Raw genomic sequence first — 72,089 nt, forward strand, 5'->3', positions numbered from 1 at the left:
TTTATTAAAGACACATTGCTCCCAAAGAAGACTTGGAAAAAGCGGCGAACAAAAGTAAAAAGGGAAAGTTTGTTTTTTCTCACTCCCCTTCCTTAAGGTGATAGCAGATGAATGAGAAATCGGAAAAACTTGTTTTTGGCATCAGCAGGTAATTAAATTGGAAAATCAAAGCCAAGGGGACAAAGATTTCTGAACATTGGAAAAAACAACAACTTTTTTTTTGCTATAAGTGGGAAGGGAGAGTAAAAAAATTAATATTAAGACTTTGCTGGAGGAGGGTGCTTGGAATTTATAAGACTAGAGCTAAATTGTGACAAAACTTCTAAAAGATATATTTTAATTGGAACTTTGCAACTGAACTGTAACCCCAGGAAGAGAAAGTATAAAAAGAAGAAAGTGCTAAATGAAACAGTTTGTGTGTATTTGGATTGTTTGGTGACTTTGGGACTTTTGGAAATTATTATTTGAAAGACTAAAAACATTTGGGTTGTTTAAAAATTTTTTCACAATGGCATTACTTGTTGATGAACTGAAAATGGAATTTAAAAAGCTAAAAGAAGAGGAACAAGAAGGAAAGGGCTCTTCTGGATCTGTTTTCCATTTCTTAGAAATGGCGATTTCTACCTACCAGAAACTACAAGAACAAGAAGATTGGGATGAAGAAGAAGTCATCTTTAATGAACAAGCAACTCTAGCTGGGGAAGAAAAGGGAAAGAGGGGAAAGAGAATGGAGAATGGAGAATTTAAGACTTAAAAAAACAACCAAAAAAGGGAAAAATAAGGTAAAAAATTGATACAATGTCAGAAAGCAACAGAAAAGAGGAATACAGAAGAGGGTGGAGATTAAGAGGGTGGAAATCAAGAGACGGGGGGCTAAAAAGGCTAGATTGGAGAAGAAAGGAAGGGAAAAGGGGAAGAGAAGTTACAAAGGTTTGAAACAAGATGTAAAGAAACAGGATTTATTCAGAGATAATGGGTAAAAAATATAATTAAAAAAGAGATTCTGCAAAAGTACATAAGACTGTATTGTTGTATTTGTATTTGAAATGTTAGAAAATTGGAATATTATATGGTTATAAAATGGGATAAAATATTAAAAGGAATGTGTAAAATGCTTAAGATTTAATGATAGAGTTTAATTTGCTATGGATTATTGTTTTAATTATATTATGAACTTATTATTCTTTTTTATTTTAAAATATAGTATGTAGCTTTAGAATGTACTAAGCAGAATCAGAATGAAAATTATATATTATTTTAAGTGTTAAACTTAGGGGAAAGATATAAAGGCATCATACTTCAATCAGTGATTATAGGAGAAATTTTGTGTTAATGAGAAAAGATAATAGATAATTGAAACAGAACAGACAAAAGATATAAACATAATGATTTAAATTGAGATGAAATAAATAAAACAGAATTAAGAGTGAAAAGAGGGGAGAAGCTATATAGAAAATGTAGAATGGTAAATAAGATATGAAATGGTGTATAAAGTGAGCACGAATTCGAATTTATGTCTGTATAAAAAGATGTAACCTGGGATTAAGCTACTTTCCAAAAAGAAGTTTTATGTTTTTATGTTTTGTGTTTTGTTTGTGTATGTTTGTTTATTGAAAATTAATAAAAATTTTATAAAAAAAAAAGAATAAAATGGATATAAGTAAACATAAAATGGGACTTATGGAAAAAGAGGAATTAGCACAAAAAATTAAAAATGCTAAACAGAATTACTTTGAAGATGCAAACAAACCAGGCAGATGGCTAGCCTATAAACTGAGAAAGGAAAGAGAATCAAGAAGGATTAATCAATTAATAAATGAAGAAGGACATGTTTGCTATGGAAATGAGGACAAGAAAAAAATCATATAAGATTACTATGGAAAACTGTATTTTCAAGAGAATATTCAAGAAGAAAAAGTTAAGTAATACTTACAGAAAGCGAATTTACCTCAGATACCTAAAGACATTGAAATAATGCTAGAAGGAAACATAACGATGATTGAACTAACAGAAACTTAAAAAAAACCCAGAATGTTGGAAAAGCACCTGGTCCAGATGGATTGCCAGTGGAATTTTACAAGACTTTCCAGGAAATACTGAACCTCCATCTGTTAGAAGTTACGAATGATGTTATGTTAAAGAAAAGAATACCCCAAAAATGGTCAGAAGCATATATTACACTTATACCGAAGGACAATACAGACATGCAACAAGTTAAAAATTATAGACCTATATCCTTATTAAATTCAGATTATAAAATCTTTGCTTCAATTTTGGCAGAAAGATTAAAAAGATACTTAAATAACTTTATACATGTTGATCAAAATGGATTTCTGCTAAAGAGACAAATTAAAAACAATGTGAGAATAATTCTGGACACTTTGGAATATTATGAGGCACATCCAGAAAAGCAAATGGCTTTGATGTTCTAGATGCACAAAAAGCCTTTGACAACGTGAGTTGGTGATTTATGTTATTGCAATTGGAACAAATGGGCTTTGGTAAAAAATTTATTCAAGCCATTGAAACAATATATTATGAACAAACTGCAAAGATTATGATAAATGGAGAATTAACAGAATCTATAGATATAAGAAAAGGGACAAGACAAAGTTGTCCACTGCCGCCTCTGCTGTTGTGTTAACTTTGGAAGTGTTGAATAAGAATATTACAGAAGATAAAGAAATAAAACGAATGAAAATTAAAAAGGAAGAGTATAAATTGCAAGCTTTTGCAGATGATCTAGCATTCATACTAGAGGATCCATTGGAAACAGCACCTAAATTAATAGAAAAGATAGAAGAATATGGAAAAGTAGCAGGTTTGAAAATAAATAAAGATAAAACAAAGATATCAACAAAAAATATGTTAGCAAGACAAAAGAAAGAGTTGGAAGAAGTTTTAGAAATACAGGTCACAAATAAGGTTAAGTACTTAGGGATATATATATTACACTAAGATGTAGCACACTGAAGGAGGACAATTACATTAAACTCAAACAGCAGTTTACGACAGATTTGGCAAAATGGGAAAATTTACAAATATCATTGATTGGGAGAATATCTACAATTAAGATGAATGTATTGCCTAGAATTCTGTATTTATTCCAGACAATTCCAGTCTGACCAGGGAGTTTTTTGAAGACCTAAATAGAATTGTGTTGAAATATATTTGGCAGGGAAAGAAAGCAAGAATAAAACTTAAACTGCTACAAAATGCAAAAATAAGAGGAGGGTTTGCCTTGCCTCACTGGGAGCTATATTACCAGACGACAAGTTTGATGTTGGTAAAGGAATGGATAACATTAAGAAACACTAGACTATTGACTTTAGAGGGGCATGACTTGCTGCTAGGATGGCATGCTTTCCTTTGGTATAAGGGAACTAAAACACAGGGGTACTTTAGAAGACATTATATTTGAGAGGCACTGTTTTTAAACTGGGAGAAGACAAAAAGACAATATTATTTAAAAATTCCATTATGGATATCTACTATTGAAGCTTTTTCCTATCCAGTAACATATAAAAAGGAATAAACAGTTAGATATGGTGAGATACTGAATGAAAAGGGTGAACTTAAATCTATGCAAGCGTTGGAAGAACAAGATGTAAAAATGAATTGGTTTCATATTTGCAAGTACAATCTAGATTTGATAAAAAAATTAAAACAGAAGGTATTTATGATAAGTTGACTGATTTAGATAAATTTTTGATGGGTACTGATGAAAAGGTAATTAAAAAACTTTATGGACACTTATTAGAATTTAAACTGGAAGAAGAACAAGTTAAAGAAATGATGATTGCTTGGGGGAGAATTTTTGGATATGGGATTGATTTAGACAAGTGGCAAAAATTGTGGTCTCAAAATTATAAAATGACAATGTCAACTGCATATAAAGAAAATTTGTATAAGATGTTTTACAGGTGGCATCTACCCCTGATGAGAATTGCGAGAATGTTTAAGAATAAATCGGATAAATGTTGGAAATGTCATCAGATACCTGGCTCATATTACCATATATGGTTGACGTGCTTGGATGCAAAAAAATATTGGACTAAAATCCACACATGGTTGGAAAAAATGATAAAGCAACACATAGACTTTAAAACAGAGATATTTTTTGGGGGGGGGGAATTATACAGTAAATATACAATAAAGAATTGAAGTATTTGATTGTAAATGTTTTAACAGCAACTAGAATTGTGTTTGCTAAGAATTGGAAAAATGATAAAATACCTATGCAGGAGGAAGTTATTAAGAAAATTATGGACTGTGCTGAAATGAATAAATTGACATTTGAAATTAGAGAACAAGAAGACAAATAATTTTATATAATATGGGATTTGTTTTATCAATGGTTGGACAAAAAGACATTGTAATGTAATAGATTTTATGATTTTGTAATAGGTTTAATAGATAGATATAAAATATAATATTAACATATATAACCATTGGATGAAAGTATAACATAAATTTTAAAATAAAATTTGAAATATCTCGTATAAAGTGATAGAATAATTAGTGTGGTCATGGATGATTAATAATTGATAAATATATAAGCATATGTTAGCTTGATAATGTGGAAATTTATATAAATTGAGAAATGATTACAAAAGGATAGCACAAAAGATTTGTAACCAAGTGACACACTGTATCTATATAAGATGGAAGATGGTTTTTATGTTTTGTTTGTATATGTTTGTCTTAAAAAATAAAAACTTTTTCAAAAAAAAAATCTTCTATTACTGAGTCTGTTATTTTCATGCTTAGCAACTGGTTCATGTTTATGAATGTTGCTATGTGTCAGGGTCATATGATCACTTTTGTGACTTTCTGAGAAGCAAAGTTAATGGAGGAGCCAGATTTATTTAACAACTGGGCTACTAACTTATGAACTGCAGTAATTCACAAAACAACTGAGGCAAGAAAGGTCATAAAATGGGACAAAAGTCACTTAACAAATGTCTCACTTAACAACATAAATTTTGGGCTCATATGTCGATGGCTACCTACACAGAATTCTCAATCCTAGTCAGCTCTATAATTTCAAAAAAACTTATTGTGCACCTTGATGCTGCCAATAGAAAAATATTATTGGCTAAATTGACAAACTGTTCATCATTTTGTAACATTCTGAAATAGTGAAGAAATTACCTTTGGGGAAAACCTCCCTCCATTCTAGAGGTCCCCAAGTCTGATTTCCTTATGGGCTCTACAGTCTGCCAAAAAGCCCCCTTCCAGTGATCTCTATCTTTATTTGCATTTTTGGCTGTTGTTCAGTCACTAAGCTGTGTCTGATGTTTTGCAATTCCATAGATTATGGCACACCAGGGTCCCCTGTTTTTTTTATTGTCTTCTGAAGTTTGCCCAAATTTTTGTTCATTTTGTCAATGACAATATCTAACCATCTTATACTCTGCCATCCCTTTCTCCTTTTTCCTTCAGCTGTTTCCAGCTTCAGAGTCTTTTCCAATGAGTCCTCTCTTCTCATCTTTATTTGCATATGAATAGCAATGTTTCCAAAGAGAATCAAAATTAGCAAGATGGTGACTAGAGTAGATGTACTGATAACATGTTCAGAGGAAGCAGAAGACAATCACTTCTCTGTCATTTTACCAATGTTGACATCCACCCCCTCTAACCCAAAATCTTATTTAATCACATTGTAAGTTATCAGATTCTTCTTATTTCTGTTGAGAAACAGGGCAAACATTTCCTAATGATACCACAACTTTCTAGGTTATGCTTCTTTTGGAGATCTTGGGCCATGCTATGGAAATTTAATCCAACATATTTGGAGGGTACCAGCTTTTTGGGGGTGGGGTCTGATTTAAAATCTTTGATGTAACAGCAAGTCACATACCACAACCTGAATAAGCAGTGGCCCTTTTACAGCAATATCTGGATTTTGACTCAATTTAATGAAACAGTATTACTTGTTTGTTCTCAGCATTGAATGTCTAGTGAGACAAAGAAACCAATTTAGTATCTAATGAGGAAGTTGGTCACCTTGAATACATTTTTGAGAAAACACTCTTGTATGAAAAACAAAGAGAGCAGCTGCCAAATCAAATATTCAATTTCCAATGGCTATATAGACATTGGAAGTTGATGACCTCTGACGTACCTTCATAGAACATATAAAAACATGGTACTCATGGTAACATTTGTAAGCAACTGCGTTCCTGGAACCAAAGCTTATCCCAGAGAAAGGAAACATATGGGAATGTTTAGCAAGAGAAATACTCAACACCACTAACTTTTGCTTAGCAGGAGGGAAATCATAATGTCACTGGGTGCAGTTCACCTAGGGTCACAGAATGCACCAGTCTTAGCAACACAGAACTAAAATGCAACTATACAGAGACCATATCATTTTCATATAGTTACCTGAAGCTCCCACCAGGATGGTTTTTCCTTTGTGGCTTAAAAGCCTACTCATACCTTCCTGCAAATGCCTCAAATGGCCCCTGCACCTTGGGAAGGTTAACCATGCTTATGCCATCCTTACAGAGATGACACAGGAGAGCCTTCCAAACCCTAGACTCAGACTGTGATTCCAAAGTCTCCCTTCCCACAAAAAACAGAATACATCTCATTGGCAATATCCTTGGTAGGGGTACCTGGATTGGCAGTGCGAAATTCTAAAAATTTGAATAGACTAGCATGTACCCTGGCAAAAAAGCTTGAATTCGACCTCCCATGCCCTGGATGCCCTTAACAGAGAACTGAGGGAGGTCAGAGAAGCCACCTTGGAGAATAGGGCAGCAATAGACTTCCTTCTCTTGAAGCATAATTATGGCTGCGAAACATTTCAAGGGATGTGTTGCTTCAATCTGGACGAAACTCAGAACTCGTAGGGAGGGACATCCACCACCTGAAAGAGCTATCTCAGAATATTGGTCAGGAGCAATCATTCCTGGACTTGTCATGGCTCTTCTCATGGATGCCAGATTTCCATTGGCTCAAAATCCTTATAACAACCACAGTCACCATTTGTGTCTTTGGAGCCCTCATGTGTTGCCTCTGTCAATGCATACCACCCTGCCTTAGCTGCCTAAAGGCCTGTATTCCCTCTCAGAAGAGAAAATTAAAAGGGAGACAGGCGGCCATGATAATGATCCAGATTGATCACGAATACCAAGTATACCTAGACGTTCAATCAGAGACCGCCCTCTAAAAAAATAAAATAAAAAATGAACGATTGTGGAAAGGGAACTTCATGAGGACAGTGGTGACACCCAAGCAGGAAAAGCCCAAAGGGAACATCAGGACAGCCATAAAACAAACTTGCATAGGAAAAGAGATTTAATAAAAGGTATTGAAAGAAGCCCCCTAGACAAAAGCCAAGTAATTAAGAAAGCTAGGGAAACAAGAAAAAGAAATCCCTTACAAACAACAGGTCATGCCAAATCAGTAAAACAAATAGACAAAAGACACGAAATAAATTCCATAGCAGACAGGAGATTGCCACAAAACAAATATAAGAAAACATTAGGACGAAACTGATAATCCAATCAAACCACCCCACGGAGTTTACCCTCTGGCAGAAATGAAGACAACCCCTGACAGGATTTTAAACATTAAGAAATACAAACACAAGCACTCACAAAAGGAGAAAAAAGTATAAAAATCAGGGGTTTATTATACAAAGCTAGCTAGCCCCAGGAATGCAGACTTCTTGCTATCTCTCACCTTCCTGAAAAATAAAAAGAACCAGCTTTCAAGCAGTTGTCTGTATCCTTGCAGCGGAGCTCTCCCAGCAGGAAAATCGAATCCTCAGAAGAAAGGCATTTTCCAAGCCTTCCAACAATACCTTGAAACAGTCAACTGATTCCATGTTTAGTGTGTCTGAGCATAATCTCATATAGAATTGAAACAAACATTGAGGGTATCTATATGCACAAGGACTATATAATATTTAGTGAGAAAAAATTGGGAACCTTCACTGAGTAGACTTCAAACTCCTTTGGGAAATTCTGGGAATTGAAGTCCACATATTTTAAGGTTACTGAAATGAAGAAACTGCTTACAAGCACCAAGGGTTCTAATATCAGTATAACTTTTTAATTTGTATGGCAATTAAATAGAATGTAGCTTTAGAAAGTGCCCGATGTCAATAAAATGGCCTCTGTAGCTGTGAGGCAGATGGCCTTATATAGATTTCTAGCAACATCTCCCCTCGGCTGGGCACACCTTTCAGCTTCAGGGGGAAGGGAAATGTAAGTGGACCTGGTCATGGTGAGGCATGGAAGGCCAGACCTCTTTAGAGTGGCATGGGAAAGGATGGAGGAGGCCCACACACACACTGGTGGGTCAAGTTTATTTAGCCTAACACAGCCTTTTCATTTTCTCGTGGTTTCCCACCCAAAAATAAACTACTCCTGATCCTACTTAGCTTACAGACAAGGTTGGCCACATAATTGCCACCACTTAAATGAATAGGTCAAGGAAATTAAATAGCAACTGTTAGAAGTGTTAGCTCTGTTGAGTTGTGAATCAAATGTTTTAGCAAGTAAAGCAAATATTTTAGCTGTTATATTACTGTAGTGCTTCAAGAATAATATTTGAGGGGACATTAGGGAATCATCAGAAGATACAAAAATGAACTTTTTCCCATTGTGTATGCATAAATGTGTATTCTAATGCTTTATTTTTTTTAATTTTTCCAAAATGGTTATCCAGTAGTCCTTGACTTCCAACAGTTGGTTTATGAAAACTCAAACTTACAATGGCACTAAAAAAAGTGAATTATGACCATTTTTTTTACACTTTTGGCCATTATATCATTATTATGCTCTCATGATTCGCATTAACATGCTTGATAACTGACTCACATTTATGACGGTTGAAGTGCCCCGATGTCATAGGATCTTCTGTTAAAACCTTACTCATAACTGGCCAAATTAAGACTTACTGTTTCACTGATGGGTACCTGAGTATGTAAAAGGATTTAAAGATCTTCCAGAACTTATTGCTGGTCCTACTGTTTACAAGCAACAAGGGTTCTAATTTCAGTATAACTTTTTAATTTGTATGGCAATTAAATAGAATGTAGCTTTAGAAAGTGTCCAATGTCAATAAAAATGGCCTCTGCAGCATTGAGGCTAATGGCCTAATGTTGCTTTCTAACCGCATCTCCTCTTGGTTGGACACACCTTTCAGCTTCAGGGGAAAGGGAAAGGTAAGTGGACCTGGGCATGGGGAAGTGGGGGGGGGGCAATCTTCTCTCAAGTGGGGCAGGGATGGAAGCCCACACACACTGGTGGGTCAAGTCATCCAAGGCATTCAAGTGACAGCAAGTTTCCACCTGCCACTGTCCAAGGCCCCTTAGTCCACACTAGCATTGGTGTCATTCAGGAAACAATTACAAAGAATCATAGGGAGATGAAGGAAATAATGCATGAATCAGATGTGGGACTAGGAAACTCCCAGCAAATGACAATGAAGAATGAACAAAAAATTCAGAAAGTAGAAGAGAAACCAGAAGGAGTATAGGGAAGAATAGAGGAGATAAATCAACAAATGATACAAGCAGATAAAGAGATGAAAGAGATAATAAAAATTCCTGAAATAGAGCAGGTAGATTATCTTGGAAAAGATCAAAGGGTAGAAGAGGGCAAACATCACGATTTCCTAGAAGTGATGACAGAGTTACTGATGGGTGTTTTAGAGATTAGACAGCAAGAGGCAAATGTGGAGGAAGAGGAAATACTTAGATTAAACATGAGTGATGTAAGGATAAAAGATCCAAAGAGAGGAGCATGGGAGACCTATCAAAAAGAGTCAACAAGGCTTGAAATAATAAAAAGAGCAAGAGATGAGAGATAGAGATACAATACTTTTTAATATCGGATCTGTTTTATTAAAGATTAGAAAATAAAAGTAGAAATTAGAAAATGGGAAAAGATTATTATGCCTACTGTCACATAATACAATTTTCTATAGTTACTATGTATACTTAAATGTTAGAAGCTGGAAGATTACTCAAAAAGACAACAAGTGTTGAAATACTGAAACGGATAAAGGGATGGATAGATATAGAATACATTTAAATGTGGAATTCATTTTATTAAAAATTAGAAAAAGGAGTTAGTAATTGAAAATTGGGGAAATATTATTATGCGTATTGTCACATAATATAATTTATTACAATTACTAAGTATACGTAAATGTTAGAAGTTGGAAATAATTTGGATTGACTCATTTCACCTGGGACAGTGTATCATTAATCTTTGCTTTAGAAGACCAATTTTCAGAGATGACAAATTTAGAAAATTTAAAATGTTTTGGGATCAGTTACACGGCTTGTTTCCTGATGTCAAATTTAGGGAATGAATGAATGCTTAGCAGGAGTTTCTTCAGTTCCGATCTTGTCTTCTTTTATGATTTCAGAGACTCCTTCCTGCATCTTTCCATTTATTTACCATGGGAAATCCCATTATTCTTGCACCAAAGTTGGTAGCCTGAACAGTCCATTGTGTGCCACAACTGCAAACTATGATAAATCTCCTCAATGGAAGTATTGTGTCACTAAAGGTTTGACAAAGTTACATTTATGAGATAAGAACTTTACTGATTTGAGAAGATATAACAATCGTCTTGAAACAGTCAACTGATTCCCAGTTTAGTGTGTCTGAACGTAATCTCATATAGAATTGAAACAAGTGTTGAGGGTGTATATCTGCACAAGGACTATATAATATTAAGTGAGGAAAAATGTTTCTCCACCATGGGGACTTTCAATGTGTGGATTTCAAACCCCTCTGGGATATTCTGGGAATTGAAGTTCACACATCTTAATGTTACTGAAGTGAAGAACCTGGATTTCAAACATAAATGGCATCCTTCCCTGTGGCCCCAGGAAACTCCTCCAACTATAAAAGATAGTTTAGAGATTTTGCTCTTTTGAGTAAAAAAATACACAAGTGAAGTAGAGTCTAAAATCTCAAGTAAATCTAAGGAAGCTTTGTATGTATTTTTTCTATTTTGCATCCTCATTCTCCATGCTTTTGCCCTGGTTAGCCCCAAAATTGTTAAATTAATCTTTAGCTCCTAAAAGCTTACTCATAACAGGCCAAATTAAGACTTACTGATTGACTGATGTGTCCCCGAGTATCTAAAAGGATTTAAAACTGATGGGTCCCCAATATCTAAAAGGATTTAAAGCTCTTCCATACCTTATGGCCGGTCCTACAGCTTTAGAAAGTGCCCAATGTCAATAAAAATGGCCTCTGCAGCCTTGAGGCAGGTGGCCTTATGTAGCTTTCTAGCCCCATCTCCTCTCGGTTGGGCACACCTTTCAGTTTCATGGGGAAGGGAAAGGTAGGTAGACTTGGGCATGGTGAGGCAGGGAGGTCCCTGACCTCTCTAGAGTTGCATAGCGGGGGATGGAGGAGGCCCCCACACAGTGGTGGGCCAAGTCATCGAAGTCATTCAACTGACAGCAAGTTTCTTCCTGCCAGTGGGCCGTACTCTCCAAGTAGCCTTAGTTCATAGTATTGGTGGGGAATTGCAGTTGTCCTTCAGTCATAAATATATGTGCGTGCCTCCAAGCAACCCAATTTTGATCAAGTGACCCAGGGCTGCAATGATTGGAACTGTGTGCAATGACTGTAAATGTTTTTGTTGATTGCCATTGTCCTTTCAGTCAGTAAATGAATGGTTGTAAGTTGAAAATCCATGAATCCTAAGTTCAAATTTCATCTCACCCTGAAGAGCCATTTGAATTATTCAAATGGATGACATTGGCATAGTTAAGCATTTTCCATCTCAGTTTACAAGGTGGTAGTTCTACAATGAGGTACTGTCCCCCCTCCATTCATTGTCATCTCAAATTCACAAAGAAAAGGGAATGTAATTATTTTGAAAAGAAAAGCAAATGCTACAGTTTTGTTGAGAAATTGACCAAGATAGGGAAGTTGAATTTATGCAGATCATGCAATCACTCTGAACAAATACACCCTTTTTTAATACACCTGCAGTTGACATTTTTTGGGGGGAGGTGCCCAACTAGGAAGGTGAGGCTCTCGCTCCTGGAGCACTATCTCCCTATAAAGCCACCACCTGTACCAGAAATCACTTTTAAAGCTGCCGCCTGCACCAGTAACCTTGAGTAAACCAGAGCCCCCAAAACAAGCCCCCAAATGCTAGATTCTGAAGCTGTGGAGCCCTAATAATGCTGGCGGAGCTCCTGCTAACTGATCCAGAGCCCTCTTCTCCTTCCCCAGAGAAGTGAAGCTCTTTCCATTGAGCCCTATTAACCACATTCGTGGAGCTCTTGAACTGGATCACTTGGAGCCACCGGAGTGCAAACAACATACCTTCATTTAAAACCCTCACACAGCTGATAGAAGTATCTTCCACGCCAGACAACGCGTTTCCATTAATATCCCTCACACAGTTTCCCCGGAGCCACATTGGACAGCTGGCAGGGAGAAACAAGGAGGGAGGAGAAAGCCCTGAGGCTCTTAGGAGCTGAAAGTCACCCTGGATGGGTGGTAAAGGCAGAGGAATTCTTCAGTGGTCACGAGGAGAGGAGAGTCTCCTTGACTGACCCAAAGAAAACCCCTACATCTGAACTAAAAAGAGAACTGCCAGCATGGCTAAATCGAAGCCAGGAAGGCAGCTGAGACAGAAGTGAAAAAGAAAGGAAAGATCTTGCAACAGCGTGCTTAGTCTTGGTAAGAATCACTCCAATTTCTGCAGTGGAATTTTCCTTGGAAAGTGGGACTCAAAGGAGGCAAATAGCTGCGATTAACAATCTGGAGTGACTGTCAGATTTAGTTTTTTTAAAAAAGATATTGCAACTAGAAGTAACTTTAAAAGTAAAGGACAGATTTGATTAGTTAACCCAAATTTCTGCACTGTATTTTTACTATTACTCAACTTGAAGAACTTTAGGAAACTATTGGAAAACAATCTAATTCAGAGACATATTGATTGTAGTTAAAGTGTTTTCATTCAGCGAGTTTTGCTCTCTTTCAAAAATCCAGCATGCTTTGAACATCTTGTTACAGCCCATTGTTTACAGAGTAATAGCAGCAGTAATCAGAGCAATAAATTCCTCCCATCCAGTAAATCAACAGCTGCTAGTAAGACAATTAACCCTTTCCTTGCAGACTCTCAATACTACCTCATTACTTTAATCAAACACTCATTAATTCGTTACCTCAAAACTTACAACTTTTCTACCTCATCACCTATATCAATGATTAGATAATCAATTTCTATAAAATATTTCATTAATGGTTTAATTGATCTTTGTTTTAATTGATTAGTGTGATTAGAGTGTTTAGTGCAAATAGTGTGATTACTGATTGGTTTAAAAGATCAAAATTCATGTAATTTAACTGATTAGTAAAATCAGTGATTTAGTGAATTTAATTGAACAGTGTGATTAATTATTAGTGTAATTAATTGATTAGTGATTAGTGTAATTAATTGATTAGGCTGATTGTTGCTTAGGAAAATTATTTGACTAGAGAGATTACTACAATTGATTGATTGGTGTGATATTGGCTATATTGATTACCCAAAATTGTTCCATTAATTAATTTAATCAATGTACCATCTTAACAAACCTACCATGCCAAGAAAAAAATCCAATGCCAAACCACAACCTAAAGAGAAAGTAATCCCCATCAATGAACCACAAGACTCCTGCACATGCCTTAAATGCTACAAAACTCTAAAGGATAATGAAAACTCCATCAAATGTTCTCTATGTAACAAATACACTCATCATGACTGCTTGGGATTACTCGAGCAAATGATTCAATACCTAGAATCATCCAATGAGTTTCCATATCTCTGCAAATCATGCAGACCCAAAATGGATTTGTTGGAAAGAGTTGATACCATTGAAACACGAGCAACATCCCTTGGCACCATAGTAGCATCCCTGGAAGCCTTAAAGGAAAGATTATCCAATCTTGAAAAAAAAGACAAAACGCAAAAACCTGATCATCCAATAGCTACAAACCACATCTCTACCCAACAACCACAACCCACAACCCAACCCACAACCCAATCCACAACCCAGATTCCCTCACATTACTAAAATTAAGAACATTTGGGATGATTTGATACCAGAGATGATAATTTTACAATCAAAGTTATGATATATGTCATTTGTCACCTTATCTTTGCAAACTTATTATTAGTGTGCATGTTCTGTATTAACATTCTTGTAGACTCGCATCCTGATTGGTCCACCCGGGCCGCAACCCGATTGGTTCACTGAATGCCTGTGATTGGAGCGCTGAGAATCTACCGCGATTGGCTGAGCCGATCGCGGGAGATTCAAAGCGCTGCCATTGGCCGCCGAGCCGCCGGCCGGCTGTATAAAGCCAAGCGGCTCGCACACTTTAACTGTCCTTGTTCTGAAGCTACAATAAAGAGCTGATTGTTCACTTTTGCGTCTCGCCTCTTATGTGACCCGATCCACCGATCTAACACTGGCGACGAAGGTGGGATCGTGAGGCGAGGACCAACTAGCACGTGGCAAGCGGCGCTCAACGACCTGCAAGATGGCCAGCACCCTGCCGCCTGCTCCGTTCGACCCAGCAACCGAAGACTGGGAGTCGTACATCGATCGCTTCCAGATGTTCCTGGAATGCAGCATCCTCAAGGACGCCAACGGCCAGAGGAAACGGGCAGTATTCTGACACACTGCGTGCCCCACGGTATTCAAAATGGCCAAGGCGCTGGCAAAGCCCACCGGCGTCAAGGAGATGGACTGGGCTGACCTTGAGCCCATCTTGCGCCGCCATTACGCCCCTACCGTGCCCATCCTCATCCGTGAGGCACGACTTGTACCGCCGAGATCAGCGCAAAGGTGAGACCATTGGCGACTTCGTGGCTCAACTGCAGAACCTGGGAGGCCCCTGCGAATTCCCCGACCTGGACCAGGCGCTTCGGGACCGAGTCGTCCTCGGACTCAGAGACCCCGTGCTGCAGAGCCGGCTGATGGCCAAAGGCAACATCTCCCTCGCCCGACACCCTCGCCGAGGCTACCGCCGCCGAGGCCACCCGCCAGTCAGCAGCCCGGATGAGACAAGCCAACACAACTGAACGGCCACCAACCAACGAAGCAACCCCAGCCACCGTGAAGCCCGGGGAAGCCAGCCACCGAGAAACGACCACGCATCATGGCGACTTCGAACCCCAATCTGACACCGAGGACGAAGACGAGGAAATCCATCGGCTGCAGACCGAGTGCGACCGCCGGGACCGCAGGGGATGTAAGTCGGGTTTCCATTGCACCAGCTGTGGCGGCGATCACCCCCACTCCAAATGCCGTTTTCTCGCACGCCATTTTCCGGCATTGCGAGAAGCGGGGGAAATCGCCAAGGTGTGCCAGAACAAAAAGAGCTACAGCCCGCAGCGGCAGGAAACAGCCCACGACGACGAGACGGCACTCCCCCAGGCACCGAGACCGCCCGACCGAGAGCCAGTGGAGCTGTGACAGCCGCAGCAGATGACTCAGCAAAGCACAGTGGTGCGAGGAAACCCACCAGACGGTCGTCATCAGCCACTCATCAACCATGGACGCCCGAAAGGTACACGTGGCACTGTGCATCGAGGACCAGCCCTGCGAGATGGAAGTGGACTCCGGGTCCTACCTCTCAATGGTCTCTTGGCGCATAATCAAGCGCCTAATCCCGACCATCCGCCGAAACGAACTAGACAACCAGAAGCTAATCCTGAAAGACTACCAGGGAAACCGCATCCCTGTGGCCGGCATCGGGCATTTTAAGGTCACATTCAAGAACCACACCGACATCTTGCCACTCACAATCGTGGACTGGGACCGCCCCAGCTTGCTCGGCCTGCAATGGTTCTCCCGCTGGGCATCGAGGTGATGGGCATCTATCACACAGACGAGGCCGACTGGGAAGCGACTCTCATAAAAGAATTCCAGGAGGTTTTTGACAACTCGCTAGGCAAGTACCGAGGGCCCCCTATATCTTTCAACCTTAACCCTAACATCGCCCCAATCCGCCTCAAACCTCAGCAAGTGCCTTTTGCGCTCAAGCCGAAAATCGATGAGCAACTAGACAAGCTCGTCGCGCAAGGGGTACTAGAGCCCATCGACCATGCCCGTTGGGAAATGCCCATAGTCACCCCCATCAAACCCGATGGCTCCATAAGAATTTGCGGGGACTACAAGGCCACCCTCAATCACACGCTGCAGCAAAGCGCCTACTCCGTTCCAGTAGTACAGCACCTTCTGCACTCACTGGGGAGGCCGGGTCTTCGCAAAACTCGACTTGGCACAAGCGTATCAGCAATTGCCGGTCGATGCGGAGACAGCTGAAGCGCAAACGATTGTTACACACCGGGGGCTTTTCGGTGCAACCGACTCAATTGAGTCAGCGTCGCCCCATGAGTCTTCCAAAGTCTCATGGAAAGGCTCCTCCAGGGAATAAAAGGGGTGGTTCCCTACTTCGATGACGTGCTGATTGCAGCCGCCAACAGAGAACAATTGGAGACCCGTTTAAGGGCGGTGCTTAGCAAATTCAAAGGCATGACGCCTTAAAGTCAAAAGAAACAAATGCCAACTCCACACCGAGAGGGTCGAATTCCTGGGGTACCTCCTGGACCGGCACGGAATACACCCAACCGGGAAGAAACTCAGAGCCATCAAGGAAGCCCCCACACCAACAAACAAGGCGGAACTACAGGCATTTTTGGAACTGCTTAATTTTTACAATGTTTTCCTACCCCAGAAGGCGACCGTGGCGGAACCCCTACACCGGCTACTCGATAAAGCAGCCATCTGGACCTGGGGGAAGCGGGAGGAGACTGCGTTCCAACAAACAAAAAACCTGCTGACATCGGACGCAGTCCTGATCCAGTATAGCAAGACCCTTCCGCTCACGGTAACTTGCGACGCATCACCTTTCGGCATCGGAGCAGTCCTCAGCCACACCCTACCCGACGGGAAGGAAGCACCCATCGCCTTCTTCTCCAGAACGCTGGCCAAGCCGGAAAGAAATTACAGTCAACTGGACAAAGAAGCCCTCGCCATCGTCGCCGGAGTGAAAAGGTTCTACGAGTACCTTTACAGTAGGAACTTTTCGATCATTACGGACCACAAACCCCTGCTCGGGATACTCGCAGGGAACAAGGCCACCCCGAACATCCTGTCGCCCCGGATGACGCGGTGGTCTGAGTTCCTTGCCGTGTACTCATACGAACTGTCACACCGGCCCGGCAAGAACATTCCGCATGCTGACACACTAAGCCGGTCACCACTACCCGACCTAGACGACGACCCAGCGCCCACAACGACGACCCTGCAAATTGAGACCCTACCCAGCCCACTCCTAACCACGCCAGACATTGCCCATGAAACAAATAAAGACAAACGGCTGGCGCGGGTATTGAGCTGGGTAGAGCGGGGGTGGCCGGAAAATGATGGCGGCGAACAGTTCAAAGCATTCCGAAACCGCCAAACGGAGCTGTTCACACAAAGGGGGTGCATACTCTGGGGAGACCGGGTAGTCATACCGGAAGCACTACAAAACAGAGTGCTGGCAATGCTGCACGAGGGACACCCGGGGGTTGTCAAGATGAAAGCCCTGGCCAGAAGCTATGCTTGGTGGCCAGGGATGGACAAACAAATCGAGACATGTGTCGCTGGCTGCAGCAGGTGCCAAGAGTCGAGAGCCACCACCCCCCGCCGCCCCGGTCCTGGAATGGGAAACCCCCAGAGGACCATGGTCGCGTCTACACATAGACTTCGCCGGGCCAACTAAGGGACATACATTCCTCATCACCGTAGATGCTTACTCCAACTGGCTGGAGGTAAGCACCATGAGGACAACGACAACAGAAGCGGTCATCGACAAACTCAACAGACTCTTTGCAACGCACGGGTTACCGGATGTCATAGTGTTGGACAACGGGCCACAGTTCACGGTGCTGGCATTCGAAAAATACCTGGCCGAATGAGGCATCAGACACACCTTAACCTCGACGGCTCACCCGGCGGCGAATGGTAGGGCGGAACGGATGGTCCAATACACAAAAAGAACCATCCAAAAAATCGAAACCGGCGACATCCAAGAAAAAATAAACAAGCTACTCTTCATACAACACATCACGCCAAGCACAACCACGAACAAGAGCCCAGCAGAGTTACTAATGGGAAGGAAACTGAGGTCTCCACTGGACCGACTACACCCCACCTACAACCCAGAGAAACCGCCAGACTCCTCCAGCCAGTACCGGGCGTTCAACATCGGGGACACGGTCTACGCGAAGAACTTCATGGAAGACCCCCTCTGGGTACCTGCACAAATAACACAGGTAACCGGGCCCCAGTCATACAGACTCCAAACGACAGACGGAAGGACCTGGAAGCGACATATCGACCAGCTACGGTCCAGACTAGCCACCAGCACCCCCGACGCCTCCGCAACAACGAACACAGAAAGCAGAGGGGGAGGGGAAGCCTCAGCAACCCAACCGGTGAACGACGGAAGGCCGGAATCATCAATGGCACACCCCCCAACGCGAACCGAACAAACCCCACCAGAAGACAGAAACAGGCGAACAAATCAACCATACTCACCAACAGACCTCGAACCATCGCAGACGGGATCTTCACCTGGGAGGGACAGCCAAGCCAGCTCAACCAGCCCGGGACGACCGAGCGGGAGCAACAGGAACCGCAACTCAACCGACCCAGACAGACCGGGCGGGAGTCGCGGCAACGGGCCCGGCTTACCCTTCCAGGCGGTTCCATCAACGGAGTTGAGAGCGACGCGGAGCCCGTCCGAACCGGCCAACGATCACACACAGACTGAGCCGCGCAGGTCAACTAGGCAGAGTCGGAGCCCCATCTACCTGCGCGACTACGTCAGAACGCTGCGTCGGATGAAACCATGAGGGGAGGGGTGTTCTGTATTAACATTCTTGTAGACTCGCATCCTGATTGGTCCACCTGGGCCGCAACCCGATTGGTTCACTGAATGCCTGTGATTGGAGCGCTGAGAATCTACTGCGATTGGCCAAGCCGATCGCGGGAGATTCAAAGCGCTGCCATTAACCGCCGAGCCGCCCGGCCGGCTGTATAAAGCAAGCGGCTCGCACACTTTAACTGTCCTTGTTCTGAAGCTACAATAAAGAGCTGATTGTTCACTTTCGCGTCTCACCTCTTATGTGACCCGATCCACCGATCTAACAGTGCACTTGCTAAAAGTTAGTATTGCATTACTTAATGAAAATAGCCGGTTCTTTGTAATAAATATTCCAATCAGAAACTGGAGCACATTATTTTGCATTGCTTGGATTCCAGTCACAAGAATCAGCCTTGAGGCAGATTTCCTTTGCTATCTTCCAGCAGCACCTCCCATCAGCTGGGCATGCTTGTCATCAACTGCAAGGAAAAGAAAAGGCAATGTAGGGTGGGGCAGGGGGAGCAAACCTTTCTAGAGTGGCATGGGAAGAGATAGAGGAGCCCCCCACACACACTGGTAGGTCTGGCTATCCAAAGCATTAAACTCACAGCAAGTTTCCACATGTCAGTGGGCCTAGCTGTCCATGGTCCTTTAGTCCACAATAATGCTGGTGGAGTGTTGCAGTGGTCCTTCAGTCATAAGGGTATCGGTGTGCCTACAAGCACCCAAATTTTGATCATGTCACCATGGAGCTACAATGGTTAGAACTTTGGGCAAAGGTTGTAAATCCTTTTGTTCACTGCCATTATACTTTTAAATAGTCTCCAAATGAATGATTATAAGTAAAAAAATTGCCTGTACTGCAACCAGGTAGTCCTAATTCAAATTTAATTTGAAATTTAATTGTAAACATGGGGGAGTTGAGTTCATGGCATTCTAAGAAAACATACCCCTTATTGTTCTTGACTGTGAAATAAGCAAGAAGCTCTAAGCTGCAAGTTTGCCATCAAGTTTTCTTTCATTTTTCAGTGAAAAGTTTTCCTTTTCATTGCCAAATGCTCCTTATGTTTCATGTCATATAACTGCATGGGATGAACAATTACTGCTTTTCAGTGATTTTTCAATTGATATAATGGCTATGGGGTTAAGTTAGAAACCAGGAGATGATGTTCTAGTCCTTCATTAGATACGATAATCAGGTAGGAGTCTTTGGGCCAGTCACTCTCTCACCCCACTATAGCAAAGTTCATTATATCTCCTATATTCAAATATTTTCCTTAAGAAGAAGTATTATAAAATCTTAGTTATTACACAAAAAAGGTGTTGTGTTGGTATATGAAAGGCTACTCCATTTTTGTAGTTAATTCCAGGGACTGAAATTCTCCCTTCTGCCCTGGAGCATGATATCTCACCAAGAACAATCCCTGAAATTTTCAAGCTTTTTATAAAGATAATAAAATTTGGAGGAAAGCAGATGTTGAAATGGCTTCTAGTTTCAATTGTTGAAATATACAAACAAATTGGGCAATTAAATGCTGGAATTGCCCCAGATCTGAACTGATACAAATACATCCTAAGTGTTGAAATCTAGTGATGATTTCACTTTCCACTTACTTTGATAACTTACCCTGCATTTCTGGAGACTGGGTTTCAGCCGTATATTATCCACATCTGACAGAAGAAGGAAAAAGAAAATTCAGCTAATTACCATGCAGTGAGTTGACCTAGCATAATAAGTAAGAACTATGCCAGACAACTTTACTGGAAGTTCTTGGATAATTAGAGGGTACAGACAGGTTTTGCTGAAATTTGTCTGTTTTAGATACATGACCGATGTCTACACCTGTGATTAAAAGATACATTTTGGTGTCAAAGTCCGTGGATTAGAAACTTTTGCAAACAATGTCATTACTTTTTTATATACCTGTGGATTACAAGCTCTATCTATAGGCAACCTCACTAGTACTCACCTTCTATCCAACATTAGCTGCAGGAGGGACTAAAAGACTAACATTTTAAAATAGACATTTTTGGTATATATATATTTAAAAAATTCTTCTAAATTTTTTGGAAATTTAAAAATTTAAATTTTTAGATAAACTTCTTAATTTTTTTTGAAACAACCCTTTTAAATTATTAAATATTTTTTATAAAATAGATTTTTTTTGAAATTTTTAAATGTTTAAATGATCCTTTAGAATTTTTTAAAAATATGAAAGAACAAACAACTACCAGAAAATTTCCATATATGTAAACTTTTAGGCATAGACCTATGTCACTCATAGAAGAAAACAACAACCAAGAGTAATGTCTGGTATGTCCTGAGTAATGTCCCTGCTATATAGTGTGGCCCAATCCAGTATGACCTCACTAGAGCTGAGCAATTGATTTCATATCCTTTTCCTGGAAGAAAGCATGTAGATATCTGGAGAAGGGACATCTTCAAGTGTTTGAGACTTGAGACTTTCAAGAAAAGATTGCACTGCCATTTGTCAGAAATGGTGTAGGGTTTCCCACTTGGACTAGATGACCTACAAGGTCCCTTTCAACTCTGATTATCTGTTATCTGTTTCTGACAGGAAGAAAAGTAATCCAGATTTTCTCAGGAAAAAAAAGGGAGTGTTGCTAATAGGGCAATCTCTTCTCAGGGGAATGAAATCAGTAATCTGTAGGCCAGACAATCAATCTAGGGCAGGGGTGTCAAACTCATGTCCTCATGGCAGCATCATGTGACATACTGGGACTTCCCCCCCCTTCACTAAATTGGGCATGGGCAGGGTTAACACATGATGCATCTGGCCCACGGGGTGGGAATTTGACAGCTCTGATCTAGGGATTTACTATGAAGATGTGACTGAGAGCCTACACATTACTATCTCTTTCTTTTCTTTCATGTGGAGATGAATGACACAATTATGAACCTGAAAACAATATAAAGAGACTATTGCTTGGCAGGAAAGTTAAGAAGTTAGGAGGATAGGTGGTGTTTTCATCTGTACTTCTAACAAAAGATCAACATCCAATGAGGAAACGAAGGATTTTAGAAATAAATCACTGGTTTAAAGGATGATACGATCAAGTAAACTTTGGATTCAAAGACCACGATTTGCATTACTTACATGAAGGGGTTTTGACAAGGGATGGACTGCATCTCACAAGAACCTTGAAGAATGTATTTGGAAAATGATTGACCCTGTTGAGGTAATTCCCCTTGAGGAGAATGAGCGCATACAGGGAGACGTATAGAGAGTAGTGTTTGAATAATAAACACACAGCACACAGATACACTGTACAGTAAATGTAGGTTTTTACTTCCAGAAACTTTTAAGCAAAGTTTAAAACAAGCAGTTCAAAGTCATTCACAGGTTAAATCAGTCGGTTTTCAGTCCAGGGATAATCCAATAACAAAGTCCAGTGTCAAAAACAGTTCAGTATCAGACTTACATCAAATCCAAGAATATCAGTCAATTAGAAGAAATGGAGGAACGGCAATACTCTCCAACAGAAGGAAACAGAGAGACTCACTGAGACACACTCTCTTCTGAGACTAAGACTAAGACAACTCAGGTTTCTGGCTCCATCCTATGGCCGTTAGAGAAATCACACCCAATTACAAATTTTGCATTTTCTTAGAGACAGTATTAAAATGTCTATCCTGGTTTGTATATTGTCCAACCCAAATAGCTGTTAGGTGGCTTACATTCCTAACAGACTCAGCTTATCCAAAGGGCTTTAAACTAAAATTGAGGGAGGGCTGTGATCAATCTTTAGGATCATTAGGGCCTAATTCCAAGCACAAACCCCAAGACAACCAATCAAAAAAGGAGGTAAGGATGGTAGAAAGATATAAAAACTCAGATATAAAGCAGGAGATATAAGAAGTATACCCAGGGCCAGCCATAAAGGACTCAGATGCATTTACACCAATGCTCAAAGTTGTACAAACAAGGTGAAATTGAAGTATTAATATACAAGGGCAGGTATGATATAGTTGAGAATATAATAGAACAGAACAGAACAGAAAATAAAATAAAACCTAGCTCAAAAACAGAAACTGTGAGAGGGACCTTGGAGTCTTAATGGATGATCAATTAAATAAGACCCAGCAGTGTGTAGCTGCAGTGAAAGAAATCGACTACAATCCTTGGTTGTATAAGCAGAAGCATAGAATCAAAATCACATGAAGTATTTGTACCACTTTATAAAACTTTAGTAAGACCACACCTGGAATACTGCATCCAGTTTTGGTTACCACATTACAAAAAAGATATTGAGACTTTGGAAAAGTACAGAGAAGAGCAATTAAGATGATTAAAATTAGGGACTAAAACATATGAAAAATGGTTGCAGAAATTGGTTATGGCTAGTCTAGAAAAGAGGACTAGGGATGACATAATAGCAATATTCCAGTATTTGAGAGGCTTCTACAAACAAAAGGGACTCAATTTATTTTCCAAAGCACCAGAAGGCAAAGTAGGAAACAATGGATGGAAACTAATTCAGGAGAAAAGCAAACTGGCAATTAAGGAGAAACTCCTTAACAGTGAGAACAATTAATCAGTGGAACAGTTTGCCTTCAGAAGTTGTGGGTGCATCATCAATGGAGGTTTTTAAGAAGAGATTGGACAATCATTTATCTAAAAGGGTATAGGGTCTCCTGCTTGAGCAGGGGATTGGACTAGAAGACCTCCAAGGTCCCTTCTAGCTCTATTCTGATTGATTGTAGGGGATTTAATCATTTCTCAACTATATTACAACTTTTGGGGTTACGCTTATCTTACAGATCTTAGGCTAAACTGTGGAAAGATACTCCAACATATCTGGAGAGGTACCAGTTTAGGGGTTTCTGCACAGCTTACTACCATGATACCAATAGATGAGAATATTTGTAGCTCAGGGTTGAAAGGAGGTGCTCTCTGAGGGGTTGGGTTTTTTTTTGTTGCAGATATTTATTTCAAACTAAGTAACATCATCAGCCCTAGACATCATCAGGATTAGCACTGACAATGTTACCTAGCTTGGATAATGAAATGTCTGAAAGAAAACAACCAAGCTCAGAGAGCACCACCTTGAAAACATTTGGGAGGAAATGATGTTGTTAAAATAAATAAATAAATAAATAAATAAATAAATAAATAAATAAAGCATTTATTCTGTTCTTGATGATTATGCAGATATCAGAAATAGATGCCCACTGAGATGCCTTATGGAGTATACAAAACCTTTTGATAGGATAAATTAGAAAAAATATCAACATCTAAATAAAAAACATTATTAACCAACTTTGCTAAAACAACCGTTTTACAGTGGCTTGAACTTTTTTTGTAACTTCCAAATATTGTTTAAGACCAGGTGTGTAGGGGGAAGTGAAAACCACGTTTTTCAGGTATTGCAAGTATTGCAAATATTACTGCATTATTTCTAAACTAAATATATGGAGCATAAGGCTTATGAAAGGGTAATTACATTGTGAAAACTAGTGGTCAACTTATGTACATATTTACCCATATTCGTAACTGCTGCAGGAGTCTTTAGCCATATAAGGCAAAGTGTGTGACACATGACAGATTCAGGATTGTGAGTTTTGTGGTTTGGGAGTATAAAAGAGCTGGCTGTATTCAACAATATCACACAGGCTTTGAGGGCAATCTCCCTGTGTCTTTCTAAGCAGAATAAAGAAATATTGCTTCAATCTTTACCATAGTGAATTCCATTTGGTTTCAACGCACAGTCTTAAAGGACCCAGTGTGGGCTGGTACATCCTTCTCCAGGGGTGTCAAGTGCATTTAGAAAGAAAATGGCCACAATTGCAGCATTTTTTTTATTCAGTACTCTTCTTCAATCACTTTTTGCATCAGGTAAGGAAAATACACTAATGTTTTGATTCGTTTCACCTGGGATAGTGTATCATTGATCTTTGCTTTAGGAAATTGATTTTCAGAGAGTATTTATTTAGATAATTTGTATAATGTTTGGATATATTTCCTACTTCTAATCAAGGGAATAAGTGAATGCTTAGCAAGGAGCTTCTTGAATTCTGGTATTGTCTTTTTTCCATTTTAGTGCCTCCTCCCTGTGTCTTTCCATTTATTTACAATGGAAAATCCTACAGATCTTGTACTGAAGATGCAAGCCAGAACCGCCCATGGTGTGCCACAGTTGCAAACTATGATCAGTATAAAAAATGGAAGTATTGTGCCACTAAAGGTTTGACATATTTATATTTCTGTGCTACCTTACTCAGTAGGGTTAGGAAATATAACAGTAATCCTGAAACAGTCAGGTGATTCCTTTTATAATGTTTCTGGTTTAATCTAGTATAGAATTAAAACAGGCATTGTAGATCAGCGGTCACTAACCAGTAGGCTGTGGCCCACTGGTGGGCCATGAAAAAATTTGGGTGGGTCGCAGAGAAATCTCACCCCCAGAGCACCCCCCCCAAAAGCAATTAATCCAGGCTGTGCAGAAACACTTGACCCACGGGAACCCTCCCTGCCCATTCACTCCTTATCTGGCAAACTTGCCTGATAAATTGCTATTTTTCCTTTTTCCAACCATCAGCTGTTCTGCTGTGCTGGGAGATTTTGATTAGCTAGGAAGCAGGAAATAATTGGATTTCTTGCTTTCTAGCTTGTCTTTAGATCTTTGGCTCTGCTTTTAAGCACAGCCAAACCTCCCTTAGGACTGAAGGTTCTATTATTCAGTGCAGACTCACAGCAAACAAATTTTATGTGACAAACTCAGGTAGCCGATGGCAGATAGATAGATCACTGAATGATTCTGTGAGCAACTCAATCTGCCTGCCTGCTTTGCCTGCTTTTGGGTAAAAGTTGCTCTTTTTTTTAAATAAAATCAATATTTATATAAATATTTATAAAATTTACATACAAGCCATGCCCAGCCAGTCACATGACCACTAAGCCACACCCACAAATTAGGCCATGCCCACAGAACCAGTTAGTGGTTCCTGGGATTTAAAATTATTAGTTTGGTCCCTGAGATCCAAAAGGTTGGCGACCCCTATTGTAGAGTGTTTGTCTGAACTTTAGTAAGCTTAACCTAGCTTCACCACCACAATGTAACTGCCCATCAATGTGAAGCTTAATTATACAAGATTAAAAAGATATAATTTGGATGACAAGTCATTTAATCTCTCTCCCAGAAGAGAGCTCTGTGTCTCAAAGTATATACTTGAAACTGGTAGCCTGCAATACTGCATTGTAACCACTGTGCCACCATGACTCATTAGATGTATGACTCTTCAAATATACACATGATAAAGGGGCTCAACAATATGGAAGTAAAATCTGAAATAATATGGTATGGAAGAATGCTAAAATTATACACACACACACATATACATAATTTTATATAATATATATATATATATATATATTTTATTGCTTTGTCTTTTGCTTAGAATATGGTGGTAATTCTGGTGGAAAACAATGTACATTCCCCTTTACATACAAGAAACGAACGTATTATGCTTGCACAAATGAAGATGCAGAAATAGGAAGATTCTGGTGCGCAACAACTGGGAGTTATGATAAGGAGAAACAATGGAGCTACTGTGCTGATACTAGTAAGATAACTGTGTGGTGTTAGCTTATTTGGTGTAATAGGCATGGGTAGGTTACTTGTACACAAAGGCAAGTAAAGGAAAGAGACTTTTTAATTGATAAAAAATGGATAAAAAATGTTGAGAATGGTGCAGAAATGAATACATTTTTGAGGAACGGAGAAACAATACTGTGTAGTTTAGAGGCAGGGCATTTAACCAACGTCCTTAGATCAAGTCCCTTACATCTTGAGAAATAGATTAATAAAGGTAATGGGAACTGATAATGTTCAATATAAAACACAAACAATGGTTTAATTAGAGTGGGCAATTAATTTTACCAAAGGGCCACATGAGGAACTGGGGGTGTTGTGAAAGCCCAAACCAATAACTCCTGACTACACACCACCCATTCACCTGTAAGGTGGTGCTTTGAGGATATGGCAGTGGGTGGCTGAGCTCAGGCTGTCCCATATGATAACCATGGGTGCCTCTTCCATCTGCTCCAAGTGAGGGGTGAGCATTATGCAGAAAAATACTTTCTCTCCTTGTCTTCCTGTGGCTGTAAGTGGTGATTGCACAGAGCCTAATCTGGGCTTCTTTTCCCAACTCTTGGAGAGCACTTACAAGTAGTCCTCAATTTACAACAGTACATTTAGTAACTGTTCAAAGTTACAATGGCACTGAAAAAAGTGACTTATGACTGTTTTTCACAGTAACAAACTGTGCAGCATCCCTATGATGTGATCAAAATTCAGATGCTTGGCACCTGGTTCATACTTATGACCATTGCTGTGTCCCAAATTCATGTGATCATCTTTTACAATCTTCTGACAAAGTCAATGCCAAAGCCCGATTCACTTAACAACCATGTTACTGACTTATTAACTGCAGTGATACAGTTAATAACTCTGGCAAGAAAGGGTGTAAAATGGGGCAAAACTCACTTAATTTTTTCACTAAATAACATACATTTTGGGCTCAATATTGGTCATAAGTTGAGGATTATGTGTATTTACATTTGATTTCTAATTTCTAATTTGCCCCACATAGGCCCGAAGGACAGCTAAAGAGCTGGATGTGATTGGAGGCCATAAAATGCCTAATTCTAGTCTATTATATCAGTATCTCCAATTTGAATAGTCATATGAGACTAAGTGATGTGGTTCACCTTTTCAAGTAGAAAGATTAGTTTTTAGTATAATTTCTGATATACTGCAATTTAGTCAAAAATACTTTAACTCAAATGCTGAACCCAATAATCGGTGACTCTTTTACTCATTTTTTTCATCACTATTCAGGACTAGCTGCAAATTCACAGGGGCCTTGTGTGTTTCCTTTTATCTACAAGGGGCAACCCTACTACGCTTGCACAAAAGCTGGGTCTTCTGATGGAAAGCTCTGGTGCTCTTTGAGCAGCAACTATGATAGAGAACCAAAATGGACTTACTGTACACCCTCAGGTATGGAAAAACTTGGATGATAGAAGGAAAGACTTTGGACAATCCTGCTAACTAGCTCTGCTAGTTAGCAGGACTTGATTCTCCCCTTTGGGACAGGGGAGAATCAAGTACAAATCTACACTAAGTTGCAAAAACTATCTGGATCACTTTATACCAATTACCATTTATCCATCCAATCTGCCTCTGAAGACTGCCTTGGGGATGACATTGAAGAACAGAGCATAGAAATATGTTGTATATCTGAAGTAAGACAATACAGGTCTAAATAAGTCATTTTTTCCCTTAGAAATTGATTCTTCAGGGCTATAAGAACATATCCATGTTGTTTTTTTGGCAACACATTGGAACTGATTTGCCATTGTTTTTTCTATATATTTTGTTGTTGATATGTTGATGTGTTTTCTTTGTAACAATGAGATTTCTTAGTGACCTGCACCCCACTGATAGCCAGAAATGACTTGCTTAGTTTTTCATGGTTGGTCAAGTGCTGCTACCTGTTCTGATTAATACACATCTAATAAGAAGATGTGGTAGACGTGCATTGAAAAATGCCATTAAGTAAACAATTTCGTTGGACTATTTGAAGCAGAAAGAAGAACCTCAATAGTTGAGAGTTGTAGCTGGGGGTGAAAACAGGACAACTGAAGGTGAGATAACAGACTGTTGATCCATTAATTTCTATGGAAAGAAAAATTAAAAGAGGTATTACTGTACAGAAAATATTGTGATCAGATAGTATCTTAGTTTGAATTTTTATTACAAGTTTATACATTTTTATTTTCTTAGTTCACTTTTACGTAGGGCAGAATTATTAGGAGTCACTGGGCAAATAACCAACTGAACTGAAAAAAATATAGTTTTAAATATTTAAAATTAAAATCAATTTGTAACTATTTAAATTGAAAGTACTAGCTGGGCCAATCTGATAGTCTATTTAGTAGTGTGGAACTCACAAATGTATCAGGACATAAGGAAGTGCAGTGCTATGGATCCAGAGTTGATACTGTGCTTTGGAAGTAATAAGAAGCTGCAGATTTCCCTGGGATTCTAGGAAAATGCACATCTAAGGTTAAAGAGATGCAGCCATATGCAGTTGCTGCTCCAAAACACCTTTTTGGCTTTTGATCTAAGCCCTGACCATCCCTATCAGGATTGTGAGCTATGAGATACTCAGCAGCTGTGGACCACCATTGGCCATGAGTTCACCAAGGAAGACAAAGTGTTTTCCTCAAGATGTCCTGGTAGTTATTTGGTAACCTTTTAGGACTATAGGAATTAATCTTCAGCTATCAAGCTATTCCTTTGTTAGAGGAGTTAGGAATTCACGGTGAGAATAACCTTGGAAGATGGGGGAACAGGGCAGTGAGACTGATTGAATAAAAATCACCTTAATCCATAGAACAAACAAGAGGGGCCCACCTCAAATTCTTGGAATGTAAAGGTAAAAAGGGAAATGAACTTTCAGACTTGCAAGACTCTGCTAATGTAACCTCACATACAGTAGAATTAATCCATCTGGTCATGTTTCCTGACCGGACTACCACATTACCGTGACAGAAATCAATCAATTTTAGCAGGAAGATACAGTATATATGTAACCATTTAAGCATGTCTATTTTTTAATTGATAAATTCATTTTCAACAGTTATGTATGGCATACAGAATGTCTTAATAAATTCTATTCCACCTTGAATCTTAATCATCCCATTGCTCATCCAATTATCTGTTTTAAGATTGCTTCTTTTGGGGGTGCTGCTTCATTTCTTCCCCCATTATTTTTCCTTTTCAGAATTAGGTCCTTGCAAATTTCCCTTCCGATTCAACAACAAATACTACTATCGTTGTACAAGAGAAGGTGCATCTGATAGCCTATTGTGGTGTGCCATAACTGCAAACTATGACAAGGACAGTAAATGGAGGGCATGTGCCACTGAAGGTAGGAGAAACAACAGTCCTTCCCCACCTCAAAATCCAGAGACTCTGAATAGCTGCAATGATATTTCAATGGAACAAATGTCCTGTCAGGGGGTAGTTTCCATGGAACATGGGAAATGCAAATTAAGATCTTCAATTACAGATAAAAAAGAAGTTCAGATTAAGGATGGGAAAACAAGTCAATGTGGGTCAAATGAAATATTTTAAGTGGATGGGTGTGAAAGTAGAAATGAAAAAAATAATAATAGTAAAAATGAATGCACTGGAGTGGAAGAATTAATTCTAGGTGAGGGACAACAATAACATTAGCTGAAATGGAGTAAACAACAAGTATTGTGGATGGTATGACAGGGTAGAGATAGGATACAGAGCATGGCTTGTGGAATTCTTTCCAACTCTTTTACTGCAGTGGTCACACATTTCTGTGTCTGTATGAATTTAGGAAACAGAAGGTGGACTATGTTTGATCCAAACTGGGCCACATGATGAAGATTAAAGCTTAGACAAAAGCAGCCATCCATATGTCAAGCTTCTCCCATTTGTTTCTACATAGGAATTCCTCCAAGGAGATTTCATTTTTTTTCCTACTGCCATGCTTCTTCCAATCTGTTTTACAATGGATCTTTCTTTTGCTCCCTTCTCTTGATTTCATTTTGTTCAGTTTTCAGACAACTATCATGATAATGTTCAGAGTCCCCTCTCCTCCACATACTTATTTTTGAAAACTTTATGACTCATAACCTGGTCGCCTCGTGCTTAGACTATTTTAGAATGCTTTACATAAGACTATTGTTGAAAATTATTTGAAAGCTACAACCGACAGAAAATGTTACAGCGGTTTTAGGAATGTTTAGGGTAGCCCGTATAACAACTCTGTTGCAGGAGCTATACTGGTTTCAGTAGACCTGAAAGGAGCCATGAGTAAAACTAGCATTCTATTTTTATACCTCAGGATGTATGAAATTCTAAACAACAGTACAATTATTGGTTACAAATTTCTTATAATCAATATACCACACATGTAAGTAATGCTGTTCAACTTGGAACAGTATGTGTACAGGTAGTGCTGTTCAGGTGTTCTTAGCATGACCTATACCCTTAAAACCCTGTTTGCCCACAGCCCAAACTAAGTATCATGTTGCCTTACTTTTCCAGCAACAGGTCTTTTTGCAACAATCTTCTAGATACTTCTCTAGCTGCATCTTACACTTATGTTTTCTTGGTAATGTCTTCTTTTAGCCTAATCAAGCATTCATATCTTGCTTTGTCCTTAGCAAAGCATCTTGCAACTTCCTTTTCCAATGTTGGTTCTAGTAGGTAGGTAGGTGGGTGGCGTGGGGAAGAGAGAGAGAAAGAGAAAGAGACAGACGATTTTGCAAGAAAAGAGGTTAAAGATAAAATTTGGAAAAAATGGAGTTTGGGATCCTAGGCCTGGATAAGATTAAAGTTTACCCCAATATAAAGGCTACCCCTTTTTTATTTGTGTGTTTCCAATATGTACAGAATATGAAGGCAATTCTAAAGGCAAGCGCTGTGTCTTTCCATTCATCTACAATGGGAAAAGATTCAATTCTTGCACCAATCAAAATTCACAGGATGGAAGATTTTGGTGTTCTGTCACAAGTAACTATGACAAAGACCGGCAATGGAGCTACTGTGCTGATACAAGTAAGATAAATCAGAAGTTGCTCTATGAATCATTAATCAGAATATGGAAGTCCCTTAAACTATTTGGGTGCAAATTTTTAGCTGACGTACCAAATTTAGGAATAATGTCTACATAATGTAGGAAAATAAATGTGCCATAGTGATTATTGTAAACTAAAAGAGAAGAAAAAAAGTGTCTTTGAATTGGATGGGAGTCAATCTTTATTTTATTGATATCATTATCCTATTTAGTTAGAAATCAAAGGTAGCTCTTAATTAACTTGTATGCCACCTCTAGGCAACTTTAGGCATCTTACATATTAGATTTAAAACCAAAAATTTAATAATATAAAGAATAATTGATAATACTAATGGCACATCAAAGAAAAACAAAAATAAGGAATCCAGTTACTCATTAAGTAATATAAATCCAATACTACAGTGTAGATTATGAAACACTCTGTCCTAAAAGCCAGGTCCTTAAAGATGTATGAACATGTTGCAGAGTCAAGGGTGAATAGAATTCAGGAAGAATGCTATTTCAGAGAGTGGGTGCAGTTACAGGGGAGGGCCATCTCCTAGGTCCTGCAAGATGACATTGTTCTACATTTGGGATTTGGAGTTTGCCAATGTTACCAAATTTTAATGACTGGACAGAAGTTGCAAGAGAAGGGCATGATCCTGTAGATATTCAGGCTATAAGCCATTTGATAACCTATTATGTCTTAAAAAGAAGAAATACTGTTTCCTTTTTACTTAGAAAATAGCTAAACTGTATCTATGTATATTACAGAACTGACCATCTGCCATTCTTTCTAGGACTGTAGACCAGGAAGGCCTGTTGGACAATATGTGTGATTCCTCAGGTAGGACAAAATTGGAAAAGGGACAAGAAAATGCTTGAGATACTAAAGTTAGGTGGGGAAAAGATCTGGTCACGGACGTCTTTTTAGCACAGTAGAAAATAATAACATAACAACCTCAACTTGTTTACTTTTATGCAATAACACATACTAGACATTTCTATAATAACAAACCTATCTAATCAGCAAAACCAAAATCAAAGATTCCTTTCTTTCCCATCACAAGCACAAAATCCAGAAGCAGTTTCCAAATGGAAGCAAAATTAAATATGTTCTTTATTGTGAATAACAGAATCAATTTAATTGTTACCCTTTTTTCTTGCTGTGGAAAATAATATGTGTTTCTGTTTACGTTTATTAATCATTATGGACTATAATAATTGATGTTAACATAATTTGTTACATTCTCTCAGATTCTTTAATCTTGAAGGGAAAAACATTTTTTTAAAATAATTTTAAAACTCTAAACTTTTCTTTGAAAATATTTCTAAAATCAATGAATTCTAAATTCTAATACATCTTTTTTATTTTCTTTTAAATTAATATATTCAAATTAATTTTCAATAATATTTTACAAGCTTTAGAAATAACTCAAGTGTTGTCTATGAAAAAATTTAACTTACTTTTATAAACAGAAAATTACATTCAAGGTTTCCGTCAAAATATATATATATGTGTGTATATGTTTTCTGAGGTTCTCTGGGTATTTATATGTGGATCTTTGGTTGTTCGGGTTTTCTCCTCGCGTAAGATTGGAAGTATCGAGGCAACGTTTCGATGAAGTCTCATTCATCATCTTCAGGCTTCTGTCTTCGGCTCTTGCTTCTCAGAGTGATGTGAGATTGCAGCTGCTTCTTCCTTTTAACTGCCAGTGGGGTGGGACTTGATTGGATGGGGGCTTGGCTGTGTTCTGATTGGGTGGGGTGTGTTCTCAATGGTAGGGGGCTTGGCTGTGCTCTGATTGGTTGGGGGTTGGCCGTGTTCTGATTGGTTGGAGGCGTGTTCTGTTCAGGTGGGGCCTGGTTGTGCTCAGGCTAGTCTTAGTTGCTGGGGATTTGAGTTGGTGAGCTGTGATCTTGCTGTTTGGCTTCGAGTTCGTGGTGGTGCTGCATCTTCATAGTGGGTGTCGGTTTGCTTCATGTATGGCTCGGAGGGTTTGAAGTGGGTAGTGATGCAGCTGCAGTGCAGCTTCTGGTCCATGGTCGTGTCTCATCTTCTGAATGGGTGTGAGTCTGTTTTCTACATGGAAGTGTGGTGGTGGCATCTTGTGTGGCTCTCATGGGTGTGGGTCTGGTGTCATTCTTCATGTTAGGTACTCGTCTGTTCATGAGGGCGGGTTTCCAAATGGCTGGAAGGCGGGAGGTGTCATCTCGTTTGTTCATGCTGTGTGGGCGTTTTTCTATCTCTATGGCTTCTCTGATTATTCTGCTGTTGAAGTGTTCAGTTTTGGCAATAGTTCTGGTCTTTTTAAAGTCATTTTATATATATATATATGTATGTTTTCTGAGGTTCTCGCGGGTATTTGTATGTGGATCTGTTGTTGTTCGGGTTTTCTCCGCGTAAGATTCGAAGTATCTAGGCAACGTTTGATGAAGTCTCATTCATCATCTTCAGGCTGAGAAGCAAGAGCCGAAGACAGAAGCCTGAAGATGATGAATGAGACTTCATCGAAACGTTGCCTAGATACTTTGAATCTTATGCGGAGAAAACCCGAACAACCAAAGATCTATCTATCTATATCTATATCTATATCTATATCTATATCTATATCTATATCTATATAAATGTCATTAGTTGTGCTTTTAAAGTTGAGCAATGTTTCGGCAGAATCTCATCTGCCATCATCAGGCTTCTGTATGATGATGGCAGATGAGATTCTGCCAAACGCTCTACAACTTTAAAAGCACAACTACAATGACATGGGAAAATACCTGAACAATGCTGAATGCCATACATGTAAGTACCCATGAAAATTTAAATTTAAATTTATATATATATATATTCGTAGATTTTCACAGGTACAGGTATGTAGGTCTAGGTGTGTTTGGGTATTTTCCCGTGTAAGATTAAGAATATCTTGGTGATGTTTCAGCGAGGTCCCACTCGCCATCCTCAGGCTGGTGCCAGTGCAAGCATAAAGCTGAAAGCACCAGCCTGAGGATGATGAGTGGGACCTCGCCAAAATGTTGCCAAGATACTCTTAATCTTACATGGGAAAAGACTCGAACACACTTAGACCTATACACACACACACACACACACACACATATATGCATACACACTGCTCAAAAAAATAAAGGGAACACAAAAATAAGACATCCTAGATCTGAATTAATGAAATATTCTCATTAAATACTTCGTTCATTACATAGTTGAATGTGCTGACAACAAAATCACACAATGCCACAGGCACTCCTGACACAAGAGACATCGAGCTGGCCACACTCACCATGGCCATACCCACCCTGCTGCCTCTGAGGTGAAACACAAGCTTGATGCGGCCCTCAATAGAATCGAGTTTGGTTTATGAAGTCTCTTGTCTCAAAAAATTCTCAACTTTCTTAGTATCTATGTATTAAAAACTCCAAATGTGTCCTCTGGAGAATTGTAGATTTGCTTGGAGCCCTTCTTTCAGTTGCAATGGGAGGGTTGTATTTTAAACCATCATCATATAAAGATTAATGTCAGATTTATACTGCAAAATTACAGTTAAGTCCTTTGTGAGATATTTATAAAATTGTCTCAGTTGTTTCATAACTTTCTACACATTATTGCATCTCTAAATTACTCATCTTTCTTCCATCTTTAAAACATCATTGATCTAAAACTGAATGGTTTTATATAAATATTTTTTCTAATGCCTATCTAAAAATATGCTCCAATTTGTTTTGTCATCTTCTTAACTCCCTCTTGTGGTCAAAGAATAGATTTTTAAATAAATCAAGTAGTTATATAGGTGGGTGGAATAACTGAGGTAACACAGAGCAAAATTCAGCTGTAACTTTATTTAACAATAAAGGGTTGCCGTAGCTGCCACGAGCTAACAGGGCAGCCAGCTGGTGGGCAATAGCTAATGCCATTTGATAGCTCCCTTTTATAGTCAGCTGTCAAATGGCATCAGCCAATAGGAGCGTCTGCGTTCCCACTGGATGCATAGACCAGAGTGAGAACTTCAGCTCAGTCTGTTAGGATGCAATACTCCTTTCTCCCCGAACAGAGCATGCATAGTCCTTTAGGTAACTTGGGTGCTTGCACAGTTGGCTGGATCTTCTCAGTTCTGTTGGTGCTGCCACAGAGTGGGAATCCTCCACTTGTCAAAGCGTCTTTGGTGATGATGGGGCAGGCGTCTTGGCTTCCAATGGCTCAGGGTGTGGAATTGTCAACTGTCCTGGTACATTCGCATTGTTATCAGGTCTGTGTTGGCTTGCTTTGGGTGCCAGTGGTCTGGTTGTGGTGAAGTCATCAGGAGGGCCACCTGTAGAAGTACTCCAATGCCCCCTTAATTGATCAACATGGTGGCACCAAATGTGACTGTCTTACAACTGGACCCTATATGACTTAGGGCCAGTTACTGCCACAATTTGACCAGGTAGCCATAAGGGGTGACCCGCATAGTTTCTGGCATAGACCTGATTGTTTTCACTGAAACTCCTAGCCTGGCTATTGAAGCCCTAAGGTGATCCTCAAATGGTGACCCATTAGGAGTTCAGCTGGGGATCTATTTGTAGAAGCACAGGGGGTAGTGTGCTGGCATAGGAGGTACTTAGCAAGTCTGGAATGCCAATCAGTGGGCCCAAGCCATTCCAGAGCCTCCTTGGTAGATCTGACAACTATCTCAGCCAGGCATTTACTAGCTGGGTGAAAAGGGGCTGTCTGGGCATGCCTAATTCCTTGGTTAGCCAGGAATACCCCAAATTCATTGGATGTGAATTGAGGCCCATTGTCGGACACTATGGTGTCAGGAAGACCATGGGTAGCAAAGATTTGCAGCAGGGCTTTAGCTACTGCTTCAGAAGTTGTGGTTGGGATTAAGGCTAGCTCTATCCACTTTGAAAAGGAGTCAACCACCACTAAAAATGCTCCCCCATGGAAAGGGCCAGCCAAATTGATATGTAATCTGGACCATGGGGACCCTGAATCTTCCCATCTCCTGGGAGTAGCTGTGGGTGGGGCTGGTCTGGTGACCTGGCATGGCTTGCAAGTATTTACCCAGCTGGTAATCTGGGTGTCCATGCCAGGCCACCACACACAAATGCGAGTTAATGCTTTCATCCTGACGATCCCAGGATGACCCTCATGAAGTACCTTTAGGACTGGAATCTGTAACTGGGCAGGAATAACCACCCTGGTTCCCCATGGCAGGCAGCCTTGTAAGGAAGACAATTCTTGCTGATGGATTTTAAAAGGCAAGAATTGAGGTGAAAAGGGGGCTTTAGGCCACCCCCTTCCCATCCAGTCAAGGACTTGGGATATTACCTTGTCCTTGGCAGAGTGGGCAGAGATGTCAGAAGCAATGATGTGTAGTTTGATGTCTTCAATCAGGAACATAGCATTGGTTGGTGCAGGATCCTCCACCGGATTAGGCAGGGGCCAAGGACTGAGAGCATCTACATGGCTGAAGTGTTTGCTTGCTCGATGTGTCAGCGTCTACAAATAAGCAGCCAGAAATAATGTCCACCCGGTCATTCTTGGAGACAAAATCTGAGGTGTTTGTCTGTTGCCAGATAGAAGACCCAAGAGGGGCTTATGGTCTGTAATTAGCTTGAAATGGCAACCACAGAGAAATTCATGAAACTTTTTGACTGATTCTAATGCAGCTAAAGCCTCCTTGTCAATTTGACTATAGTTGTGTTCTGCTAGAGAGAACGTTGCCTGGAGAAAAAGGCAATTGGTGCCTAAGAACCATTGGGCAGTCTGTGACTTAATACGGCTCCTATGCCAAAAGGTGAAGTGTCTGAAACTAAGACTAAAGGAAATTTTTTGTTGAATTGAATAAGGACAGCATCGGATGTAAGCAATGATTTGACTGCTTTGAAAGCATAGGCTTCCTTAGGTCCCCAATGCCAAGAGGCATGTTTGTCCAAAAGTCTATGCAGTAGTTCTGCTATGGAAACCTTATGGGGTAAAAAGGAGGCATAAAAATTAAGTAGTCCCAGGAAAGACTGAAGTTCAGTCTTGTTTGATGGTGTGGGTGCACTGTGGATTGTGTGTACTTTGGATTCTATTGGGTGAATGCCAGAGGCATCAACTTCGTAACCCAGAAATTCTACTTGTGGTGTGGCAATAGTGCACTTTTCCTTTTTCTATTTGAGGCCTGCTTTTCTGAAACACTTGAGAACACCTCCAACTCTTTGTATCAGTTGAGGTTTGTCAGAGGCAGAAATTAATATGTCATTGAAGTAAGGTATTACACAGATAACCCTTGTGGTAACCTCTCCATTAATGACTGAAAAATTCCTGGGGCCATACTGACCCCGAACTGGAGATGCTTGTATCTGAAAGTATCCCTGTGAGTTACAATAGTCTGTAGTTCAGCAGCTGTGTCATGAACAGGGAGCTGTTGATATGCTTGAGACATATCTAATTTTGCAAACATGGTCCCTAGTTCAAAAGAATGCAGCAGGTGCTGGATGACTGGGACTGGATATGCGCTGATATGCAAATATTTGTTTATCAAACATTTATAGTCTGTGCAAATCTTTAAGCTGCCATCTTTTTTAAGGGGCATTACTATAGGTGTTTTCCATTTCGCAAAGTCCACAGGCTCTAATATTCCCTAGTTAATTAGCTTATCCAGTTCCTTGTCCAGATTAAGGCAGATTGCAAAAGGCACTCTGCGAGGCTTCAGATGAATTGGAACTGCTAGGGGGTCCAAATTGAAGGATATTGGGGTTCCCACATAACACCCAAGGCCCTTGCTGAATACATCAGCATAGTCATTAAATAAGGCATCTACCTCCAAGGTAGATGGCAATAGAGTGAATTCCTACTATATGAAGGCCAAGGGCAGGGGAACCAATCTAACCCTAGTAGACTTGGGAGGGGACCATCCACAACAACTAAAGGCAAGTGACCCTTAAAAGTTTGAAAATGAATGAAAAACTTGCCTTTCCCGATGACTATGATGGTTCTACCTTGGTAGTCGTGTAGAGTTAGATTGCAGTCTTGAAGCCTCTTCTTTGCCATACAAGGAAGGATTCACTTCAAGGTGCTCCACAAGATGATGGAGAGTGCTGAGCCAGTGTCTGCCTCCATATTACAAGGTTTTCCTTCTAAAGAAACAATTACACTTACTTTGTTAGAGCCTTTGTCTAGTGATTTAGCTTGTTAGCAGGTGAAGAAATCTTCAATTTGTTTTTGAAAATGCTGAGTTGTCTGAGGAATTGGTTGCTGTGGCTGGGTAAAAGTCTTTCCTGCCTGACAGATCCTGGCTAAATGACCCTTCCTTTGGCATTTTAGACAAATGGCATTCCTGAACTTGCAGGATGCCTTGAGGTGATTCCTCCCACAGCACAGGCAGATGGGCTGAGACCATGGGGGCTGATTGGGAGCAGACCTGTTTCCCCTCTGAATGGCTTTGGGCTCCCTGAGGTGATTTATATCATTGGTTTCATCAGAGCTTTCCTCTGGAGAGACTTCATCATAATGAATGGCTGAACTATTCCGGGAGACAGGGTTTCCTTGAATCTCTGCCGCTGAGAGTGCTGACAGCTCAGCAGCTTGAGATTCCTCTATAGCTATCTTAAGGGTCAAATCATCTCTGTACCACAAACTAATTGGTCCAATAACATGTCCTTGAGGTAGTCCCTAAACCCGCAGTGTAAGGTGGCTGTCCGTAAGGCTGCTATATACCACTAATAGTCTCTCCTTCAGCCTGGGTTCGTCTTCTAAAAGCGTGATGCCTGGTGAGGAGGCTTAGGGGAATAATGGTTACACAGGATTTCCTGCAATTCCTCCCAGGGTACATTTTTTACTGATCGCGGTGCCAGCAATGTGGTAGCAGTGTCAAATACCATGGCTCCACAAAAACTTAAAAAGTATGCTTTTTTCCTGTGGGTAGAAATTTCAGCAAGGTCAATGGCATCTAGAAAACAGTCAAAATGATTTATGTAAGACTCCCATGTCTCTGCTGTCAGTCTGAAAGGCGGGAACGCTGGGGTTGAAGTCATCTCGTCTTCAGGCAGTGCTGGGTTTTTCTGAGAGGATTTGAAATTTGCTCTTGCTAAAAGTGACAATCAGCTCTTATAGTGACTTTCAGGTCGGTAGTGGCTTCAGCTCTTATAGTGACTTTCAGCTCAGTAATCGTGCTCAGTTGCCTCTTAAGCGTATCCCATCCTTGTCACCAGAGTTATATAGGCGGGCGGCAACTGAGGCAACATGGACCAACATTCAGCTGTAACTTTATTTAACAATAAAGGGTTGCCGCAGCTGCTGCAAGCTAACAGGGCAGCCAGCTGACAGGCAACAGCTGATGCTGTTTGACATCTCCCTTTTATAGTCAGCTGTCAAATGGCATCAGCCAATAGGAGCAGTCCGCATTCCCACTGGATGTGTGGACTGGAGTGAGAACTTCAGCTCAGTCTGTTAGGATGCAATACAAGTAATAGTTCCTGTTCAATCAGAATTCATAAAAATTGTTTCAGCCACCTTTAAGAAACAGCCCAGAGCTACAGATTACTTGAAATAGTAAAATAAAACTGCATTACTCCATCAAAGTTTTTTTGAAAAAGGCATTCCAGGCTTTTTTTTATTTCAGCTTCCCTCCGGAAATTCTCTTCCTTGTCATTTAATAATAAAGAAGTATCAAAAATTGCACAAATCTTCAAAAAGGAGTAACCAGCTGTACCTAAAAAGAGCGTCTTTTAGTTAGTGAAGATAAATGATTAAGAAGGGAAAGTCATGAAAATAAATTCCAAAATGGTGGCTTTTTCAACAATGAAATGGTTGGAATGGCTCATCAGTTTATCCAAAGCACAGCTCCTGAGGCTTCCTGAAGATCGCTGCTGTATGGAGGATCTTGGGGAGTGATTCTAGGATTCTCCATAACCCAGGGAAGTAATATAAACTAAAGGAATGTCTACTCCTTCTGTTAGTAAGCTGAAAAATAGTTAAGTCTCCTTGGCCTTGTGATAAGATGGCCATCTTCATAGGATTTTTTCTGCCCTTCTATCTCATGCTTTCTCCTTTCTCCTTTTCCCTTTTTTCTTTCCCTAATTTCCCATTATTTTAATTTTTTTTGTATTTTATATTTTGATAAACATTAAATACATTAAATGTTAAACATTAGCTAAAGTAAAAAAATTAAATCAGGAAAATGCCAAGGTAGGAGAGGACAGAGGGAGGAAAAAAGGGTAGATTTATGCTTTAATCTAAACACTCTGAAATATTTAATTATTTTAGAGAATAATGTTCAAATAACATATTTTGGTTTCTTAAGTTTCAGTGCTCTTTGCTATTTCTTTCTTCAAAGAACAGAAAAGATAAAGATGTTTTTCTCCCTAAATTATATGTGACATTGAAGATTTGTTTGAATCATACTTGATACTCATAGTTTATTTCTTTTTTTTTTCTAAATGCAATCTATGTAGCATATTCACCACTTCTGAGTGAGTTATCTATAATTTTGATTTAAACAATACAGCTAAAAAATGAACAAAGGTAGATGCAAGCATTTTATATTGACTCATCAGTACCTACATTACAATTATAATTTTGGTGTCTACAAAATAAAGCAGAACATAAATAGATTTTAAATTTATTTTATGTTACGATAACTTCCCAACTTTTGTAGGTGGAAATATTGAACTTTTGAACATTATAATGGCATTGTTTTCTTTTTATCTCCAGATTACCAAAATCAAGAAAATACTGGATGTTTGTGATTCCCGGGAAGATAATTTTTGAACGGAAATTATAGTTATATGCCATTTATCACTTTACCTTTGCAAACTTATTACTGCAGAAAAAATATGTCTAGATTTTCTAGAAGCTATCACACTTTGCATTACTTTACTGTGACCTGTCTTTATTCAAAATTGTGCATGAAAGAATCACCTAAGAAATTATTTTATTGCCAGATGTGGCCAGTTCCTAGACTCCACTTACTTGCTGTCCCACTTTTTAGTAGCTTCCAGAGCACCTTTATTTGTGCCACCAGAATTTATAAGGAATCAATTAATTTCCATCATTTTAAGTCTATTTTAAATTCTTATCTTTAGAATATTGTAGGCTTAAAGGATAATTTTTAATTGAATTTCCTTGTAATGTTTAATATTTAAAACCTGATAAAATATATTTCTTATGTTACTTTGTTCATTATGGCATTCAATACTTTAAGGTATAGCAGAAAAGGAAGCATACTTCCACTGGCATTTGCCCACTCTTATAGAAGAAATATGTATGATTGTGACATCTTCTTGCTTTGCTGAATGGCTCCTGATCGTTTCTAAATGTCTGATTCTTCATAATAAATATTTTTAGCAGCAAATTGGAGTGTATTCTTTTGCATTGCCTGGATTGGTTTGCACAGCCTCTATGGATGACTTCCACAAATGGATTATTTGATTCACATCTGATACTGGTAGTTGATCATTGTCCTTTTACATTTTAAATTAATCTGGAAAATGAATTGATTTTTCAAATTGTCAAATTGATTTGGAAGTACATGTTTCTATTTAGCTATTTGATTTGAACCATCATTCTGATTTGTAAAGTCAATTCAGTTGGGGGAATTTGATCAAATTGCTTGTGAAACTAATCTACAAATTGTAGCTCCTGCAGTTTTACACCATAATGTCAAATGAAGGATAAAGAGGCACTATTGAGTCTTCATCTGCTTGAAACACAACATGAACTCAAGTTATTGCAAGCCAGGCTGAACTGGGTGAAGTTCCATTCAAAATGCAAGAAAGAAAACCTTAGACTCCATTATTTTAGAGAAAAAGAATGATATGGTGGCATCAGAGGAATACAAGATCTGAGGCAATAGGCGCGAAAATCACATATAGAAAGTTATGCCAATGTTCCCACCCCAACAGTTCAAATTGGTCATCCAGTCTGAGATGTGCATAATGTCATGTGAGGCATCTTCAGGTGGTGTTTCAGACATCTGGCTCCCCATGGCAGTTGACCTTGGCCTGGATAGATAAGAGGCTACAGCTGCGCAGTAAGCAAGTAAGCATAGTCAAGAAAGTTTTCCAAAGTTTTACAGTTCAACCTCTCAAGCCTCCAGCATGCTTCTCCTCCCCCCCGCCCCCCACATAGCCCAATTAATCCTCCTCCCTGTTTCTATGGCAGCCAGAAAGACTGGCAGAAGAAGGATTCTTGAAGGTTGACATACACACTAAAGAGGTTAATTTTCTCATAGACTGATTGATTTGCCCTGTCTTTTTCAATGGCAGTGTCCTCCAGTGCATAATACATATGCAAGATCAACTTATGGCAGAGCAATTATGTTAAGTAGCTTCTTATTAAGCAAATGGGTCAAATCTTAAAAGTTAACAAGCTAGATGCAGATCTGTTTTCATGATCACTTTGTATTAGTCATCCATAACATATACAAATAAGTCTGATGTGCTGTTGCTTCCTCTTCCTCTTAGTGGAAGCACTAAGAGTACAGAACAAAATAGAGAATAATAGAGCTGGAAGGGACCTTGGAGCTCTTCTAGTCCAACCCCCAGCTCGGGCAGGAGACCATAAACCATTCTGGACAAATGGCTGTCCAATCTCATTTTAACAGCCTCCACTGATGGAGCACCCACAGTTTCTGGAGGCAAGCCATTTCACTGATCAATTTGATGCATTCTTCTATTCACCCATCATCTAGATCATTTATGAAGATATTGAAGAGTACTGGGTTAAGATAGAATCTTGATGTACTCCACTGTATGATTCCCTTTATGTAAATGTAATTCAATTGAGGACTACCTGCTGAATGCAGTTAGTCAGCCACTTACAAAACTGTCTGGTGATGTGCTGTCTATGTCACATTGTTTTACTTTGTCAAATGCCTTACTGAAGTCTAAATATACTCTGTCCACAGAATTTCACTGGTCTGCTAATTTAATCACTTTGTAAAAAAAATGCAATAAAGTTTGTCAGGCATGATCTGTTTTTGATAAACTCATGTTGACTTCCTGTAATAGGTTTAAGCACTTCCAAGTGTTCACAGATACATTGCTTGATTATCATTTCAAAGATCTTTCCAGGTATTGGTGTCCGGCTGGGCAAATTGGTTTCTAATTTCCTGGTCCATTTCCCCCTCTTTTTTTGAAGATGAAAACTATATCAGCTCTCTTCCAGTCGTCTGGTGCTCCAGGATATTTGAAAGACATATATCTGTGGTTCTGATATCATGTCTACTAGGTCCTTTAGAGCTCTGTGTTGTAATTCTTCTGATTCTGGTGATTTGAAGTAATCTAGAGTAAATAGATGTTATCTCCCCATTTTATTGCCTATTTTGACTTGTATTCCTTATCTGTCTTTTATAGTAATGCTTTTGGTAAGTTGAACAATTTTTTCCTTTCCATATACAAAAAATGAATTCAGCAGTTCTGCTTTCTCTCTGTTGCCCATCACCTCCTTTCCATCTTCTCCTATTACTCGATCAATTGTTTCCTTGGCTTTTTTTTTTTACATTTTGAAAGAAGCTCCTTTTTATTATATTTGAATTTATTACAAGTCTTACCTCATTCTGAGTCTTAGCTTTCCTGACTTCATCGTTGCAGATTGGGTTACATGCTGCTTTTCTGTCTAAGTCATGTGGACCTCATTCCATTTTTTACACTTGTCTTTTTATCTATCAGTTTATCAGAGAGTTCTTTATGCAACTTGTTTGAGTTCCAGAGTGGCTAGACTTGTCTCTAAACCTCTGCCTTCTGCTGTTTATTCCTTACTGTGTTTGGTCTGGATACATTTTCTTCCTTTGGTGGGAGTTACTCATTTGGTTGGTTGTCTCTCAGAGTGACTAAATATATCTCGGGAGATTTTATTTTTCTTCTTCTTCAAGTAATTCATTTAATTTACATTAGGTACATGTGTCCATTTGTACCAGCAGTTCCAGCTGTATGACAAGGTTCTTCTTAATGTCCAATCCTTTTTATATCTGATTTGTGGTGTAGAAAGATGGTTATCTCTTTCATCCCATATTGTAGAGGCAAGAGGTAGAAGCTGTGTTCAGGCAAGAGTGAGGGAGCCTCCCCCCAACCCAACAAGGGTCAATTTAGTGACCGATCAGGATTACAGATATGGCCACATGACATGAACTACATTTCCCAGGATACCTTAACTACATTTACCATGATGCATTCCCTTAAGGGGACAGCTCACAATTCCTAACTAACTATCCCAAATCCCATTAACTCTAAACTGTCTGGACAGCACACTCCCCACCTGGAATTGTAAATTCCACAACTAAAGTAGCTGTATAACTAAAATAAACAGTAAAGAGTAGTACTAACTGAATAGCAGATAGCGATATAACTAAATAAACAGTTAGCTATAAAACTAAGAGAAACAGTAAATAGTAAAGCATCAAACAAAGCAAAACATGCAAAGCTTGAGGTACAATCTTCAAGTTCAGCCTTTCTCTGTAGCAGCACAAGGTCAGTGACCTGTCAGGTATAGAGTTTCTTGGTGCAAGTCTACTGGTCACCTCTGGTGGCCTTTTAGAGTGGACAGGTACTCTTGGGGCCAATGGTGAAAGTCTGGTGGTTGCTTCTGGTGGACTTTTAGGCTTGGAGTGGTACTCTTGCTTCCACGGTGTCAAAGGGTATCAGGAAGCTGTTGGAAAGGGTGTTGCGGAGGCATATTACCATGTAGGGTGTCTAACTGGAAGTCTGGTGGTTGCTGGCAACCATTTAGGGTGTCCTAGCGAAAGTGAACTGGTCGCCGGTGGCCTTTTAGGATGGAACGACATTATTAGTTTTGATGGTGCTAAAGGGCATCGGAAGGCTGTCAGAATGGATGGTGCTAAGGCATCTGCCTGGGTTGGGGCCTGCATCTGATCGACACTGACAATTCCTGAGATTCCCCAACCCAAGTCTGTCTTGATGTTAAAGGGTGAGTATCTCGGGCCTCTGACTACTTCAGTGTGCACTAAGGCATCAGGGGTATCGAATCCCAGCAAGAGCAAAATCTTGGCTTTAGGATCTAGGGTGGGAAATAGATGAGCCATATGCTTCAGGTGAGGTATGTTGCTAGCTACCTCTGGTGTTGCAATGTGGTTGCGGTCATCTGGTATCCCACTCCATTCCAACATGGGTGGCAGTAGGAACTGGGAACTTCCATCTAATGACTGTATACAGAGTCCAGTAGCTTCCCTCTCCACCATGTGTCTTGGTGCAGTGCACATTGATATTGTGAAGTGTACTTCTTCCTTCTGAACATCAAAGAGGTCAAAGAATGCAGACCTGGCTAGTGAGCGATCGCTCTGAGGATCCAGTATTACATATATCTCCACTGCTTCTTCTGGGCATCGATCTGGGTAGACTTTGGCTAAGCAGATCTGATGACATAAGCGAAGGGCTGGTGTGCCATTGCACACCTCTATGCAATTGACACTCACCATTGGCTCTGGGTGTGCTTCTGTAGCATGTTGAGACTCCTTTTTTGAAGGAGGGCTATGAGATGTCTGCAATAGTGGATCAGTGGTGGATCTGGATGCAGCGCGGTCAGGTGCATGTCACTTTTGCAGATATGACATTGCACTTTGGCTGTGCAGTATTTGGGCGAGTGTTTGGATTCGCAACACTTGTTGCAGAATTGGAGCTGTTTTATCAACTCTTTCCTTTTGGTCAGAGATTTCGCTGCGAACCCCTGGCATCTGTTCAGCGAATGTTGAGTGTGGTACAAAGGACAAAACTGGCTTCTCTTTGGAGTTGGAGATCTAAATTGGATTCTACCTGATGAGTCCTCTCCCAAACTGTTTATGGATGAAGAGTCGATCTCAGTTTTATGGACAACCATGAAAGGTTTGCCCCTTGCAGGGGTGTAGGTCCTGTGGATGGTACATAGTTGCTGTTATATCTTTTTTCACTGGGAGGACTAACAGCTCTGAGTTTGCAGGCCCTGGGGGTCTTTTGCCTGGTGGGCCACAAATTCTTCGAGAAGGGTAAAGGGTATATAGTTATGGCGACCCTTGGTCATGAAGGCATCAGACAACTGGAGCCACTGTTCAATTAGCACCTGCGGGAGTTTTCAAATGATTTTGCATGTCGATGTGGTCAAGACAAGCGAGTCCTGGTAACCGGGGATCCCACTGTGCCACTTTCAGTTGTATAAGTATATTAGAGAGTTCCATGACCAGGTGAGGCCTGTTGATAGGAATTTTAGGAAATCTGTTGAGGCTGTTCAAGAGCGTTGATTCTACTGCTGTGGGAGCACCATACAGTTCATCAAGTCTCTTCCATGTCAACTGTAAGGCAGCATCTGGGTCATCTAAGTGGGAGGCATAAAGTGCCTTCATTGCTTTGGCAGACCACCTCCCTAGCCATGCTATCAAGTGTATGAGTACTTCATTGGTTTTCAGGCGTGCATCCTGAATGGTGCACAGGAAAATTTTCTTCCAGAGGAGATATTCGCCGCCTGGATGATCAGAGAATTTGTATACTCCATTGGTGGCCAAATCCAGCTTTCCTCTCTTGATGGCCAACTCTCTCCAGTAGTCTGCATCATCTGTAGAGGTGGATTGGGGAAGGGGCATTGATGTAGAGGGTACATACAACAACAGGTCATAGTGTTCCTCCCAGTGCTTATGGAGGATGTTGTCCTGCCATTCCAGAGACGATGGTGGAGCTTCATGTTGCTGTATAGGCTAGTCACGGTTATCTTGTTGTGCCTGTGAGCTCAGGTAGTGTTGAGGTTGTGGCTGGAATGGTACTGCCTGTGGATTGAGTGTCATTGGTTGCATGTCTACTTGTTGAGAAGTTGTTGTGATCACTGGTGGGCTAATTTGCTTGCCTGTGCCTATGAGCTTAGGTAGTGTTGAGGTTGTAGCTGGAATGGTACTGCCTCAGTCGTCATGATCACTGGTGGGCTAATCTACTTGCCCGGCAGGCCATAAGACGTTGGAGTAGGGTTGCTGATTCTGGGAAGAGAATTTCGGACCCTAGTATGTACAACATCAGTTGGGGAAGGTTTGCTGTTGGTGGGAAGTAAATTTTGTATTTTAGGTCTTACAACATCGGTTGCATAACTGACATTTAGAGTCTGTGGTTGAGATTCTTCCCCATACTCCCCCAGTTGTGGGAGACTTCTAAGTAACTGAGGTGGTTCCACCTGCTTGTTTCATAGCGAGTGCTGCTCATCCATGTAGGCCTTGAACCATGTGTCTGGGGTCTCTTCTCCCAACTCTTCGAGGTTGAAGTTGAAGGTGGCATTGTTGGTCACCTTCCGCAATGCTGCGGCCCATGCCATCTTTGTTGCAGAGTCTCTTTGCCATTCGGCCAACTCCAATTGGGCCTGAACTTTGGCCAATTCTGCCCGTTGTTCAGCCTGGGCCTTGGCCATTTCTGCTTGTTGTTCAGCCTGGGCCTTGGCCATTTCTGCTACTTTAGCTGCTATTTCTGCCTGTTGAGCCACTACTGCTGTCTTCTACTGTGCTACCTCCTCTGTGGCGCATAGATCTGCATCTGCTACAGCAGCTTCTACTTCAGCTTCTGCAGCCCGGTCAGCATAACTTGCGGCTTTTGAGGCCTTAGATGAGCTGCTATGACAGGAGGATGCTCTGGAAGGAAGCTGAGATCCAGCAGCAGAGAATTGGTTTGAGGCACTGGAACCTGCTTGCAATCTAGCTGGTTTGGGATAGAGGGAGGAGGCTTTATTTGACTGGTGAGAAGAAGGTGCTTGTGATTGAGGACCTATGTCAGATGTGGCACTCTCTCTTGATACTTCATCCCTCTGTAGTGCATCAAAGATCGTGGCTGGGAGGGAGTTTCTGCCTTCCCGAATGCTGTCTTCTCATTCATTGTTCGCCTCCTCGAAGCAATGAATGTGGTCTTCCAGGCTCGACTGTATGTATTTAATCTTATTTTCACTGTCCCTCCACCGTGCGAGATGCTCCTCTAACTCCTTCTGCATTAGGAAGAGGCTCTTGAGGGGCAACTTGCTTTTGGGGGTGTCGCAGATCTTGACCAGCTCCGACCATGCATCTGCATGATGGCAATACTGCCTGTTCCAATCCTCTCTGAAGCATGTCATCGTGGATTGGATAAGCTTCCTATGCCATCTGAGGTCATAGGCTTTGTGAAGTATCGCTGCTTCTCCAGAGGTTTGGACATCTAAAACTGGTTTTTGGGAACGGGGCTCCACATTTACATCTAGGGTGGGTGGAGGGTTTGAGTCTTCTGGTACTTCAGGGACATCTATCATGGCTGAAGAAGTTGCCATGGTTCAGAAAGTAGGAGTTGCTGCTAAATTTAGTACTTGAGCACGTAGGTGGCACTGCACAATATGGCTGCTTTTAGGGTGTGTTGCGTGCTTGCTATACAAGTGGGCGCTATAATAGGCATTGTTGCTGAGTCTGAAGACATGAGAGAAAAATGCAGGGTTGCCTGTTAGTTTTGCTTGCTACACAAGTGGGCATAATAGCAGGTGTTGTTGCTGAGTCTGAAGACGTGAGAGCAAAATGCAGGTTTGCCTGTTAGTGTTGCTTGCTAGGTCTGGAAGACACTGCTGCTAAGCACAGGTTGGGCTGCAGGTAGTACTGGAACCTTGCATTAAGTTGCTTAATGTTGCCACAATAATTTTTTAAAAAGGAATTTTCATTGGTTAAACACTGGTTAAATTTGGGAAATTTCCTATGGTTTTTATAAAAATTTGTAAACAAGTTCTTATAAAAATTGGCAGACAAGTCTTTGAATTCTCTGGGAAATTTCTCCTAGACCACCAGATGGTGCTCTGGGCTGCTTTGCTTAAGTCTGGGGGGGCGGGGGGGGGGGAGAGCCCCAGAGGAATTTATTGCTTCCTCGCTGGAAGAGAAATACAAATACAAACAAATACAACACTCCAAAGGTTGCATGCAGAGTTATACTGTTAATTTTTTTAGTAAAGATGGACAATCTCTAGGGTTTTTTTAAGCAAAAAAGAAATTGCTTCTTTGTTCATATAACTGCTTGAATTAGCTTTGCATCTTAGGAGGGGGGGAATGAGTTCCTTTACTTTGAAGATGGTCCTTTAACTAATGAATTATGACCCTCAATAAAATGCTCAGAGTGGTTGTAAAAATAGCTGGAGAGGCTTGTTTTATTGCCTCTGAGCTGGAGCATAGAGCTTAAGAAATGCTGAGCTTTTCAGTTTAAATGAGCAGAGCAGATTTAGCTTTTCTTTTAGAACACAAGAAGATACTACTTTTGACTCTTCATCTGCATTTGAAAGGAGTTTGTAGGTAATAACTGAGGGAAGACATGGGTATATGGGTCATACTTGGCTCCTCCCTTTGCTTTGCAAATTGGTTCTTTCTGAGTTAGGAGCTGTAACTTGAGACACAGCACTTCTTTTGCTGAAAAGAGGGGTGAATTTGCCCCTTCCTGCAGCCACGATGGGAGGTTTGAGGCAGAGGCACAAAGGAATAGCATGCACATTTACTCCTGGCTTCAAAATATCTTTCTCTTTATCACAAAAATCAAATTACTTTTGCTTCACTCTACTTCTTCCAGGAATCAAGATAAACCATCTTTCTACTGTTCTGCTTATTAATGTCTGGATAGCATAAAGCAGACAGAGTAACTCCACAAAGCATCCATACAAAATCTTTTTTATTGGTTCATCAGGCATCCTATCAACTCACATTTATGACAAGGTTCTTCTTAATGTCCGATCCTTTGAATATCTGAATTGTGGTGTAGAAAGATGGTTATCTCTTTCATCTGATATAGTAGAGGCAGGGGGTAGAGCTGCTACCATGAGTCTGTGTTCAGGTAAGAGTGAAGGAGCCTCCCCCAACCCAACAAGGTTTAATTTAGTGACCAATCAGGATTACAGATGTGGCCACATGACATGAACTACATTTCCCAGGATACCTTAACTACATTTACCATGATGCATTCCCTTAAGGGGACAGCTCACAATTCCTAACTAACTATCCCAAATCCCATTAACTCTAAGCTGTCTGGACAGCACAGGAACTGAAATGTAAATGAGGTTGCCCTCTACTGTAGATATAGTTTGTAATCCAAAGATACAGCCTTTGTGTTACAGGATACAGTTTGTAGTCCTAATAGTGTATCAGAAAAAGTAAATATAGAGAAAGAGAAGCTTTCTCTTTAATAAATACAGTGTCTTTTATTTATTAAAATTTAAAAATAAATAAATAAATAAATACATTTCAAAAACTTCATTTTTTTTTTAGAAATTAAAAAAACCGCAATTCTTAAATGTTAGTCTTCAGGTCCCTCTTGTTGCTAGTGTTGAAGTAGAATTTTGCAGTTTGCTTTGTGATGAGTATAAACAAAGCCTTGCTTTGCAGCTTTGTAGTTACTTCATTTGCTGATTAGTGTAACACAAACATTCTATAAACATTAGTGCTGCATATAATGGAATCTTCATGAGTAAAGTACATATGAATTTCTATGAAATTAACAATCCTGATTGAACTATAAACACAACATTTATAGAACATTTGTGTTTATAGTTCAATCAGGATCTTTAATTTCATAGAAATTCACATACACATAAGAAATAAAGGGATTCTCAACGATATTTGTTTATCTTCAGATGGTGACAATGGCTTTTATTAAGTTGGTGTAATACATTCAATAAAGCATGATTTTCTGGGGATTCTACACCATTGTATGTGGTGTTGAATAGCTTAAAATCATCAGTGAAAAGAACGCAGTTGCTCTTAATATTATCACAAAGGTCATTAATCTAGAGTATGAGAGAGTTGGTCCTAGAACACTGCCTTGGAGGACACCACTGTTGACAGGTACAGAATTTGATAGGACACTCCCAATTTACAGTAAAGCTGGTAGGGAGGGGTAACACAACTAAAAGAAGATAGGAAAAACGCACTGCACTTTGTTTAATTATCCAAGGCTCTTATTATGACTCTCTTCTCCACAAGCTTCAAAGCCAAGCTTCAAGTGTTAAATTGTTGATAGAAGTCCAGAAGAACACCTGTAATAATATTCTGCCGCACTCTTCCCTCTATCTTATCAAGTTGAAATGTCCTCGAGAAGGAGTCTTTCACAGTTCTCTCCACTTCAAGTAAGATGTTTTCAAGCTTCTAGTTGGCAGTGTTACAAAGTTTCTTTGTTCTCACGTTCCCCCTCCTCCCAGGAAAACGTAATTCAGGTTAAAAAAGAAGAGAAAAAATATATATGTATTTATGTATATATAAAAAGAAAAGTAACCAAGGGGAGCCTCTAGTCTAAAAAAAAATTAAGAAATCAAGAAGGAGAATAAAAAAGTATATATATATATAAAGGAAAATTCAGTCCAGTTAACTGCTAAGTCATGATGAAGTCCAGTAAAAAAAAAAGTAAGAAAAAAAAAGCCAAGCCTCACTTTGACGTCTCCCTTTAAAAGTCGCTGCTTGTTCAGTTTTGTCAAAAATCTCACAGGTTTCTTCTTATACTTAGAGTGTCCTTTCAAGTCTCAAAATATTAGTTAAAAAAAAAAAGGATTCTCACCCAGCCGACACACTTTCTCTTTCAGCCTCTTCCTTTCCGGAGCTGTCCTGACATCAGCAGCTTTGGGGCTGCCTCTCCGCCGGCGGCAAAAGGGACTTCTCCTGAATCAACCAGGGACTTTGCAGTGTCCATGGGATCCACAGGATATGCCCTTCACAATCACCATCTCTGCGGGACAGTTTAGGTCCATTTGGACCGGCCAGGGGCGAAGATATCGGCTGCAATCTTGGAGCTCGATTGCAGACCGTACCGTCACAACGACAGCTCCTCCCCTCTCCCCAGGTTAACAACTCTTGATGCCTTTTTGGCTATGTAGTTACAGTGGGCTCTAGCACTTAGACAACTAGAGATGAGTACTCCAAGATCCTTGACAGAGTTTGGATCATCAACAAGGTCTTGACTATTCAGCTTGTATTTTAGTTTCTGATTTTTTTTTTGCCAATATGTAAGACAGAGCATTTATTTGTTGAGATTTGAAGTTGCCATTTGTTTGACCATTTTGATACATAGTCGAGGTCTTTTTGAAGGGTAGCAGTATTGTATGTGGTGTTGAATAGCTTAACATCATCAGTGAAAAGAACGCAGTTGCTCTTAATATTATCACAAAGGTCATTAATCTAGAGTATGAGAGAGTTGGTCCTAGAACACTGTCTTGGAGGACACCACTGTTGACAGGTACAGAATTTGATAGGACACTCCCAGTTTTGACCATTTGTTGTCTGTTTGACAGGAATGCTTCTGTCCAGTTATGCAGGTGTCCACAGATACCATAAGATTTTAGTTTTAGGAATAGTTTGTCATGTATCTTTATGATGGTTACTATAATGTCTTCAAATTAGGCAAATGTTAGAGAAAATATGAGCAGGAGAAATTGTAATTGCTTCACTCTCATTACATCAAAGAGGTAGCAGCAAAAGTAAATTGTAATTAAGCATCCCTTTTCAGGGTACAACTATGTATCGAGATTAATTTTGGAATACGGATGTGTGGATTAATCTAAAACTGATCTGAATTACCTGTATTTCCTTGTTAAATGGTTTGCCATTTTTTTCTTGAATCATTATTTAGACATGAACAAAACTCAGAAATATATATGGTTTTAATGCAATTGCTGTACCTCTATTGTAAACTACTGAATAATGTTGGTTGATACTATAAAAAGCTATAAAAGAAATTAAATAAACCACTCTTTTGATTATTAATCATTTATCTTTCTTTAGTATATGCTATTTTTATGCAAATGCCTATAATATCCATTTTATACATAGTATTCTCAAAATACTATATTTATATTATTTTATAAAACATTTGATCTGAGAATGATGTGTTATAGCTGATTTCTTTCACACCCTTCTGTATTATATTCATTTATTTTAAATAGAAATCACTGCTAGTTTTTAAAATATCAAATATTTCCTGATAGCTCTTTTGAAGGATTTGCTCACTTCCTTATTTCTCAGGCTGTATATCAGAGGATTGAAAAGAGGTGTAAAGACTGTGTAAAAGAGGGAGACAAATTTGCTCATTTTGTTGAAAGCTACAATATTGGGGTGCATATATACAACTATTAATGTCCCATAAAATATTGTAACAACTATAAGGTGAGTGGAGCAAGTGGAGAAGGCTTTCTTCCTTCCTATAGCAGAAGGGATTCTCAGAATGGTGATGATGATGGAGATGTATGAAGCCAGGGTGAGCAAAAATGGAGGAAAGGTTGCCAAAGAAGTAGTTACAAAGCTGGACAAAAGGAGTTGATGAGAACCACAGCAAATGTGTTGCATCAATAGCATGAAGTCACAAAAGAAATGGTTCATTTCACTTGGAGCACAGAAATTTAACTGTGACATTTTTAATGTAAGTATAGTGACCATAACCAGGCTACTGAGCCATGATAAAAACACTAACTGAATGCAGCAACGAGTATCCATAAGAGATATGTAATGAAGTGGCTTGCATACTGCAAGGTAGCGATCATAAGACATCACTGCCAACAGATAACATTCTGTTGCTCCTAGAAATCCAAAGAACCAGAATTGCACAATGCATCCTTTAACAGAAATAAGCCCATCCCCAGTTAAAAGGCTGACTAGCATCTTTGGTAGAATGGTTGAGCTATAGCAAGTCTCTAAGCAGGATAAATTCCCCACAAAGAAATACATAGGGGTGTGAAGGTGGTGGTCTGAAGCAACAAGAGCAATTATGAGAATGTTCCCCATCATGGTCACAATGTAGATTATGAGAAAAAGTAAGAAGAGGAATAGCTGCAAATCCTGGAGATCATCAAATCCAAGCAAGAAGAAATATGTAATGATTGTTTGATTTTCTTGCTGTATGCCACACATGGACTGCATCTGCTGGCAATCAAGTAAAACATAACATTTTAAAAAGGCAACAGTTGCTAACAAAGTATTGTACACCCAAAATAGAAAAACAAGAACTAATGATTTATTAAAAAACTGTTAAATTTGCTTTCTAATGAATTACAGGGAAAAGTACAATCATGTTTAGAGCATCCCCTAAAGAAATCCTAACACAGATTTATTGAAGATTTCTGGAAGTTGTAGTCTTAATGAATCTAGAGACCACTAGATTGTGACAAAGTTGCTTTACATCCTCCCATGTTTTGCCTTGGAGTATTAAACATGACCTGTTTTCTAGGAGCACCAAGATCAAGTGCAGTTGTTAAACTATGGCATCTTTCATTCACTCTTTTAGACATGCTATAAAGCAGAGGTCTCCAATCTTGGCAACTTTAAGACTTGTGGACTTCATGTCCCAGAATTCCATAGCCAGCATAGGACCTTGGAATACTCATCTCTAATGATTTAAGTGCTAGAGCCCGCTGTAACTACATAGCCAAAAAGGCATTAAGAGTTGTTAACCTAATCCTACGTAGCTTTTTCTCTGGTAGTATCACACTACTAACTAGAGCATACAAAACATTTGCTAGACCAATACTCGAATACAGCTCATCAATCTGGAACCCACATTACGTATCTGATATTAGCACAGTTGAGAAAGTCCAGAAATATTTCACAAGAAGAATTCTACACTCCTTTACTCATTGTAGAATACCTTATGCCACCAGACTAGAAATTCTAGACCTAGAAAACCTTGAATTACACTGTCTTCAGTCTGATCTAAGTATGGGATATAAAATCATACATTGCAATGACTTACCTGTCAATGAATATTTCAGCCTCAACCATAACAACACAAGAGCACACAATAGATACAAACTCAAGGTTAACCACACCAAACTGTATTGCAGGAAATACAACTTTAGCAACAGAGTGGTCAATGTCTGGAATACTCCACCTGACTCTGTGGTTTCTTCCCCAAACCCCCAGAACTTTAGATTGTTTACTATTGACCTCACCCATTTCTTAAGAGGTCTGTAGGGGGTGTGCATAAGCACACCAATGTGCTTACATCCCTGTTCTATTGTTTCTTTTATTTTTCTTATATGTACCCATTTCATGTAATCATAACTATGTATATACTTATACCTATTATCTTGTAAGCGATTGACAAATCAAAATAAATAAATAAAATAAAAATAAATAATAAATAAAGCAATAACCTTGTAACAATTGTGGTAAGGGTTAAATTCAGATGTACTACTTTATTAATAATAAAATGCCAATATTAATACTACTACAATTTGGATGCTATAGATTAGGATACATCAGCTTGTTCTCTGCCCTTAGTTTTACTATCCTATTCCAGTCCATCATACAGAATTGATATTCCTCATACATTGCATTCTTATCCATGAAGTGCAGGTCTCACTGTTAACAATAGTTGGGAAGCTCTTCATATTACATGATAGAAAAGAGCTTGGGATATAAGATTTGCTTACCTCATGGTATGGAATATATTAAAACAGAGACTGTTATTTACTTCTGCAATAACTGGAATTATTTCCCCCCTCAAATGCACTCTATACAAGATATTTTGAGTTGTTTGAACTGAACATCCAAGATATTCTGCTTCTATATTTATATATTTCCCCTAAGAAATCTTTTTCCCTATACACCATTGCAATATGTAGACATTTAATTGCATGTATGGCTATGAAAGCTGGACCATAAGAAAGGCTGAGTGCCAAAGAATTGAGGCCTTTGAACTATGGTGATGGAGAAGACTCCTGTGAGTCTCTTGGACTGCAAGGCAATCAAACTACTTAGTCCTAGAGGAGATCAACCCTGATTGCTCTTTAGAAGGCTGGATCCTGAAGATGAAACTCAAATACTTTGGCCACCTAATGAGAAGGAAGGACTCACTGGAGAAGAGCCTAATGCTGGGAAAGATTGAGGGCAATAGAAGAAGGGACAACAGAATGAGGTGGCTGGATGGAGTCATTGAAGCAGTAGGTGAGAACTTAAATGGACTCCAGAAGATGGTAGAGGACAGGAAGGCCTGGAGGAATGTTATCCATGGGGTCATGATGGGTCGGATTCAACTTTGCAACTAACAATAACATCAAGAAGACGTTTAATAGGGCTATTCCAGCTGGGAGTGGATTGGGCAGCTGCATACACTTTTTGTGATTTTACAAAGAGAAATACCATTTTGGGAGAATGGAGAAGATGGCAGAAGTTGTCAAATACTACTTTTTGAATCAGCTTTGCCAAATACTGTACTATATTTGCAAAGACATGCAATCAGGACATACAATCCTAAGTACGTTGATGAGTCATTGAAAAAAATCATAGATACCATGTTTCTCCAACAATACGGCCTCCCCCAATAGGAAGTCCCAGCATGCTTTATAGGTATAAAATCAAATTAAGCCTCTCCCCCAAATTAAGGTCTAAATTAAACATGCAAAATGGTGGGAAATGGTGGGGGGCTGGACGTTAGGAAGTACTTTTGTTGCATACCTGGATATGGTGCTGCCTGCATTGACCATCCATGGACAGGGAGGTGAGGTGACAGCAGCGTTGCTTCCCTGGCTGGCGGGTCTGGCGGACAGAGCCCAAAGCCACCTGTCCTTTCCACCCCTTGCCCAGCCGTCCCCGTCCCCACACATCTCCAAACATGCTGGCAGCTCCAAACACTGCAGCGGCATGGGCACCGGGCAGAGGCGCTCACTCAGCAGGGCTCAGCTTGGAGGAGGACGTGTGCAGGCCATTGCTTTGCCTCCCTGTCCACGGATGGGTGGGCACTTGGATGGCCTCTCCCGGTGGCCCCTTTGGGTTCGGGCTGGAGGGACTTGGTAAGGAAGTCAAGCTCAGGTCGGCCCAGCTCTTTTGCTTGGCAGATGGGCGCACACCCGTGGCTCGCTTTCCTGGCTCTGCCCAGCCTGCATGGCTCTGGTGGGATGAGCAGAGTGGGGAGGCACTTGCTGCCTTGGTGAGAGCTCTGCCACCGGGCAGGAGGGCCCACCTGTCAGCTGCACTGGGTGCCCCAGGCGAAGCTCTTCGCACTCTACCAAGCACCAGGCAGGGATGGGGGCTGGGCGCCTCTCCTGGAGTGGGTTGATCCTGCGCTGTGGCCCCAGGAGATTCACCTCTCCACATGGGGTTGGGCTGCCCTCTCGGGCAGGGGAGGCTTTGTCGTACCGGTAGTAGGGCATCATTTTTAAAAGAATTGGCTTTACCTTTCAAGGCAAAGGGAAGGCAGCGACAGGAGCACCTGAAGCCGAGTGTCTCCACCGGACTGCAGTATCACTGCAGCCTCCTTCCTCCAAACACCAGTTCTGGGGTTCATACATGCAATTAATTCTTCCACCACTGCATCAGCAATCCAAGATCTACATAAGTGTCTCCACCGGGCTCCGGTTGCAGGGAGGAGCCCTGGCTGGCTGTGTATGGCTGCGCCAAACACCGTGGCATTGCTCTAACCACTGTGGCAGCATGGGGAGAAGGGAAAGCAATGGCAGAAGGTCTTCTGACATGAAGTGCCCCACCAATGCTGAGGTCAACATCCAAGCCATCGCCGCCCGCCCGCCTGAGGATGCAAGGGGTGGGAATTAAGTCACCCCCGAAAAGACAGCCTAGCCATTTTTGGGGGGGTCAAAAAAAAAAAAAAGACCCGGCCTTATTTTGTGAGAAACACAGTAGTAAACTTTCACTCTTGACATTGATTTAATAAGTTTGGATCAGAAGAGATGAATTCATAAGGGATAAAATTCTTTCCAATACTCTTATATAAACAAGAGGAGAAGATGGGATAATAAGCTATTTTTAATTTTATTAGGATTTATTGACCAACAAAATAAAAAAAATTGAGAGACAAAACTGTAATAGAGGGGACAGAGAAGTTCAAGATATAGAAAAGCAGAATCAATAAAAAGTTGAACATCTCTCAGAAAATTCAAGGCCACTTTGTGATTTGAGATAATTTCATCCAAATATGAGTTTGGTAGTGTTTTGCTTCCTCTTAGTCAACTTCCCTTTTCTTCTTAAATTTGTTTTGTAACTCGGTATAAGGCTACTATATACTTATAGGCTGCCTTTTTCAGTTCTTTTGACAATCATTCATTCCTTATCACAGATCACACACTATCCATTATATCTCACTAGTATTTACATTAAAATGTCTCCATTCATTTTCCTGTTTTCAATAAACATTCTGTAAATGATACACAAATATTGTACATTCACTTGCATTATTTCTCCACAGATATGTACAACAGTAAAATCATGCTCCCAATTTTCCATGTCTAAAATTATTAGTTTGGACTTCTCAGATTTATTGTCTTTGTTGTATCACACAGTCTATCTAAAATTCATTGCAAATAATTTGGGTTCCCTGTCAACAAGTTTTTGATTCTGTTCACTCTGCTGAAAGCTGTTTGTTTAGTGCTTTTCATGAACTTCCAAAACATTTTCTTATTTCCTGCAATATTGCTTGGCATTTTATTTGTCTTTTTAAAGTTCTTAACTAATCTTGGCTTTCTGGCTACATTCTTTGCAACTATCTTTTTCTATCCCCCTGCCCTGCTCTCCCCCACAACTTCAAATGGTGACTGCTGAGTACTGCAGTTCCTTTGCAAGATTTTTGGAAGTGGTTTGACATTACTTTTATCCTAGCGCTGAGAGAGAATGACTGGCACAAGGTTACCCTGCTGGCTTTGTGCCAAAGACAGGACAAGAACTCACAATCTCCCAGTTTTGCTTGATACTGTAATATTTCTTTCTGGCTTTTGTATTCTATTGATATACATGATATATTTCTTTTATTCTTGTTTTCATGGCATTCATTCATTTTTCAGTTATTATTCATGAAATTGGAAGTAAAGTCTTGAATTAGGTCAATATTGGCATATCTCATTTTAAAAAAATGTTAAAGTATCACTGATCTCAGCTCCCTTCTCCCTCGAACCCCAAGTTCTGTTGTACTACCTTAGTATGGTGGAAGGTGTTAAAGTGGAGAATGTGTGAAGAACATTCAATGTGTATTCCAAGAGTATCATCACTGAAAAACATGAAGGTCATCTTAGCTGCCCAGCTAAAGCAAGCAAGTACCTATATTAGGTAGCAGTAATATGGAAGATGCTGGAAGCAGATAATCACTCTGTTTCCCCAAAAACAAGATCCTGTCTTAGATATTTTTTTTCATCAAAAAAGGCACCAGGTCTTATTTTCGGGGATGTCATCCACTGACTAACCTCACTTGTGCACATTGCTCCCAGCCTCCTTTTCGCTGTCAGAGACTTTCAGGAATTTCTCTTCTGTGGCAGGCAAGGCTTTCCTGAAGGCTTCTGGAGTTGAAGACTTTTGGAGTTGATAACAGAGCTCCTGATCAATCCAGAGCTTTGTTATCAGCTACAGAGGCCTTCAGGAAAGCCTTGCTGGCGTCTGAAGAAATGGGATGGCAAGGCAGATGGTGGGGTGTGTGAGGCCTGGCTACAACTGTCCAAAGGTAAGTAACAAGGCATCTCTACCCCCTATCCCCACCCTAGCTTAATTTTTACCAATGCACTCTGGAGTGGGCAGGATCTTAATTAGGGCTTATTTTGGGGTGTGTGTGTAGGGCTTATATTGAGCGCATGAGTAAAAATCAAGCTAAGACTTACTGTCAGGGTAGGTTGTATTTTCATGGAAACAGGGTACTTTAGTACAATGACAAAGGCTTCAATTTATAGCATACGGGACAAGGCATGATCAAACTATTCTTGTATTATTACCATGAAAAAAAAAAGATTGATGATTGCTAGATGGCTAGTTTAGTTACAGTAGCAATGAGTGAACCATTGGAAGAGCTGGAGGATTAGATTAGGAAAAGAAGGTCATAGAGAAAATCTATCTAAGTCTCAACAAGAGGTTGATGGCACCTAATCAAATTCATCTGCTGAAGTTTTAAAATACTTATTATTTTTTAAAATGAAGATAACATAAAACTGACTCTTTCCTATGGGAAAAGGGAAACACAATGAAGCAGGGGGAATAATTGTTTTGATGGTATATAAGGAAGAGAGGAAATAAAAACAAATAATTTAAAATATTAGAACAGAAATGAATCTATAAAGTAGAAAAGGGAGCACATATGGTTTAGGATAGCAGAAGAGTTTTGAGAACATTTGAGGAAAGGAAGCACTCAACTAGGTTGAGAGATTGAGCAGACTTATAAAGCCTGATTGCTAATTACATTAGAAATGTTTAGGAAAATCCAGGACTGAAGACTAGACTGGAAATTAAAAAAATAAAATCCAAGGAAATAGCAATGACAACTATATTGCTGACAAGAGAACTGCATAGATGTCTCCATATGTCAACTTCAGGTTAGTCAAGTGTTCATTTTCAGGTAAAACAACAAAAATACTAGTATGGTCATTCTGAACATATTTATTTATACCTATTCATATATATCAGATAATAATTTGTTCAACAGGATCAGATGAAAGCAGGCTGACTGTAAAGACCTAACTCTGTAATATTTGGTTTTTAATTTGATCTATGTTGATGGTCAGAGACCAACCATGGTTTACTTATTTAAGATTTTCAGATGACCACAGCCAACATAGACATGTAGATATTACTGGGACTCTGAGAATAGTACTTTTTACATTCATGAGACCCTGGAAATATGTTACGCAACTAAATATATTTCTTTAGCACTATTCCCTCTTAGGTAGAGGTGTTCCTATTACTATACATATGATCTTTCTTATAGATACATTAAAATAAACAGAGGTACTCTGCTATTGAGAAAAATTTCAAGAACCAAAGGTCCAACTTTCAAGAAGAACGTTGTTCTTTCAACAAGGATAAAATTACAATTTTTTTCAAAAGTACATCTCAGAATTTGAATGTCATAGAACTGTGAGCTTGGAAAAAAAGGTATTCCCAAAATAAAAAAAATTAAATTCAAGGGAAATTAGAAAAAGTTGTGGTTATAGTCTATTAGCTCTTATTTAGAATTGTTTTTCAGTGGTTGGTTCAGTGTTTCTTCTGTTCTTCTACTGTACCCCAGCTTGCCAAAGATTGAACAAGGAACTGTTTTGTAGGTAGTTTTTCTGCCAAATACCCAATAATTACTTTTCTTAATAACTGGGAATAACTTAATAAATGGAAAAATTCTGAAATCATTCTGGACATTAAAGAATTGAGATTACAAAAATTTGCACCCCAAGTTGCAAATAAAGAAGCAACCCTCTACACATTGTTTCAATTCTTCCTAAATTCTGTTTTAGATATTTTATTATGCCAGCACATCAAGGAGATAAAATTCCTCCAAACATTTAAAAATTTATATTAATTTTAAATATTGCATTTTAAACATCTTATAATTGGAATAACTGTCCAAATTTTAAACAACTCAAGCTATTAGTCTTATATATACTGAGCAGTATGAAAAGTATATACTGAACATGATAAGAAAATAAGTACTCGTACTATGATTGTCAACCTTGTTACTACACCTTTTTCTCTAAAAATAGGATCTTTGCGGATTAATTTATGATCTGGAAAAGTGAAAATATTTTAAACTGGATTTCCAAGAGTATACTAATGTATACAAAAATAAAAATTGAAGTAGTAATATCTAATTCTAAAAGTACAGTCTATTTACCCCTGTTGTCATGTCTGTGTTATCTGAAAGAGAGAAAGAAACGGAAACATATACTTGTCTGCATTATTATAGGTCAGGATTCAAACAATTTTACAGCAAGTATTCCAACTGACTTGCAGTATAAATAAGCATGGCAAAATTTCTTTAGTTTTAGATAAAATGTTTGGATCTAAATTAGAATAGTTGAAATAAAACTTCATTTTAATCAGTTGGGCAGTTAATGAAGAATTAGCTGATATTATTTTTTTAGTTTGGATGAAGTTTAGGTAACCTAAGATCCTTTTCTCAGTTAATGTGTTTGGGGGAAAAGGGAAAAAAGGGTGATAGCTAAACTATGAAATTAAGTTCTGTCATCAATCACATAAATAATGCATTTATAGTACAATGTGTATAACTTCCTAGTAAGTTATCCTGCATTCAATGGAGTTTACACTAATGAAATATATGAATGCCAGTTTACATAACCTAGCTATGATTTTCACACAACACTGTATTGTTGATAGTTCCTGGACTTGATGTAAAACCTGGTATTTAATTATCACAAGATAAGAATTGATTGCCATCATAGCCCACTTCTAGTTGCATAAAAGTTGAACTTGCTTTAAATAAATGTAATGCTCTTTCAGAGAAATGGCAAAGTTTCATTGACAATTTCAATTCTTATGTATTGTATGTCATTTTTGCAGATATCATTTTGTAACAATGGCCAAAGGTGAAGAACAAAATCAAACTATTACCAAATTTCTTTTGCTGGGATTTGGAGATTTTGGTGACCTGCAGTTTCTTCTTTTTCTCCTCTTACTGATGGTCTATATTATGACCATGGTTGGGAATATCCTTATCATTGTTCTGATCATTAGTGATTATCACCTTCACACTCCTATGTACTTCTTCCTATGTAATTTGTCCTGTCTTGAGACATGCTACAGCTCTAATATTCTTCCAATAACATTGATCAACCTTTTATATGAGGGTCCAATAGCTATTTCTGTGATTGGCTGCATGATACAATACTACTTTTTTGGTTTCTTGGCAGCCTCTGAATGTTACCTTCTAGCAGCAATGTCTTATGATAGATATGTAGCAATCTGTAATCCACTACTTTACAAAGCCATTATGAATGGCAGAGTTTGTCTGAAGCTTGTGGTCGGATCCTGGATAAGTGGCTCATTGGCTATTAACATAACTATATATCTAATGTACCAGTTAGAATTCTGTGGCCCCATTGAAATAAATCATTTCTTTTGTGATTTCAATCCAATATTAAATCTTGCATGCAACAATACACATGTGATTGAAATTTTAACTGCATTATTAGCTGCTGCATGTTCTTTGCCACCTTTTTTGTTGACCTTTGCATCCTATGTTCATATAATTTCTACTGTTGTGAGAATCCCATCCACCAATGGAAGGCAAAAGGCATTCTCAACCTGTTCATCACACCTCATAGTGGTGTCCATTTTCTATGGTTCAATAATGGCTGTCTACATTTTGCCTAAAACAGATAGACTTCGAGAAATCAACAAAGTCTTGTCTCTGTTTTATACAGTCCTGACACCTTTATTAAATCCCTTGATATACAGCCTAAGAAACAGGGAGGTAAAAGAGGCTTTTGGAAAAGCAGCTGCTAAATTATATATTGTTAAAAGAATGCATCACTGAAATTTAGTTTGATTAATTTTTAATGAAATGCCAATTGGGTTCCCATTTGGCTAAAAACTTTGGTTTTCTTTAACTTTCTTTTCCACAAACATTACACAGAAGCAGCTATTTTTCCAAAGGGTAAATAAGATGTCTTATCTTGATTTGATTAAAGAGGTCTGGTGGATTCACAGTAAAATTATGATCTCTGTGGAAACACATTGCTGCTTGTATAATAGTTCCTGGACTGACCATGTAGCCATATTGTGGGAACGCTATGATAGCGCTGAATGTTTGGGGCAAAAATAGTCTTATCTATGGAATAGCTCATCTTCAGAAATTGTGGGAGCTTCATCACTGGAACATTTCAAGAAGAGACTTCACTGCCATTTGTCAGAAATGGTGTAGGCTCTCCTGCTTAGGTAGGGTGTTGGACTACATGACCTACAAAGTCCCTTCCAACTGTGTTATTCTGTTTTGTTCAGTTGAATTTCTTGTAATACTATTCACGTTGAACTCTGTCTCTTTCTACTTAATCACCTAGTATTTGTACACAAAGATTTGCAGGAGCCCAGCTCTGAAGCTGTATCCAGTGGACCAAATAAATTAGATAAAAATAGATTCTGTCTTTTATAAATAAATACCACAAACAAAAAAATCTTTTTACTATATTATTCAAACTATGTTTGGAGATGTTATGTTTGGGATTTTTCTTTTCAGTAACTTAAAATGTGTGTTCTTTGCTTTCAGCTCCCTTAATTGCATTTTAGCATAAATAACTTATTGTCTTCATTTGCTTAGGTTTGTCTCATATAATTATATTATTTAATGTAAGTTGTATATGGATGCTACATAAATGCTAAGTTGTTTAATCAGGATATTTGTGTGATGTGAACCATGTCAATTCACAGAAAATCAGCATATTTTTTAATCACTAAAGTAGAAAATCTTCAATATTTTGTGTATAATCCAACTCAATCCAACTCAGTCCAACTCATTATATTTTGAAGTTATATTTAAATTAAAATACCATTACTCAGCCTGGTGCCTTTTAGTTATATTATGAACATGAGTGCCAAAATTATGAGATGGAAATTCTTGAAGATCTAAATAATGGAGAAAAGTAAAAATGTGAGAAATAATGGGAATTAGATTATAATTCATATTATTTCTCACATTTCAAACTACCTACATGCATGCATGTATGCATGTAAAAAACGTCTAGACAATGGAGAGAAGGACCTGTACATAGACTACCATGCTGACTGTATCAAAAGTAAGTCACACAACCCCAACTCAGCATCCAGCCCTACTTCAACCAATCCACCATCACCCAAAGTCTAAGCACGCATGCCCCTAACTACCTCAATTCCAATTACAGCTGGCCTTAAAGGCAAGCTACTCAATGCAAGAAGCCTTGTGAATAAAATACCTGAATTTCTCCTCTTACTAAATACGGCTAAATTTGACATCATATTTGTCTGTGAAACATAGCTCAATGCATTTCTCCCTGACTCCATTACCACAGTAAGAGACTATCATGTTTACCGATCAGATCATGAAATCCATACAGGAGGTGGTGCTGCTATCTTCTATAAAAAGTCCCTACAACTAAAAAATATCCTAGTTACCCAGGAGTTTGCTCTTCCTGAGACCATCGTCTGTGAACTGTCCTTAAATATCACGTTTTGATTCTTACTATGTTACAGAGCCCCTGATTATGACATTGAACATGTAAACAAGCGAAACTCACTACTACTAACATGGGCAACATCCTGTCCACACACTTTTATCTTTCTTGGTGACTTCAATCTACCTCATATTAATTGAACCCTAAACAAATGTAAAACTGAACCCATACATGTAACCTTCTACAAATCTAGGACTGGAACAACTAGTAACCAACAATACTAGACTTAATAACTGCCTCGATCTCATATTCTGCAATAGTTTGAATTCAATTTACAGAATACAAATTAAAGAACCCTTTTCTAACAGTGACCACAACATCATTGACTATTGTCTCAACATACGTCTACACAAAATCATTACAACAATGTGATCTCCAATTATAACTTCAAAAAAGGCAACTATGATCTTATAGACAATGATCTCCCATCCCCTGATTGGCAATCTCTATTCACTGGATGCAACATTGTAGAAGACCATTACAACATATTTTTACTTGAAGTCAAAAGAGTCATCAAACTATATATACCAATAACAACTCCCAAAACCAGAAAAAAAAGATTACCCATAACAATAATGAAGCGTCAATCCAAAAAGAGATCACTTTGGTGGAAACAAACTAAAAGACTCAAGATCCATCCCACCCCTGAAAGTAACTAATGGTAAAGACTGCAATGATGACACCATTAAAGCCAACCTCTTTAACACATTCTTTGGCTCAGTATTTGTAAACAGCAATGGATCATGCCCAGTATTTCCTAGTCAAACCAGACAACTGTGGTTGTCTGATCTAATGATCTAATGAACCATGATCTAATACATATCGATTTTATAGTAGACAATGTTGAAAAAGCACTATGCAATCTAAAACCATCTCTATCTACTGGACCAGACGGAATATGTGCCTACTTCTTAAAAAAGCTATCCACTGCCATAGCCGAACCTTTAAGCACAATCTTTGAAAAATCTTTCAGGACCAGCTCCTTGCCTAACCTATGGTCACAAGCCATGGCCATCCCCATTACAGACCAATCTCTTTATGCTGCGTCACCTGTAAAGTCATGGAATCAATTGTTAACCAATCCATTATCCTCCATTTAGAGACAAATAACCTACTCTCTAATAAACTTGAAATTTTCTGAAATTTGGTTTCAGATAAAAAAACTATCCTGTAATCTGCAACTCTTACACTGCAAAAACATATGGACTACACAACTCAATCAGGGCAAAACAATAGACACAATCTACATAGACTTCTGTAAAACCTTTAATTCAGTGATACACAACAAACTACTACTAAAACTAAAATCTTACAGTGTCTCTGGACACCTGCATAACTGGATAGAAGCATTCCTGTCAAACAGATAACAAATGGTCAAAATTGGGAGCGTCATATCAAATTCTGTACCTGTCAACAGTGGTGTCCCCCAAGGCAATGTTCTAGGACCAACTCTCTTCATACTCTATATAAATGACTACTGTGATCATATTAAGAGCAACTGCGTTCTCTTCGCTGATGATGTTCAGCTATTCAACACCACCGACAATACTGCTACTCTTCAAAAAGACCTCAACTATGTATCAGAATGGTCAAACAAATAGCAACTTCAAATCTCAACAAATAAATACTCTGTCTTACATATTGGCAAAAAAAATAAATAAATCAGAAACTAAAATACAAGCTGAATAGTCAAGACCTTGTTGATGATCCAAACTCCATCAAGGACCTTGGAATACTAATCTCTAATGTGCTAGTGTGCTAGAGCCCACTGTAACTATATAGACAAAAAGTCATTAAGAGTTGTTAATCTAATCCTACGTAGCTTTTTCTCTGCTAATATCACACTACTAACTAGAGCATACAAAACATTTGCTAGACCAATACTCGAATGCAGCTCATCAATCTGGAACCCACATTACGTATCTGATATTAGCACAGTTGAGAAAGTCCAGAAATATTTCACAAGAAGAGTTCTCCACTCCTCTACTCATCGCTGAATACCTTATGCGACCAGACTTGAAATTCTAGACCTAGACAACCTAGAACTATGCCGTCTCCGGTCCGATCTAAGTATAGTATATAAAATCATACATTGCAATGTCTTACCTGTCAATGAATACTTCAGCTTCAACCATAACAACAAAAGAGCACACAATAGATACAAACTCAAGGTTAACCACACCAAACTGTATTGCAGGAAATACGACTTCAGCAACAGAGTGGTCAATGTCTGGAATACTCTACCTGACTCTGTGGTTTCTTCCCCAAACCCCAAACACTTTAACCTTAGACTGCCTATTATTGACCTCACCACTTTCCTAAGAGGTCTGTAGGGGGCGTGCATAAGTGTACCAACGTGCCTACCATCCCCGTCCTATTGTTTCTTTTATTTTTCTTATATGTATTCATTTCAGGTATTCATAACTAGGTTTATCTTTATACCTATTATCTTGTAAGCAATTGACAAATCAAATAAATAAAAATAATAAACACATACATACACACTTTCCTTCTCCAATTTTCCCCCCAGCAGCAACTCTGTTAGGTGAAGGTGACTGGCCCAAAGTCAGCCAACTAGCTTTCATAGTTAAGGTAGGTCTTGAACTCATGTTGTCCTGCTTTTTAGGAGTCTAACAAGACATATAGTCTAACAAAAGTAAGGTGTTTTCATCCTTGATCTAAATCAATTCATATATGCAGAGCCTTAGATGGATCAAATTATGTGGAAACCTTTAAGCCACTCCTTAATCAAGAATAGGAATGTCCTGATTTTACCCCAATCCTCTAATTAGAATCATAGACCTTTCCTGCGTTCTTAGAGGAATATTTTCCATTCTGATGTTCTGAGGATTTTTTGGGAAGAAACCTTGTGAGAATCATCCAGATTTCATAGCCAATGGCTATGTTATCTATCTTATTTTGCAAAATTCTAATTCCAAACAATCTGGAGAGTTGGACAGCCCAGAGCGAGAAAAGAGAAAAGCTGTAGTGAGATGATATACTGAATTTGGGTACTTCTATCTCTGCTTTCCTTTTCCTGTTGTAAGTGAGGTGTAAGCATATTTTTGAATGATTATTTTCTAATGGTTTCTAGCTGGTTTAAAAGTGTTGCACCCTTCTTCACACCTACCTCCCTTTTTAAAAGCAGGGGTCCTATATGAGTCATTCTGAAGAGCTACATGGAAGAAGGGAGGTAATCAGGGGAAGGGCCCTGCGGTGAGGGATAGTGTTGTGACTCCAAGACTTGAACCTGATCAGTCAGCAGATGTGGGTTCGAGCGAGGAAGATGATCTGGCACTGAGATTTGAGCCTGCATTATTAAGTGACTTGGAGGGGAGTTAGGTACAGGGAGAGAAGTTGGATTCGAGATATGAGCCTGATTTATTGGAAGATTCAGAGTCCACTGAATCTACTTCCCTAATTTCACCTCAGGTGTTAACTGTTAATCAGGAAAGTGTATCAGAGGATTCAAGCTGTGATGAAACTGCCGGATGCTGGCTGGATGCCAGAACTAGGAGAAGATTGAGACATCAATCTCAATTAGAAAAGAGATGTCCAGCAAAGGATTAATTAATGAGACTGACACGTCCTTTCTTAGAGGATATAAGGGAGCGCATGACTTTGAAATATTTGCTGGAAACAAAATGAATCTTGCCTTGGAAAGACTTGCGTCTGATTTACTGCGTTGTGAGTTACGAACTTTACAGAATTGCTGGACAGATTCTAGTAGGATTGCCAAAGGACTGTGATAACAGAGCAATTGAATCTTCTGCCTCTGGTTTTGTTTACATAAAGTATTTGAACTATATAACTTGAAGTTTCATCTGTGGATACAGGTGGGACAGAACAGAGATATATGCTTAATTTTGCCCAGTTGTTGAATCATTGTGTGCTACACACCACAAAAATAAACCCTCATTTTATATATTCAGAAAGAGAATGAGAGAAAGTCACAGTGCATGTACACTATATATGAGAAAATAATCTCTAATATTTAAGGTTTTTTTACTAAACAAGAAGAAAAAATACAAAAATACAATGCAAAGATAAACATTACATTTATATATGCATGGCAAATTATAAATAGTATGATGTACCATATATTTAATAAACTGCTATGTGAACAAGCAAGATCAAGAATATAGAAGCAGAACAGCTATTGTGTAAGAAAATCTAACATAATGGATGTTTATTTGCAGAGTGCGATTGTGGTATTTGAACTAGTAAATGTTGAACATATTGTGGAAACTGAATTCAACTGAGAGACAATTGTTTTTCACACTCTCTTGTGCTCATATATTTACCAAAATAGTGCTGAGCTAAGTGATAACAACTTGCTAATCTTGGCAAATTGGAAAACAACATGGAAGAATCACTTCAAATTAGACATCAGATGGAACATTTTCAGTAAAAAAATAATTAAAAAGCAAATGAAACTAATTTCTTCTGAATCTCATTTCCTAATTTCAATCAGTGCTGAGAAAAATGAATAGATTGCTAAAGATGTTTGTTCATTTCAGAATGGCTGTTGAATAAAACAGTACTATGAATTTCACATAGCAAAAGAGAACTCAGTGACTCCCCTCAAATAAACAAAAACAAAACAAAAACAAATTGACACTTTTAGATCCATAATTTCTGAACATTTCCCTGATCTCATCATGCTCACCTGTTTGTTCTCAAATCATTTTTTTCCTCAGACTCTTACATCTTGCATTGCCATGGCTTGTAAAGTGGAATTCAGACAATTTTATTCACCTTTATGTATTTCATATTTAAAAACTGCTTTATAATTGTGGTACTTGTTTAAGAACTGCGTATCTAATTTCTGACCAGCTCAAATAAATTTTGTGTCATATTTATCATACATATCTGTATCACATTTGCAGGCATGGCAGTGACAGAATCACAAAACCAAACTAAAATCACAGAATTATATTTGATGGGATTTGTAGGACTTGGGGATCTGCAAGTTCCTGTCTTTTGCCTCTTCTTACTTATCTATCTTGTTACCATGGTTGGGAATATCCTGATCATGTTGCTAGTTGTTATTGATTCCCACCTTCACACCCCCATGTATTTTTTTCTGGGTAGTTTCTCTTTCCTGGAAATGTGCTACAGTTCTAATATCCTTCCAATGATGTTGACTAGTCTCATTCATGGTGGGAGAAAATTAATTTCTGTAACTGGCTGTATAATACAATATTATTTGTTTGGTGTCTTGCCAATTGCTGAATGTTGTCTCCTGGCAGCAATGTCATATGATTGATATGTAGTAATCTGTAAGCCACTCCATTACACAACATTAATGAACGACAAAATTTGCCTTCAGTTTATAGTTGGATCATGGTTCCATGGTTTATTTGTTATGAGCCTAGTTTTATATCTAATGCACTTGTTAAAGTAAAGTTCTGTGGGCCCAGTGAAATCAATCACTTCTTTTGGGAATTGAATCCAATATTAAAATTAGCATGTAGTGAAACTCACTTGATTGAATTTGCAACTACTCTGTTATCTGTCCTGTGTATTTTGCTTCCTTTCTTAATGACTTTGGCATCTTATATTTTTATTATTTCTATTGTCATGAGAATGTCATCTGTCAGTGGAAGGAAGAAGGCTTTCTCAACCTGCTCTTCACATCTCGTGGTGGGTATCCATTTTCTATAGCACATTAATGATTGTCTACATTTTGTCCAAAACAGATAGCCTGAAAAGAATCAACAAATTTGTATCCATATTTTATACAATTCTGCCCCCTTTGTTCAATCCCGATATATAGTTTACGAAATAGGGAGGTAATAAAGGGTTGCTAAATTGTATGCCTTTGAAATAATTCACTGTAATCTACTATGAACACACACGCACACACACACACCTATATCTATATCATCTGTATCTATATCATCTATATTTATTATCATCTCCATAATCTCTATCTTTATCATCTCTATATTTATCATCTCTATTTCTATATCTATTTGTTTATGTTGTATTATTTCTCAATAAAAATAGGATTTGGGATTCTTTGAAGACCGCATCACATTTTTTATTTCTCCAGATTATTATGTTAGAGATTAGAGATACTAAAGAAGTCTGCCATGATTTTTGTCTTCCTCACTCAAGAAAACCAGAGCAACATTATTAGGTATCAGTTGTGTTCTTCTATTTTAAAATTACACAGTTCTTTATAAAAAAATATGTTATATATTCTAAATGACTGATATGAATTTTGAAATGACAGCATTTCTGGAAGATATACTATCTACCTACTCCACAGAAGGAAACATAATTTTTATTATAGCCATTGTATAGGAGTGGACCAATATCAACACCAGAAAACTCACTCTTTTTCATCAGATGTTTGCTTCTTATTATGATGGAGCCTCAGATTCTTAAAACATATTTTGTGTTAAGTAAAAGACAGAGATAGGCAGGAAGGGATTATTCAATCCTTCCACAGATAAATTTATACAGAATAGAAACACTTTGTGTGTTAGGAAGAGGATGAGATTATACATTTTTTAATATTTCAAGAAAGCTGAAAAGGCATTGGGGTGATGCTGGCAGTAGATAATTGTCATTTAGTCTGCAGACTTTGTTGGATTCAAATCCTTGATCCTTGACCACCGCAATTCACATATATTGCTTTTTTACACTTCTTTCTACTGGAGCAATCTATCAAGGAGAGAGAAAAAAAGATGGAAAAGTGTTTTACTTCTGATTCTGGGAA

General features: G+C 39.1%; 3 protein-coding genes and 1 pseudogene across 3 annotated transcripts; 3 read left to right on the plus strand and 1 right to left on the minus strand.

Moving 5' to 3' along the window:
* Nucleotides 1-24,533: 24,533 nt before the first annotated feature.
* LOC113450803 (epididymal sperm-binding protein 1-like) lies at nucleotides 24,534-41,867 on the plus strand. The gene is made up of 8 exons (XM_026722106.2): nucleotides 24,534-24,769; nucleotides 24,975-25,118; nucleotides 26,332-26,496; nucleotides 27,774-27,935; nucleotides 29,725-29,871; nucleotides 31,374-31,538; nucleotides 32,337-32,383; nucleotides 41,228-41,867. The coding sequence occupies exons 1-7, from the start codon at nucleotides 24,709-24,711 to the stop codon at nucleotides 32,342-32,344; spliced, it is 852 nt and encodes a 283-aa protein (XP_026577891.1). The 5' UTR covers nucleotides 24,534-24,708; the 3' UTR covers nucleotides 32,345-32,383; nucleotides 41,228-41,867.
* Nucleotides 41,868-53,405: 11,538 nt separating this feature from the next.
* LOC113450811 (olfactory receptor 2AP1-like) lies at nucleotides 53,406-54,350 on the minus strand. Its single transcript, XM_026722113.1, has one exon. The coding sequence runs from the start codon at nucleotides 54,348-54,350 to the stop codon at nucleotides 53,406-53,408; it is 945 nt and encodes a 314-aa protein (XP_026577898.1).
* Nucleotides 54,351-62,730: 8,380 nt separating this feature from the next.
* LOC113450812 (olfactory receptor 11L1-like) lies at nucleotides 62,731-63,702 on the plus strand. The gene is given in 1 exon segment (XM_026722114.2): nucleotides 62,731-63,702. A coding segment is annotated over 1 exon segment (972 nt).
* Nucleotides 63,703-70,373: 6,671 nt separating this feature from the next.
* LOC113450813 (olfactory receptor 10A7-like) lies at nucleotides 70,374-71,138 on the plus strand (annotated as a pseudogene).
* Nucleotides 71,139-72,089: the final 951 nt, after the last annotated feature.

The sequence above is a fragment of the Pseudonaja textilis genome, chromosome Z (assembly GCF_049901715.1).
Source record: "Pseudonaja textilis isolate UNSWEBS1 chromosome Z, rPseTex1.2, whole genome shotgun sequence".
NCBI lineage: Eukaryota > Metazoa > Chordata > Lepidosauria > Squamata > Elapidae > Pseudonaja > Pseudonaja textilis.

Excerpts from the sequence above, each read along its gene's own strand:
- LOC113450811 (XM_026722113.1), bottom strand. The coding sequence starts at position 54,350 with ATGTGTGGCATACAGCAAGAAAATCAAACAATCATTACATATTTCTTC.
- LOC113450803 (XM_026722106.2), top strand. The coding sequence starts at position 24,709 with ATGGCCACAATTGCAGCATTTTTTTTATTCAGTACTCTTCTTCAATCA. Across the intron at positions 24,770-24,974 it reads TCAATCACTTTTTGCATCAG|TGCCTCCTCCCTGTGTCTTT; the intron begins GTAAGGAAAATA and ends TTTCCATTTTAG. Across the intron at positions 26,497-27,773 it reads GAGCTACTGTGCTGATACTA|GACTAGCTGCAAATTCACAG; the intron begins GTAAGATAACTG and ends ATCACTATTCAG.